Raw genomic sequence first — 68,108 nt, forward strand, 5'->3', positions numbered from 1 at the left:
CATACAGAGAGAAAGAGAGAGGAAAAAAGTATTATAGATAGAGATTGAAAGAGTCAGGGAAGACCCGGAGGTGAAAAGAGAAGCAAAACGATACTATCTGCAATTTATAAAGTGCAATTTCCATTATCTACTCCATTACACACACACACACACACACACACAGAGTTGATCCTTAAATAACATGGGTTTGAACTGTGCAGACTTGCTAATACACAGATATTTTTTCAACAAATACAGTACAGTACTATAAATGTATCTTCTCTTCCTCATGATTTTCTTAACATTTTCTTTTCTCTAGCTTACTTTATTGTAAGAATACAGTACATAATACATATAACATACAAAATATGCGTTAATCAGCTGCTTATGTTATCAGTAAGGTTTCCAGTCAACAATAGGCTATTAGTAGTTAAGTTTGGGGGGAGTCAAAAGTTATACGTGTTTTTTGGGGGGGCAGCTGGGTGGCTCAGTCCGTTAAGCGTCCGACTCTTGGTTTCAGCTCAGGTCACGATCTCGCAGTTTCTCGAATTCAAGCCCCATGGTGGGTTCTGTGCTGAAAGTGCAGAGACCGTTTGGGATTCTCTCTCTCTCCCTCTCTCCCTGCCCATCCCTCACTCGAGCTGTATAAATAAATAAACTTAAAAAAAGTTTACATGTGGATTTTTCAGCTGTGTGAGGGGTCCGCACCTCTAACCCCTCATTCTTCAAGGGTCGACTATATACATATTGATATGTATACATATATTCTTTTTATCATGGGAAACTTCAAACCTGAAACTGAACAAAAGAGTATGATATTTATTGTTATTATTGGGTAACAAATCATTACAAAATTTAGTGTTTTATTTTTTATTTTTTTTTTTCAACGTTTATTTATTTTTGGGACAGAGAGAGACAGAGCGTGAACGGGGGAGGGGCAGAGAGACAGGGAGACACAGAATCGGAAACAGGCTCCAGGCTCTGAGCCATCAGCCCAGAGCCTGACGCGGGGCTCGAACTCACGGACTGCGAGATCGTGACCTGGCTGAAGTCGGACGCTTAACCGACTGCGCCACCCAGGCGCCCCACAAAATTTAGTGTTTTAAAACAAAAAGTATATTATTTCTCCCTACCCTGAGGGTTGACTGCATTTCTGCTTGTCCCTCCAGAGGTCACTCATGCAGCTGCATTCACTTGGGGCTAGTCTGGGGCTTTTGGCCAGGCTGCCTTGATTCTCTCCTGCATGGCCTCTCCAGGGGCTTCCTCACAGCATGTTAGTCTTAGAGTTCAAAGAGAACAAAAGCAGAAGCTTCTTGTTCTCTAAACAACTGGACCTCAAGCTGGCCAACCATCATTTCTGCAACAAACAAGTCACAAGTCAGCCAGCTTGAGGCCACATGGCAGCACAGACGGGAGGAAACACTGACAGCCGGTTTAGAGACAACGTACCCCAGGTGCTTAACATATACCAGGTCCTGTGTTGAGGACTCTGGATATTCACCTAATTCTCAAGCAAGCCTGTGACATGGGTATCATCCCCCACTTTGCAGGACATAACAGCTAAGGATAGCAGAGCTAGACAGACGTGAACGCAGGTCTGTTGCTAACCCAGGCTATATGTGTGTTATATTCCACACAAAAATAGGGGCCACGGCAAGGTTTGAACCAAAGTCTGTGAACTCCCAGATGGTGAGATATAATTATTTAATTATATAATATTTATAATTTGATATATATACATATAAATATATATATAATTTAACATAGTTTTTAATTGGTCTGGAACAGAGATATATAAGGGATAAAATAAACAAAAAAAGAGAAAGAAAAAGGAGAAAAGAAGAAGGCATGCACTTGGAGACAAAGACCAGGAGATAGAAACTAAAAAGCAAGGCCAGTGAGTTACAGAGAGAGAAGCAAAGAGAGAGACACAGTGAGGGAGATTAACGCAGCCACAAAACTTCCTTAATCTGGAAGCAACATGAGGGCAAGAATTGTGTCTGTTTTTCTTAACTGACTGAGCCACCCAGTGTGTGTGGGGGGGGGGGGGGGGGGGGAGGAGGGGCAGAGAGAGAAGAGAGAGAATCCCGAGCAGATTTCCCCAAGTCACCTCAGAGCCCGAGGCAAGGAAGAGGGACTCGAACTCACCGTGAGATCATGACTTGAACCAATATCAAGAGCAGGACGCTTAACCAACTGAGCCACCCAGGCACCCCTTGTCTGCTTTGTTTTTACTTCACCCTCAACACTTAGAGGCACTCAGTAGGTGTTCAATATATGTTGACTGGAAACTAGTCTGGACAAGTAGATAGATGCCTGCAGCTCCCAAAGACACCACGAGGTGGCGGTATCTCATGCCCTGAAGCCTGCAAACGCCTAGTTCAAAAAGAACAGCAGTGCAGGATTTGCCTCCACAAGCCTCTGACTTTCTTGAAGGATGTCTTCCTCCCGGCCCGGCCCCGCCTTTCCCTGCACAAGCCCGGGGCGACGAGTGACCTTTCCGCCTGAGACACCCTCTTCTTCACTCCCCTCCACCACCCTGCCCAGTTAAACAACCCTTTGTCCTTAGCCCCTTCCGGCTGGGCCCCAAGGCACCTGGGTCCTTTCCAGGCCCGGAGATGGGGCTGGGACGAAGGTGGGGCAGCTGGGACAAGGCCAAGGAAAAGTCCCAGGGACTTTGGAATCAGTTCTTCTAGCCTTCCTGGACCAGGAGTATATGATCCAACCCCTTCCTCCCTCACACCCCAGTCTAGGCCCCCAGCCCCTCCCCCCTCAGACCCAGAAGTCCAGCCCCCAGCCCCTCCTCCCTCAGACCCAGAGGTCCAGGCCCCCAGCCCTTTCTCCCTCAGACCCAGAGGTCCAGGCCCCCAGCCCCTCCTCCCTCAGACCCAGATGTCCAGGCCCCCAGCCCTTCCTCCCTCAGACCCAGCCTCCAGCCCTGCACCCGCTCCTCCCTCAGACCCAGGAGTCCAGACCCCCAGTCCCCGCCTACTTCAGACCCAGGAGTCCAGGACCCAGCCCCTCCTCCCTCAGACCCAGGAGTCCAGGCCCCCAGACCTCTCCTCCCCTCAAAGTCCCAATCAGCAGCCCCACCCCCTCCTCTGAGGTGGGCAACCTAGGCAGGGAGGTCCTCTGGTATTCCTCCTCCCTCTCTTTTACAGAGACCCCTCTCCCTCTCCACTCCCCCCTTCAGGGTTGGGACCAAGGGCTGAGTCACAGGAAGCTCTGGGGCCCTGAGTCACCCCCACCCCCTGGCTCAGCCCCTCCCTGGGCTGGAGGGAGCTGGCTCTGGAGCCGTGTGTCCTACCGACTGACCCCCACATCCCAGAACTTCCGTTCGGAGGCAAGTGCCTTTCCCACTGTGACCTCATTGTCGCCCACCCTGGCCTCTCCCGAGGCCAGCCTTTGCTCCGTTTTTCTGTCTGAGTTGGTCTCTTTGGAGACAAAACTTCTGTCTGCTCTAACTTCCACGTCTTGATCCCAGCTTCTGCTTTCCCCTCACCGCCACATCCCCTCTCTCCATCTCTTTGATTTTTTTTTCAAATTCTCCCCTCTCCATCTGTCTCCCTCTCTTGGATTGTTCCCCCTACCCCATTAGTTTTCACTAAGGTCTGCACTGAGGCACGGCTGTGCAGGGGCCGGGGCTGGAGGTCTCGTTTCCATGGCCTCTGACCTGGGCAGCCGCGGCCTCTGCCTCTGGCCTCTTGGCCCTGAGTGGGCCTGGGTGGAACTAGAAAGGGCAAGGCTGTCCCCCAGCTGTGCTGGTGGATAGAGGAGACCAACTGAGGCAGAGACAAGCATGGAGAGGCCCAGAGAGAGAGAGGCAGGGCCAGAGACAGACAGAGAGAAAGCCAAAGGGAGGTCTGGAGGCAGGGAGACAGTGAGACAGAGAAACTGAGTCACAGACAGAGACAGAGAGACCTAGGGTCGGCAAGAGACAGGGACATGGAGAGAGAACACAGACAGAGATGGAGACAGAGAGACAGCGACAGGAGACAGAATGAAAGAAATATCCGAGGGGCACGAAGAGGCCGAGAGACAGAGCCAGAGAGAGAGAAATGGAAACAGACAAATGAACAGAGAGTCAGAGATACTTAGACTTGAGACAGAGCCACAAGACATAGAGATGAAGGCATAGAGGAGAGAACAACAGAGACAGGGAAAGGCAGAGACCAAGGCAAGGCAGGACCTGGAGGCTCCCAGAGCAGGAGAGGCTGAGGGAGGGGCTCGAGGTGAGGCCTAGGAACCAGAGAGGGAGGACAAGAGGCGCAGAGAGACCCAGGCCAGGCCACAAGGGTGGTGGCTAGCGGGGTGGGGGGGGTGGGGGGGGTGCCCAGGCTGCAGCCTTGGGAGTGCCCAGGGGCAGTGTTTTCTCCCCGCGGGCATGCACGTGGTGTGTGGGTGTGCCCGGGGGTGTCTCCATCACCCTCCCGCCGTGTTGCACCCCGAGGGGGGAATCACAAGTGTGCCCTGGAGCAGGCATGGCACCTGCAGGAGCTGTGTTGTTGCCACCCGGTGTGTCCGTGTGTGCTGTTTGGCGTTGCTGGGTGTGTCGTCGGACGTGTTTGTGCATGAGTGTCTCGATTCCCTGTGGCTGGTGGGGCCGTGTCTCTTCGTGACATATGACATGGGAGGGAGAGGGGTTCCGTCTGCAAGATCCCTGCAGCTGCGGGCTGTGTCCTGGAGGTCAGCGTGTGCAAGGTGTGTGTCTCATGGTAGCGTGCCAGTGTCTCCTCGTGTGTGGCCGGAGGACGGTCCCGTCTGTGTCCAGATGCACACGTCCAGGTCCATGTGTTATCTCCGTGCTGCTGCGTGTGGTGGCGTTCTGCATTGTGGGTCACGCTAGGAGTCACCGTGCGTCACTCTGCTCACATGGGCCGTTCTGTAACGTCGCTGCGCGTTGCGTCTCGTCATGGGGCTTGCGTGTGTCGTGGTGAGCTGTCATTCAGAGATGCGACCCTGTGCGTCACGTCTAGGCGTGTCCATCGCGGGGGCCTCTCCTTTCCCCGCCATGAACACAGCCTGGGTGCCCGCACGCAGAGCGTGCTGTTTGTGTGGCTGTGTATTCTGTTGCACTGGAGGGCGTCGCCCTGGTGTTGTGCGTGCTGTCGTTGCGGGCCCGGGTGTCGGCTGGGCCAGTGGATCACATCTGCTGTTTTATTGCGACGCACGGTGTTTTGTGAAAGATGGTGCCGGGAAATACCGTGTCGGTGTGCTTTGTGTCATTCTGTGTCCGTATAGGACTCTGTGTATGTTGTGTTTGTGTGTTCGTGTGGCCATGCGTGTTGGAGTGCATCATGCACCGGGCCGTGTGAGGGTGTAGTTCCGATGTGGCTTGTCAGTCAGAGGAGATACTGCGTGCCCTGCTCTGTGCGTGTTGCATTTAGGCGTCGTGGTCCGGGTAGACTGTGCCCCAGCTGCATGGGGCTCCCTCCCCCATGGGGCACCGCTCTGGGTTCTGTCCTCCGTGATGCGCCAAAATAGAGCAGGATGTCTTACTCTGGGCATGTGCTGTTTGGGGCTTTTTCTATGTGTCGCTGTGCAGTGTGGGTCTCTCCGTGGGTCCATTTATGTTGTTCTAACTACGCATCTGGATGGCATTGTGCCCCGGGGTATACTGTGTGGCACAGTCAGTCTGTCTGTGCTGCAAGTCATTCTGAGCCTGTGCGCCCGGGTCGCCAGGTGCCATGATGTGGATCGGTGTGCATTTCTCTCTGTGCTGGCGCTGGGGGACGGCCACAGGTGTGTCCCTAAACGTGGTGTGTCTGCACACGTCGGGTGTCATTCCGCGGGTGTAGAACGTTTGGGACACTTACTAGCGCATTGTTTACATAGATGTGTTGAGTGTGGCATCTGGCTGTCACTGAGTCAATACATATTGTGTGTCTGTGGGAAAACTGGTATGTGTTATGCTAACGTAGCTGTGGCCGTGCACCTTGTGCGGGGGTCTGGGTGTGGCTATTTGTGTCAGAGAATGTTGTGTCGTTTTGATTGTCATGTTTGTGCCTGCGTGTGGACAATATTTGGGTGGTCACGTGCGACCCGGGGCAGTGCCTGCCTCGCTGAGTGCCGGCGTGGGTCACACCGCATGTGTGGTGTCTGGGTGTGGCTGTGGGTTTCAGAGCTCATCGGGAGTTGTGAGTCACTCGGTGTAGGTTGTGTTGTGTGCCCATGTGTGTTAGGTTCCGTCTCCAGCCATGCCGTGTGTGAAGGTTCATCACCCCGCGTCTTGTGGTGTCTGGGTGTGGCTGAGTGAAGGTGTGCATTACAGGGCGCAGACTGTTGTGTGTGACAAAACCTATTGTGTCCCAGAAGCATGTGTCTTTATCCACGTGGATGCACGCCTCTTCCTTGCTCTGCCCCGAGACACAGCCCAGTCCCTCCTTAGACCGAGAAGGGAGGTTGGGGAGCCTCCCCTCTGCCCAAGGGCCACGCCAGCCCCTCCCCGCCCTGCCCAACCGTCACCACCCCCAGAGGGCACAAACTCCCTCCGTGCCTCAAAGCAAGAGCCCCAGAGCGAGGAGCAGAGCAGGCTGAGGACCTGCAAGCCACAGTGGCTGCCCTTTGTGTGCTGCGAGGTGGGGGACCCTGGGCAGGAAGCTGGCTGAGCCCCAAGACCGCAGGGGCCATGGGCGGGGAGCTGGTGCCAGGCCTGGGGGCCCTACAGCGGCGAAAGCGGCTGCTGGAGCAGGAGAAGTGGCTGGCTGGCTGGGCACTGGCACTGGCGGGAACTGGCATCGGACTCATGGTGCTGCACGCGGAGATGCTATGGTTTGGAGGGTGCCCGGTGAGTGGAACTCTTATCCTGGGTCCTGGGAGGCTGGGGGCTGAGGGAGGAGGGGCTGGGGGGAGAGACTCCTGGGCCTGAAGGAGGAGGGGCTAGGAGACCTGGACCCCTGGGTCTGAGAGAGGAGCCGCTGAGGGTCTGGAGCCCGAAGTCTGAGGGAGGAGGGGTGAGGGGGTCTGTGCTCCTGGGTCTGAGGAGGAGGCGGAAGTCCCAGACTCCTGGGTGTGAGGGAGGAGGGGGCTGGGGGGCCGGACTCCGAGGGCCCAGGGGAGGTAAATGCTCAGGGCTCTCTGTGCAAAAGGAAGGAAGTGGGGTCACAACGTCTCAGTATTTGAAGGTTTGCAATTGGACAGCTGGAGGTCCAGGACCCCTGGAGGCCAGGGGGTGGCTGACCAGATCCTCCAGTCTCCCAAGAGCCCATTAGAGGAGAGACAGCCTCAGGGTCAGTGAAGGGAGGGTGGGGAGAAAAACGAACTTCTTCCAGTAGGCGGCGGCTCCTTGGTCCTTATCTAAAGTCTAACCTTTACCTAGTGCCTTGGCTGCAAAAGGCTGAGAGCCCAAGAAACTGGCTGGGGTGGGGGTGGGAAACGAAAACCACCCCGGCCCCTCCGCATGTCCGTCGTTCCCAACCTCCCCACAGTCTACCTGCTATTTAGTCTGAGACATAGTGGAGAAGTAGGTGTGCAGAAGCCTGGACTCGTAGGTCCCAGGGGAGGAGGCTGGGAGCCCAAGCTTCTGGGTCTGAAGAACGAGGCTTAGAGCGCCTTTGTGGGAAGGGGGCCCGACTGAGGATAGTGTGAGTAGGAAGGAAAAGGACAGGTGGGGCCAGGACAGGTCTGAGCAGGCTCTGGGCGCATTCCAGCCTGGGTCTGGGCAGTGATGGGGCAGATGGAGGACAGGGGTCAGGATCCGTGGATTGAGGACAGAACAGAATTGCTTAACCGGAAAGGAGGGGTTGGAGAACTGTCTGGGGTAAGGGATGTGGAACTGGGCTGGCTGGGGGGGGACTGACTTGAGGACCGGGTTGGGGGATTCCTGGAGGAGGGAGGCTCAGGCTTGGATTTGGGGGCAGGGGAGGAGGGCAGTTCCGAAGGGATCAGGAGCCACATGCAGGGTCAGAGCAGGCTGGCTTCCTCTGGCCAGGCAGCTGAGGCCAGGGCAGCGGGGACAGAGGGGGTGGGGCCACCGAAGCCCATGCCAACAGGAAGCATGGCCAGAGCCTACCCGCCGCTCCCACGCTTCAGCACCCCGCCCCAGCAGGGGAGGTGAGGACGTGAGCTCCACAGATGGGAAAGGACAGGGGGGTCTTTCCTACCCCACTCCCTCCCTCCACCTTCTCACCTCTCATTTCTTCCTTCCCTCTGCTGCCTGCCAGGCTGCTGCCTGTGGCAGTTGGACTCTGGAGAAGGTGCTGTGGCTTTCTGAGCCTCAGTCTCCCCATCTGTAAACTGGGGTTGAGGGTTCAGATACGTGGCCCTAAGGGTCCTCCTCAGCCCCCTTCCACTTGTGCCTTGACAACATCCATCCCTGCTCCCCACCTCCATCTCAATCTTATGGGCTCATTTTGCAGGGCCCCGGACACCTGCAGGGGGGGTGGGGAGGGGCTGGAGGAGAACAGGTGCAGGGAACAAGATGGAGATATGAGCAGGGGGAGGGGCGGAGAGAGGCACAGAGAGGCTGCCACTGAGCGACAGAGACACAGAGAGACAAAGGCGGTATGAGACAGAGACAGAGATGCAGTGAGAGAGAGACAGCGAGAGCTCCCCAAGTGAGCTGCGCACAGGGAGATGGAAAGCCTGGCAGAAACAGAGGCCCTCAAACACAAACAGAGATAGAAGCAGAAGCATCCCCAGAGACTGAGTCAGGGATTTGGGGGAAGAGAAACCGGCAAAGTAGAGAGGGCCACCAGAGAAGTGGGGTGCTGTGTGGGCAGGGGCTGTGTCTAGTGGAATCTGAGACACACTGAAGAGACAAGGGAATTAGGGAGACTTAGCAGGATGAAGGGGTAGGGGAGGGCTAGGAACAACAGCACCATTGTTCTGGGAGGGGTGGGGGGGCAGGCCCCCTGGGGCGGGAAACTGGCCCTCTTCCCCTGCACAGAAGGTGGGGCCCTGGCCCCAGGGGAGCCAGCAGCCATCTGAGAGGGGAAGTAGGTGCTAAGCTCAGCGTGGGAGCCCAGGTGGTCCCCTCCCCACTAACAACACTCCTCAGGTGGGGACCCCTCCCCACTCCTGCTACGGTATGCAGCAATCCCAGTCCCGCCTAAATCCCTCCTTCAAGAATTCTAGATCTCTCCAAGGTATTGCCACACAAAGAGAGGGGGGGAAAAATCTCTCTGTGGTTTCTGGAGGCCATGTGCTTCCGGCCAGATCTGCCCTGGGCTTAGAGCCAGGAGAGAGAGCAATGGGAAGGAGACTCAGGGGACAGGACTCAGTGGCCTTCCTCAGAGCTGGGGCCGGGGTCTCAGGGACCCAGTGCCCTGGATGGAGGGGGGTGCCATTTACCCCTTGGGTATTGAGAGAGAATCTCTAGGCTCCTTGGGGGAACCAAGAAGACAGTAGAACCTTCTAGGGCAGGTTGCTTTCTAGGGCAGGACCAGCTGTGTGAGAAGGGAAGAGGGGGGAATTTCCTAAAGGCCAGGTGTGTGTTTCTAGACACCCCCCCCCCCCACCCCACACTTGAGGAACAGTGTTTTGATGGGGAAGGGGTTGGGGGAATTTAAAAGGGATTGCAAGGTCCCCCCTCAGGTGTGGGTCCTAGGAGAGTGGCTGAAGAGGAGGCTGTCGGGCTGGGAAGGAAAAGGACACTCTCCCTGGGGACCCTATGATGGTTTTGAGAGTTCCCCCAAACTGAGATATCGGGTAGAACCAGGTTTTGGTGGGGGGAGGGGGGACAGGGGGAGACAGGCAGGGGGATGGGCGGAGGAGGCCAGGAAATTGGGAACTGAGAAGGGATGGCATTGGGGAGGAAGGTAGAGGGGGCCTGGAATCTTACCCCATTTTCTATCCCTCCCAACAGTGGGCGCTCTACCTGTTCCTGGTTAAATGCATGATCAGCATTTCCACCTTCTTGCTTCTTTGTCTTATCGTGGTATTTCACGCCAAAGAGGTCCAGGTAGGGCGGGCCCCACCCCGGGGGCCCCTTCCTTGCTCCCCTCCAGCCCCCACCACACCCTGTCGGCTCACACTTTCCACACTCCTCCTCCTGGTCTGAGTAATGAGGTTTCTCCACCCTAAGATTTGTCCACAGCCTCACCCACCGAGATGAGAATAACCACAGACAGACAGACAGACAGAGCCTCCTGGAGCAACCCAGTCCCGTGCTCCATTTGCAGCCCTGGGGTGCTGAGAACTCTCACCCCCAGGCACCCCCACTCCAGGCCCAGCCCCCCCAGATCTCTGTCCTCCATCCTTGAGGCCCCACCATTCCAGGCTTTGTGCCTGAAGGTCCCTCCCTACTCCTGAGCTCCCCACCTCTCTGACAATTACCCTCTAGACCTGGTGGGGAGTGGGTGGGGTATCTTTCCACCCGTCGCCCCCCTCCCATCTCATATCTCATCCAGACACTCAACTCTCCACCCCTCTCCCCTCATCCCACCCCCAACATCCCAGGATCCTGTTGCCTCTATTCCTTCCCCCTTTACCCTATAAAATGGGGGTTATTGGCCATATGTAATAATTCCCCCTGTGATGCCCACTCAGTAAAAAGTACGTATTATCATTAACAGCAGTCATTCAAAAGGTGAAATGGCCTCGATTTATAGCTCAGCTGTGCTGCTATAGCTCAGTGAAATGGCCTCGATTTATAGCTCAGTGTGCTGGGCCTCAGTTTCTGCATCTGTAAAATGAGCCTCATAATGCTTTCAATCTCACTGTGTTGTCAGCATTCCCTGAGTCATAACATGGAAAGGAGAGAGAGTAGTGCCTGGCACGTCCAAAGTACCCTGTAAAATGTCACCTATAGCCATTGCTAATGGTGTGCGGTTTACAGTTAGTTACTACCCGTGTCCCCAGAAGCAGGAGGTGGAGAGGGCTCCGTGGATGTGAACTGTAAGCTCCAGGGAGGCAGGGGTTTCTGTTTTCCTCACCTGTATCTTCCATACATAGAACAATGTGGGGCACACAGAAAGTTCTGGAAGTGGGCTGAAACTGGGGGTGGGGGTGGGAAAAGGTGCAGAGACGCCCTCCTCAGATCCTGTCCCACTCCTTCCCCACCCTTCCCAGTCCCACCTGCCCGACCTGTGCTGCCTCCCTCCCCCCCTCCCCCGGTGGCCGCGTCCCCCTTATCTTCGGACGCAGGCAGACGCAGACAGGCAGGCGGCCTCTTGACCTTCGTGTGACCCCCTGCCTCCCCACTCTGTCCCCTCCCCGCAGTTGTTCATGACCGACAACGGGCTCCGGGACTGGCGCGTGGCGCTGACCGGGCGGCAGGCGGCGCAGATCGTGCTGGAGCTGGCCGTGTGCGCTCTGCACCCAGCGCCGGTGCGGGGGCCGCGGTGCGCTCAGGGTTTAGGGTCCCGGTCCGCGGCGACGCAGTCCTGGCCGGGCTTCCTGGATGAGGGGGAGGCGCTGCTGTCGCTGGCCATGCTGCTGCGCCTCTACCTGGTGCCCCGCGCCGTCCTCCTGCGCAGCGGCGTCTTGCTCAACGCGTCCTACCGCAGCATCGGCGCCCTCAACCAGGTCCGCTTCCGCCACTGGTTCGTGGCCAAGCTGTACATGAACACGCACCCCGGTCGCCTGCTGCTCTGCCTCACGCTTGGCCTCTGGCTCACCACCGCCTGGGTGCTGTCGGTGGCCGAGAGGTGAGGGTACTGGGGGTGGAGGGTCGGGGTACCTGGAGCATCCGAGGGAGCCGCTTACAGCCACAGCTTCCCTTGATGGCGGTACAGCTTGGGCCCCTTGGGGGCAAAGCGGAGGAGAAAGCTGTTTGTCCACACTCATCCACTGGGGTGAGAGGAACCAACTGACCACCTCCAGTCTCCCCAGACACACACAGGCCCTAGCAAGCCCTTCCCTTCCCACTCCCACACCTGCCCTGTCTCAGGTTTCCAGGCATCTATTCAGTCTCTGGCGCTTGGCCAAGGGTTGCAACTGCCGGGTTGGAGGTCAGTGACACCTTTTCCGAATTAGCACAGAGATGCTCTGTGGGCACTCCCTGTGATCCTGGGACAGGGGGTGATTTGGGGGGGGGGGTGATTTGGGGCTGCCCTGGAAGGAAATTCCCTGCCGGGAATGGATACAGGATTCCAGGCTGCCTGCTGGACAGACTGGATGCTGGGCCTGTAGCCTTTCAGGGCCTCAGTTTCTCTCTCTTATAGATAAAGAAAGCGAAGGTAATCTTAGTCGGTGTTTCTTAAAGTGTGGTTCCCGGACCAGCAGCATCACCTGGGAACTTGCTGCAAATCCAAATTCTCAAGCCCTACCCAGACCTACCAAATTAAAACTCTGGTGGGTGGGGCCAAGCAATCTGTTTTAACAGGTGATTCTGATCCCTGCTCAAGTTTGGGAACCTCTGGTTCGGTACCTCTGGCAAAGGATTCTTGAAAAGAGGCAGGGAATGACAAGCACTGGCTTTAGATCCTTCCTCTCTGACCCTCTGTTCCTTCATCTGTAAAATGGGTGTCAAATCCCACCATCGTTCAAGTCTCCCCAGCAATTCTAATCTTTCATGATTTTCAACTCCTTCATCTTGCAGAACCTGTTTTCCTCCCACCATGTTTCTCATTTGAAAAATGGGAGGGTGGGAGGGGGTCAAATTTCTAAATCCCAAGACAGAAGTCCTCAAACCTGAATGTCCTTCTGGTTGAAGGGAGTGGGAATTAACAGTGTAAATTCAGTCCCTGCCTCCAGAGAGTAGTGGCTGTGATGGGTCTAGGGGCATCATGAATGAAGCTTTCCCTGCTGACCCCGATGCAAGTGGTCTGTGGGCTTGAGTTAGACAAATCAGGATCTTCAATCCCTTCCATGGCTGGAACTAAATGTCTCCTTCCATGAAGTGAGGGGAAGGGAGTACAGGGTCCTGCCTTTTTAGTCTTGATGGGGCACCCATAGGCCATACAACATCTTTGTAGACATTAGAAAAAGGGGCCCCTGGGGTGCCTGGCTGGCTCTATAGGTGGAGCATGAGACTCTTGATCTTGGGGTTGTGAGTTTGAGCCCCACATTGGTGTAGATTACCATAAATAGATAGATAGATATAGATATGTGATTTTTTTTTTTTAAGAAAAGGGCTCCCCTTCCTCCAGGTAGATGGGATCACTGTCAGGGTGGACAAGTGGACTTTGGGCTGGGTTTCTGCCCCCTCTCAACCCTCCAACAATACACTCTGAAAGCAGCAGTCCTGGTAACCTAGCTAAAACCAAACAGGCTTTGGAATTGGTTGGATCCAGGTTCAAATTCCATAGCCCAGAGTGGCTGAGCCTCTCTTGCCCAGCTCACACAGCAGAGAGGAAGCCGGGCAGGCTCTCCAAAGCCCAGAACTTACTGACTTTTTCTCTGTTTCTGGGGACTGTAGGTGTGTTAGGAAGGAGAGTATCAGACATCATGGAAACCCCTGGGGTGAGGTTTCAGAACTAACTCCTCTTTCCCCACAGGCAGGCTGTTAATGCCACCGGACACCTTTCGGACACACTGTGGCTGATCCCCATCACATTCCTGACCATTGGCTATGGGGACGTGGTGCCAGGCACCATGTGGGGCAAGATTGTCTGCCTCTGCACTGGAGTCATGGTGAGTACAGCCTCCTCAGGGACCCTACCCCTGTCCCAAATTGCTCATCCTCTGGGCCCCAGGAAATCATGGAGCCAACAAAGGCATTCAAGGACACTCCCAAGAAACTTGGGTGTCTGGACACCCACTGCCCCATTTCCTTACAAAACCCAGGAATCCATCCCATAAGTCCTTGCTCTCTTTGGAACCTAGGACCCTAGGCTTCACCGTCCTCAAGAAAACAGGCCCCTGACTTCCCAGCCCTATTTCCTTCTGGAATCCAGGAATCCAGCCCTGAGCCTCATGAAGGCTCAGACACCCTGCCCCTCACACCCCTACCCTCTCAACTAACTGTCTAGGACACAGACACCTGATTTCCCAGTGCTAGGCTCCTCCAGGATTCAGGAACCCAGTCTCCAGCCTCCATTAAGGCTATAGATTCATCAAAAGCATGCCTGTAGGGTCAGGCTGCCTGGATTCAAATCCTGTTTCTGCCACTTCAAAGCAGGGATCAAGCCTTATAATCTCCTGGTTTCTTCATCTATAAAATGAACATGCTGATATTAGCATATTCCTCATGGGGTTCCTGAGATTAAATTAATTAAACCACATAAAGGGTGTCAGACAGCACCGAGCACGTAGGAAACGTTCAGTATATGGGTTAGGGGGTGGGGGTGAGAGGGCTGTTATTTGTTAACTAGTCCTAAGCATCCAGCTGTCCCCACCCTAGCTCCTCTGTTCTCAAGGATGAGGCAAAGGGTCCCCAGAGCTAGCCTCCTCCTGAATCCTGACATCTACCAGCTTTCTTTCATAGACCCAGGCATCTAGTTCCCCCCACCTGGTCCCTAGCCCCATCCAGGACCCAACACTAAAGGCCTTGGCCTTCACCTCCTCATGAGATATGGCTCCTCCCACACTCAGGGACTTGGGCTGCCAGCCCCCAGCCCTGATGTTGTCCCAGAAAGGACATGCTGCATCTCCAAGCCCTGGGCCCACTGGTGATGGATGGGGTAATAGTTAAGTGTGATCCCCTCCCCAGGGGTGAGTCTTTGGGACCAGCAAAGAGGGGTAGAGGTTCAACCAAGGAAACACTCCCAAAAGGTCAGGAACCCCCAGGGCTGCCTGGGACCTCCTCCCTCATTTGACACAAGGAGAAACCTTGGTCAAGGAGAGACCTAGAAAGATCAGGCAATTTGCACTAGAGCTCACAGCCCAACTCCTGGCTGAGAGGTTCCCCAGCATAATGGAATAATCATAGCCAACTTTACTGAGCACATACTCTGTGCCAGTCTCTGCTCTGAACACTTTCCAGGTGTTAACTTAAGGAATCCACAGGGTCATACTGTGAGGGCGTGCCTATTTCACAGGAAGAAAGTGAGACACTGAGAGATCAAGGAACATGCTCAGAGCTGGGCTTTGAACACAAGCAGTCGGGGAACCGATGTCTGCAACAAGTAAATTGTTCAGAGGTTTTGTGAGCTGAGATACAGCTTGGGGAAGAGGAAGGCTCCAGAAGAAAATTTATTGTAAGGAAGCACAGCAGGTGCCACTGAGCAGCTGATGGGTCAGAGGCCTTGGGAGAAGGGAGAAGCTTACGGACCAAAGCGCTCAGGCAGCTGAGGCACAATGAGGCCAGGCTGAGTTGTCTGGAGGCAAAGCCTAGAACTTGGAAGGCTCTGAAAGCCAGGCTAAGAAGTTTGGGGCAGGGGGAGCCTAGATTAGGTAAGGGGGCAGGGTCATAACTGTTAGATCTTCCTGAGGTCAAGGTCAGGAGAGGGGAGGCTGGAGATGGTCCAGGAGGGAAGGGACGTGGCCAGGAGTGGGCAGGAGCCACAGGGGTGGGAGGAGGTTGAGGGATAACCTCAGTGATCTGATTGCCAACTGGGTGAGAGCAATGGGGAGGCAGTGGTGGGGACTGCCCCTCGCTCAGAATCTCTCCTTCTCCAATCACGCCCTTAACGAAAGAGGATGTTCTGGTGGTATGAATGCTACACCTGAGTGGGACTCAGACATGTGACTTGTGATCTTAGCTCTACCCCTCACAGCTGTGGGACTGTGGTTCTCCCTGGGCCTGCTCATCTGTCAACTAGGGGTGGTCTTGCCTGCCTTCTGTGGCTGTTGTGAGGGTTCAAGGAGAGAGTTTGGTGGCACAGGAGCCCCAGAGGCCTCCTGTCATCGCGTCTGCTGTGCCCACAGGGGGTCTGCTGCACAGCCCTGCTGGTGGCCGTGGTGGCCCGGAAGCTGGAGTTTAATAAAGCAGAGAAACACGTGCACAACTTCATGATGGACATCCAATATGCCAAAGAGGTGAGGATGGGCACATGGCACCCACAGCACACGCCTCCCTCAGACCCAGGAGTCCCCACCCATCCCCTCCTGCCCCAGCCTCCAACCCTCCCTTCCCTCAGGCCAGGGAGTCCAGGCCCCAGCCCCTTTCCCAGAGCCCTAGGGGTGTCTCCACTGACACCGTGCCCACCCTCAGATGAAGGAATCAGCTGCCCGAGTGCTGCAAGAGGCCTGGATGTTCTATAAACACACACGGAGGAAGGAGCGTGGAGCTGCCCGAAGGCACCAGCGCAGGCTGCTGGCTGCCATCAACAGGTGAGGGCCTCTCTGTGCACATCTCCTCCATTCTGCATAGTGTGTGTGAGCGTGAGTGCGTGCCCGGGTCAGGACACCCACGTGCGGTCTCACCGAACAGATGTCCACCTAGACCTCACAGTGACTCTGATGATTCATCTTGCACGTCTCAGTGTCTGTGGGTCCGTGCCACTCCACATGTGGGTCAGGATACCCGGGTCTCTACCTGGAAGATGGGCTCACGGGTGCAGCGCTCTGGAAACCCTTCCCCACTGCTCCGTGTCTCTGAGTCTCTTCTCCCCTTATCCATCCCTGAGCAAGGGTCACTTCTAACCTCGCACCTCTTCCCACAGGTTCCGCCAGGTGCGGCTGAAACACAGAAAGCTCCGGGAGCAAGTGAACTCCATGGTGGACATCTCCAAGGTACCGGGGCCCGGCGGGAGGGGTCTGGAAGAAAAGGCAGCTCGGGGCCACGGCACTGGTAGGGAAATCTGGTCCCGGCATACAGAACACTGGCAGGGGTCTGGCACACACATGCACTTGACAAAGGTTTGTGGTTGAATGAATGATTCAATAGTTTCTTAAACCCATGTAGGGGACAGATCCCTTTTAAACTTAAATCGTGGAAGAACTCCAGCATTTAGTTTTAAATCATTTTTATTGTCGTGTTACATGTGCACAGATAACATTCCTTCTAACTCTCTTAGACAACAATAAAACCAAAGCAAACATACGAGCCAAATTCAAACATAAATGGCAAAAACAATAAAATGCAAATTAACACGGACACAGACCGATGCCATCATTCCAAGGAAGTCAGTCTCTGCTGTGACTGTTAAGAGGGGCCCAGGGCCACGGGTGCTTCTGCCCTGGGCACGCTGGCCTGGCCAAGGCAGACTCCACTTGCCATTCTTCTGCTGGGGCCACTTGATTCGGCCAGTGATTGGGGTGGTGATGTCACATCCCTTGGCTTGGCTCACAGCGCCTTTTGCTTATCCGGTGGCCTTTGCTTTTTCTCATTAGCCCGAGACAATTCAAACAGTGACCCTTGGTGCCAATGCCATGGTAAACACAGTCACAGATGCAGGCCCCTAAACTGCATGGCAGGTCTCAGTGAGGAGGTGGTGGCCTAGATCTGCCAGAATTGGCAGGTCATAATTTCTGAAGATTATCCGGCCAAAAAACATAGAATTCAAGAATTCTCATAGAAAGCTCACACACCCTCAAGGATGAAGCTGTGAATCCTCATCTGAGAAAGTAATGAAAGGGCTACGTGCATTCTGAAGCCATTCATCAATTCCACAAATGTTTAGTGAGCACCTACCTTCTATGTACTAAGCCTTATTCTAGGTGCTGCCTTGGGCATGTCATTTTAACTGCTCTAGGCCTGTTTACATAGCTGTAAAAATGGGAACAGAATTCGCACTCCTCGCGTTTTTTTTTTTTTTTTTTCAACGTTTATTTATTTTTGGGACAGAGAGAGACGGAGCATGAACGGGGGAGGGGCAGAGAGAGAGGGAGACACAGAATCGGAAACAGGCTCCAGGCTCTGAGCCATCAGCCCAGAGCCCGACGCGGGGCTCGAACTCACGGACCGCGAGATCGTGACCTGGCTGAAGTCGGATGCTTAACTGACTGCACCACCCAGGCGCCCCACTCCTCGCGCTTTTAAGGAGTGTTTTAAACCATGTAGGGAAAGCACTGAGCCAAGTAGCTGGGATTAGGGGAAGTCTACCTCACCCACTGATACCTCTGACCCGCTCTGCCCAGATGCACATGATCCTGTGTGACCTGCAGCTGGGTCTGAGCAGCTCCCATCAGGCCCTGGAGAAGCGGATGGATGCACTGGCCCGGAAGCTGGACACCCTGACCGAGCTGCTTAGCAATGCCCTGGGGCCGCAGCAGCTTCCAGAACCAAGCCAGGAGGCCACGTAGCTGGTGAGAGGGCTGGACTCAGGCAGAACATCCTGGAGAAATGGTGCCTGTGGATAGCGCCCCATGGGGCTAAGGGGCAGGGGATGGTCTTGGGGACAAGGCTACCCTTTCTCTTCTGCTGTTTGGAAGACAGGACTCAAGTTTGGGGCTGGACTAGCAGGAAAGGAAGGAGATAGTCCTTCTCTTTGCTGACCCTCAGTATCTTCTCCCTCTTTCTTTGCTTGGTCTGCCTGCCTGTCTCTGGGCATGCTCTCAGTCTCTGTGCAAATGCCCAGTCTCTTGGTGGCAGGTACACCCACCCTCTTCCTTCCTCCTCTGTCCACTGGTGTCTGTCTCCACCTCAGTGTCCCTGCTGTTGCTCTCCCTCTGGCTTCTGGCCTGCCTGTCTAGCCATGTCTCTATTTGTCTCCCCAGGACCCATGGAGGAAGAACCAAGCTACTTTCCCCAGGATTGAGGTCGAGGACATTGTCCCTGCTACTCCTGACCCAGCCCTACGAATAAAGCACCTCGAGTGCAAGGACCGAAGGGGGCTCCACCTTTGGATGGGCTCACTCACGATGGCTGCTGGAGGAGACACTGGCTCAAGGAGAAGGGCCGTGGCCACACACACACACGCCCACTCCCTGCCCCCAACGGGAAAATGGTCACTACTACCCTACATACCCTCGACAAAACATCCTCACTATGCTGCTACGGATGACCTCCAGCTTTCAGTTAGAAGGGGAGGTGCCTGGGGGGGGTGAGACTTCTGGGTCCCAGAGGAGGAGGGGACCAGGGGTGGGGGGGGCCCAGAGTCCAGGATCCTGGGATGCCTCAGTTACCGCTGGATAAGGGAGCTGAAGGAACCAGGCCTGAGGCTGAGAAGAAGCAGCGCCCTCTGGCGGGAGAGCAAGGAGAACACAGTTTTCCAGAGCTGCAGAGTATCTGGTGGGGAGAAGGCGGGTGGGGGGCACAACTCACCAGTCTCTGCTCTTAACTTTGTAATAAATGTTAAACAAAGCCAGACAAAGTTGCTGTTTCTTTCTGAACATATGTACACTCCCAACAGGCAGATCATCCAGTGGAAGGCCCCTGTCTGGCCTGAACCTTAGTTTCCCTGTCTATAAAACAGACCCCTCCTCTAAGTGCCCTCCCAGGTCTGTGGGTCCTCAATAACCCCCCACCCCCACAGATCTGAGGCTAAGAACAAAGGCTTCAATTCCAGGATTTGGTCAGGGTCCAAATCCTAGCTCTGCCATCCACTACCTGTGTGACTTTGGGCAAGTGGCTTCACCTCTCTGAACATTTTACCTCACTTCTAGAATGGGTCCACCTTCCCACGGAACTGCTGTGAAGATGAAAACAGGGACTGGCACAGACGGGCAGGCATTTAGTAAGAACCAGATACACGAGAGACAGTTCATCATTTTTATTTTTGCTACTGATTTTCAGATGTGGTGCATGGCTGCTCTTTTTCTTTGTCCTGCCACCCTCCCTCCCCTACTCATCTCGCCAGGACCTAGATGACGACTCACCGGTCAGGAGACTAACAAGAACCCCAAACTATCCCAACATACTCATTTCATTATCTGCTTAAGACTCAGACAGGAGGGGCACCTGGGTGGCGCAGTCGGTTAAGCGTCCGACTTCAGCCAGGTCACGATCTTGCGGTCCGTGAGTTCGAGCCCCGCGTCAGGCTCTGGGCTGATGGCTCAGAGCCTGGGGCCTGTTTCCAATTCTGTGTCTCCCTCTCTCTCTGCCCCTCCCCCGTTCATGCTCTGTCTCTCTCTGTCCCAAAAATAAATAAACGTTGGAAAAAAAAAAAAAAAAAAAGACTCAGACAGGAAAGGGGGAGGGGCTAGCAGTTCTGGAGGCCCTACTGTGTGCTTCCCTCCTATAAATCACCTCGACCAAACCCTTCCCACCCCGTTGTAGAGATACAGAAACTGAGGTTGCAGGAAGGGCCACGTCTAGAGGCTGGAGGTCTGGCCGCAGGGCCCAGATTCACACCCAGTTTGCCCTGCCCTGTGGCTGAGCCCTCCCTCTGCCCTGCCTGAGGTGAGTCAGAGGCCGAGTGGCCTTGGACCTCTTGGAGGTTTTCACTTCCCATCACTTCCCTCAACGGCTCCATTCCACTTTGAGAGGCTGATTCACCCTCGCTTCCTTCGCTCTGCGGGGAAGCCCGGCTGGGAGTCATCCTTCTCTGCTGAGCTATCTTCGGATTTCCCTGCAAAGCCACAGTTAGCCTCATCCCTCGGCTCCGGGAGCTAAACTGGGGCTTGCACCACCCACTGCCACGAATTGCCCTTCCTCTGGACGCCAGCCCACTTGGCAGTAGAGGAGACAGGAACTGGATGAAGACATCTCCAACACCCTCCCCCTGCAGGAAGCCCTCCTTGCAGTGTTACAGCCAGATCCCCTGCCAAACGACCGCACAAAATCTCTAAAAAGGAGGCAAAGTGGGTATTGTGTGGTCCTGTTTTACATAAAAAGTAACTGAGGCAGACAGAGATTTAAGAAACCTGCCCAAAGCCACAGTAGAGAAGGGGGAGCTGGGCTCTGACCCAGGGAGCCTGGCTCCAGAGCCCCAGCACTTAGCCAACGGGCCCATTGAGAAGCTCAGGGATGATTAATACCGTATTTTCATTTCTGTTCTCTACTGTGTCTTCAATGTCAAGGGCTGGCACATGCAGGGCCTCAGTGAATATCACTGAATGAAAACCCTGAACGCCTGGGGGGCCCAAAGTCCTCACCTCCAGCTAAGGTGGTTTTCACTGTGACAAGGCAGGAACTGGTTAGAAGTGGCTTTTCACTAAGAAACTAAGAGGACACGTGAGCGATCCCGTTCTCAAGTATCTAGGATTTGCCCCGCTACTTTCACCCATTTCCCAATGTGGGGCATGGGTCCTGAGACCCCCTTTCCGGCAGCTTCTGCACTCCCCCTCACAACATCAGCACTTCTATCAGGGGCTAGTAGGGCCGCAGGCACGAATCAGATGTCTGTCCCCAGGGAGCTCAGTCTCACATGCTCTGGACTTCTCTTCTGTTTTACCTCCACTCCCATGAGAGGGCTGGTTGGGGAAAAGAGGGCCCAGAGAGGGGTGGCAGTTAGAAAGCCAGTCAGGAGCTGAGGCTGAGGCAGATTCTGGCCTCTCTCCTTCCATGCATCTGCATCCCGGGACCCTGAGGACTCTCCCAACATTCACACGTCCCTGGACCTAGCCCTGGCTCAAACGTCTGTGGCTCCCACCTGCCCTTCTGTCAAAGTCTAGCTTTTTGGCTCGGCTCATTTCTTCTTTTATGGAGACCCATTTTACGTAAATCACACATTTTATTTTATTTTTTTAAAACACACACATTTTAAATGCAGTCTCATTGAATTTTTGCCAATTTATTCACCGGAGCAGCCACCACTCAGATCAAGCTAGAAGTTTCCAGCCCTCTAAAGGTTCTCATGTTCCTCCCAGCCAATACCCAACTCCATCCCCAGTAACCACTGTCCTGACCTCTTTTGCCCAACTTTGAAAGCAGCCCTGCTCTACATGCTAGTGTGGACCGATTTCTTAGAGTCTGCATGGTGGCTATGAGATCCATCCATGTCGCTCACTCTTTTTCATTGCAGAATAGTGTTCCACTGTGTTAATACACCCATAGGCCTCACCTTGGGGGCTCTTCAGGCTCCACAACCCCCTTCAGCCTCCTCCCACCCCACCCTGGCTGCTAATGACCCCACACCCAATTCCAGTCTGTGGGTCCCCCCCCCCCCACCCCCACCAAGCAATTCTCAGACACCAGCTGGATGTCCTATACTTCAACTCAATTCTGACACTGTCTTCCTGGAGACAGCATCAGATTCCAGAGATTAAGAGCTCAGTCCTACAAGACCGCACCCCCCACCCCCGCACAACCTTCAGAAGCCAGTGGCAAGTCCAGGTTATCATCTGTGCTTCTGGACCAATCAGCTACAGAGCACAGGTTCCAACAAACACCCCCTTGAGTTCAAGTCATCTGCTATAGCAGCTCACAGAACTCCAAGAAAAACATTTTACTTACTGGATTCCTGGTTATTGTAAATAAGTAATTATTATAAACCAGAATAAAACTCAGGAACAGGAAGATGGATGAGACACACAGGCAAGGTATGGGGAAGGGTGGGAGCTACCATGCCTTCTCCAGGGGCCCCACTCTCCCCAAATCTTCACATGCTCTAAAACCTGGAAGTTCTCTCAACCCTGTCCTTTTGGGTTTTGGTTTTTGGGTTTTTTTTGGTCCTTTTGGGTTTTGATGGAGGCTTCATTACAAAGTCAGTACTGATTAAATCATTGGCCACTGGCGATTGATTCAAGCTCCAACCACCCCTTCTCCCTTTCCAGAAGGCCAAGGGTCAGACCGGCTATTTCAACCTCTACAAGGTTGGGGCCCTGGCAACAAGCCCCCAGCTCTAGGTTACCTAGGTGTTTTCCAAAAGCCACCTCGTTAACATAACAAAAGACACCTCTGCTCTCACCGCACAAAATTCCAAGGGTTTTAGGTGCTATGAGCCAGAAAAGGAGCAAAGACCACATAGATTATTATAAATCGCAGTGTCACAGCTGCTCCTGCCAGGGGGCTCCCCATCCTTCCCCAGCATCCCTTGCTGTAACTGCCCACCACCGTCCTCTCCCTCTGGCCCCAGCCACTTAGAACAAACATCACGACCATCTGTCCAGTTCTTCACTATGGTTCATAAAGGAAGCCCTACCATTTACATCAATGCCAGACTGCAGTCCAAAGACCTTGCTTGAGCTTTTATGCTGTGCACAGTAACTACCAACACAGAAGGAACAAGAGCGGTTTTCACAATCCAGAGGGAATGTCAGATGGTATGACTTTCTTTTACCAGGAAGAGCTGGCCCCTCTTTGATTCAAGGCCAATCCGTCTCTCCCCTGTACACTGTCAGCACCACCCCCATTACCTGCTTGAGGACAGGTTCCTAAGTCTCCATGTCCATTTTCCCTCTAGCACTCCTGATGGCAAACAAACCTGCCATAGTTTCTCCCACCTTAAAAACGCCCGAGGGGCACCTGGGTGACTCAGGCAGTTAAGCGTTTGACTTCCGCTCAGGTCAGATCTCGTGGTTCATGAGTTTGAGCCCCACAGAGTCAGGCTCTGTGCTGACAGCTTGGAGCCTCCTCCAGTTTCTGTGTCTCCCTCTCTCTCTGCCCACTCCCCCCACTCACTCTCTCTCTCTCTCAAATAATAAAACATTTTAAAAAATTGAAAATAAATAAAATAAAATTTCACAATGAAAAGTCAGGAAAAAATTTTCAGTCTACAACCCTGGTTTCTCTCCTAACTGCCGCCCCTTACTCGATGTCCAGCGAGCATCTCAGAGTCAGCAGGTTCAAAGCTTGTCGATTTCCCACGTAGAGGACTCCTCCACATCTTCGTAAAAAAGCATCACCCTTCATCCAGTTGGTCAAGCCCAAAACCTTTAGAATAACTTTTAAGTCATCCCTGATTCATGGATCCTCTCACACAACCCTCTTTCTGAGTCACCATCATCTCCCATCCAGGCAGGGACATGGGCTTCCTCATCACCTGTGTCCACGCCTGCCCAGCTGCAGGCCATCCTCTTCACAGCAACTGGCGCTGCTTTAATACTTTAACTTTTCTGTGCACAGACAACAGTCACATTGCTCAAAAAAGCAGAAGTCTTCAACACTCGTCCTCACAGCTCTGTTCCGTATCTGTCTAGAACCTTCACCCCCAGAAGCAACCACAGTCATTAATTCAGGGTGTTCACCATAGAGATGTTTATAAAACACACATCTCAACATGCTGGGCCTTGCTCACAGCTCTCCAACGGCTTCCTGTTACACCCGGCAAGTAACTTCCAAAGCCCTTCCCGTGGCCTCAAGACCCTATGTAACCTGGCCCCTCTCGATAGCTTCATTCCTAAATAATGCTTTCTCTCTTCCCCTCGCTCTGCTCCAGCCACTCGGGTCACCTTGACAATCTTCGAACACCAGCTCCACTCCACTTCTTTCCACGGCTTTTCAGCATCTTCACACAGTTCAGTTCCTTAACTTTGTTCAGGCTCAAATGTCATCTCCTCAGAGAGCCTTCCCTGACCACCTCTGACCTCCGTCACTCGAAATTTCCTTATCCTGACTTCTCCTTCCACTCATCTTTTACCTGACATCATCTGCTTCACTGGAATATCTGCTCCTAGAGGGCAAGTGCTCTGGCCTATTTCCCTGTAGGATCTCCAGCCTACAGCCATGCCTGGCAGCTGACTAGAGTTCCAGAATTCAGTCAACATATGAATGAATACAATGAACACCGAAGTCAACAGAGAAATGAATATATCAAGTGGCCATGGCTCTCAACATTCCCAAGCGTGGACCCTTTGACCCTGCAATTCCACTTCAAACAAGATATTACTGATAATCCTATCACACACATGCAATCAGATGTACAAGGTTAGTAACCGCAGCAAATGCTTGTAAGAGCCAAAGTTCAGTAACAGCCTAAATGTTTATCAATACGGAAATGGTTAGGGCATGGCACATCCACACAATCATGCCACTAAGGAGAAAAGGCAGGTTTCTGGGTGCTTGTCTGCACCACTGACTCACCACCAGGCAGGCTGCCCGCCACCAGGGGAAAAAATGTGGGCTTGCTCTAGGGTGAGACAGGCTTGCGTTTCAATCCAGGCCCTGCTGCTTCCTGGCTAGGGGACTTCAGTAAGGACGTTCTCTTTCAGACTGTTATTTTCTGCATCTGTTAAATGGAGAAGGGGAAAAGTTATGGTGACATATATAAAACAGCCTGGTACACAGTGGGCCCAGTGTCAGTGCCAGGCCCCTTCTTTCCCCTTTTAAAGTCATTTCCACCTGATGGTTGCTCAGAGTTGTAAAACTGGCATGGAGGGTGACCTGGGATTGAAAATTTTAGTTGAGAAAAATGGGTATGACCAGAGATGAAGCCGCTAAACAGGAACATGGACGGACACAAAGAGGCATGGTCTATCATGCGTGTCTCTGCTTAACACTCACAGCCTTTGGAGAATCCATCAACAGGACTCTCAACTTAGTCTGTGGACCGGTGTTTTCACTGCGCCTGTGGCAGTCTGTTGAAACAGTTCCACCTGGCACGGGTACTGAGGAAATGGCAGCAGGGATGAGGCTTGGGGGGGGGGGGGGGGTGAGCGCAGCACAAAATAATGACAACACAGTGCTACTACGCACCAAGCACTATTCTGGGTACGTTCATCCATTTAACTCTGCCAGGAACATTATAAGGTGCTGCCAATCTCCATTTTAGAAACGGGGGTACAGAGGGTTGAGGAACGTGGCCAAGGTCAGCTGCCATTTATGTGAACCCAGGCTCAAGCTCTTATCTTCAGTGCTTTGCTTAAACAGTCATTCCAGAAGGAAACTGGGAGCCGGTGCTTCAGGAATGGAATATGAGAACCAGAGTAGACTTTGTGTACCCTAGTGGCTGCCTGAATTTTGTCAGAAAGTACATGTATCCCCCGTTCAGTTATAAATTACAAAATTTTTTTTTAGTAATATTGCAAATGAAAAATGGTAAATTCCCCCATTGACCGATATACATATGAATGTACGTTTGTACACACGCCCCTTCTCCCTCCTCCCCGGAGTTACTTCCCTCCCAGTGGTAACCGCGGGCTCTAGCTAAACCGCTGCGCGCATGCGCTCTCCTCGGGCCGGGCATTTCTCCCCCCCACTCCCACCCCCCCCACCCTGGGGCGCACAAGGCTGCGCCACAGGCTTCTTGAATTTTCGACCCCTATCCCTGGGTTCCTCCCCCACCGCGGCGGGCGAGAGACTGAACAATCCTATCCCATCAGTCTCCGTCTCCCAGGCCTTCAGGATCTGACCAGCCCGTCTCTGCGGCCTCACCTCCCACCCAGAGGGAATTCTGAGTCCAAAACAGTCTGGACCTTTCCCTCCACCTGGAGTACCCTTTCCCGCCCTTCAAGGTCAAACCGGACCTGGGCCCTCTCCTTCAGTGACTTGCTCTAGTTGTCTCCCTCCACAGAGCGTTATGTCTTACAGCGCACACACTAGGTCTAATTCATTCCCGTGTTCTCAGCACTTACTCGGCCCAGGACCCTGAAATTCCTCCCTGCCGCGCCGCCCCACCCCACCCCACCGAATCCCGCCAACGCCACTGAAGAGGCGGGACTCGAACCTGCCATCTCCGGAGCCGCCCTCTCTCCCTCCTCGCTACACTCCCACATGGGCCTCAAAGCAGCGCGCGCACACTAAGGCGGAACCGTAGCGTCCGCCCTCCTCCCCTCCGTCATCCGCATGCGTGCTAAGGCCAACCACCTCCATCAACGCATGCTCAGCCCGGCTCTGACGCTCCGTTCTGGCGCGCCCAGCCCTCGGCGCATGCGCAAGGCCAGCACCCCACGGGTCCTGATCTTCGCTCCGCCCCGTGCTACCTTCTCCTCTTCCTCTTTCGGGCCGGCGTTGTTTGGGTGCCGCTTCCGGGGTGCCTAGACCGGTTCCGGAGTGACCGGTGCCTGCTTTCTCTCTCTCTCTCCCCAACGCTCCTCGTCCCCTAGACGCCATTTACAGGCCCGTGGCTTGTAGTGGAACCTCCCCCCACCAGCCCCGTCACGGAAAGCGCGCATAGCGCTGCGCCCCAAGAGCCAATCAGCAGCCGCCTTAGGTAAGGGGCCCGCAAGCCCGCGCGAGGCTCGTGCACCGGCAGGGGGCGGGGCGCTGGGAGCGTTTCGGGGCCCCGCCCCCTTCTCTACCGTTAAACAGTTGCTCGGACGTCCGGCAGGTGTGCGTAACAGACTAGGCGTTCAAGGGCGACCCTTAAAATACCGGGTTGGCGGGCGCGGGGTGGGGAGGAGGTAAATAAGGTGTAGATAGGAACTTCAGTTCTGGGAGGGCCTAATAGGGCCTTTAGAACTGGCCGTCAAGTATTGCAAACGTCCTAACGATAGCGTGTAAAGAGAAACAAGTCTTGGGAACACGCTCGCAGAGGGTCTACAGACAGACCCTGTATACCCGGGAGGTCCTCCGAATCCTATGTAAATAGAAACCTAAATCGTAGGGTTCCCCATAGGAGGCTTGTAAGCAGGTGTCTAATTATTGGGGATGTTACCTGAGTAATAGAGAGAGACTCATTGGTTTTAGGGGATGCCCCACATACAAACTTGTAAATGTATATTTACAAGTGTTAGAGAGTCCTTAAAAAAATAGTGTAAATAGACTCTGAAGTTATTGGGGGTGGTGGTGTGTAAATACAGAGTTGGGAATTAGAGAAGTCTCCCCTCAGAGTTTGCAAATAGACACTTAGGTTCTGGAAGAGTCCCTAAAGGGGGCATATGAAGAGATGCTTAAGCACTGAGGAAACTCCCCCAAAGAATGCCTAGTTAGATTCGTAACATCTGGGAGGTCACTGTAAGAGCCCTGTAAATAAACACAAATAGACTGGCTTTATACATTTTGGGAGGCTCCCCAGAGGAGCCTGGAAACATGGGGGGTCCCCAAACTATGTAGGTGGACTCATTCTGGGGAGCTCCCCCATAGAGCTGTTCAATAGACCCAAATACTGTGGAAGTTTCCAGAAAAAAAAAAAACATGCAAATGGACACTTGCTACATGAGAAGGGGCTTCTCTTGGTGTGTAAATGGACTGGAGTGCTGGGCAGAGTCCCTGTGGAGGAATGAAAAAGAGACACTGAAGCACTGGGGGGTGGGGCTGTCTCGGGAATAATGTGCAAAGTGACCCTTAACTGCAAGGAAGGGAGGATTCCCAGTTTCTGAGGGGAATCTCTGCCAGAGACTGTAAACAGTCAGTTAAGTGCTGAGTGTCTCATTTTCCATGAGCATGTGTAAACAGGCCCTGCCCTCCTGTCTCAGAAGGCAGTCTTCAGCTGGGTTTGTGACGGGGTGGGGGGGTGAGGGGAGAAGAGGTCACTTGTAGCAATGGGAGAGGCGCTGGACAAGCCCCTACTCCTACATCCTGTTAACAGATACTGCTGTTCTGGAGAGCGAATCTCTCACAGGGATCTGTGACTGTGTACTTGGGTAGGAGGTGGGGGATTCATAGAACCATTTCACAGGTGGGGGCACCTGGCTGTCTCCGTTGGTGGAGAGTGACACTCTCGATCTTGGGGTTGTGAGTTCGAGCCCCATATTGGGCACAGAGCTTACCTAAAATTTTTTTAAAAATAAAAATGATTTCATAGGCACTTAAGAGCTAAGCAAGGATCAGCAAACTTTTTCTGTAAAGGGACAGAGAGGAATTGTTTGAGATCCTGCAGGTCGTACTGTCTCTGTCTCAACCACTCAACTCTGCCACTGGATCAAGAAGGCAGCCATAGACAACTTTTAAGTTGATGGAGGTGGCTGTATTCCTATAAAACTTCATTTACAAACACAGAAGGCAGCCCTGATTTGGTCCGTAGCCTACAGTTTGCCAACTTGACCTCTGAGCTGTTAAGGAAATGGCCTCTCCTGCAAACACTGTTAAGTATTCAGAGACTTCTCTGGAATGAAGTGTAAACAGCTGGGGAAAGTCCCTAGAGGGACCTATAAAGCGAGTTAAATGGTAGGGAGTAGACCATATAGGTGGCAGTTCATTTTATAACATCTTCGATTAACCACCGGTGAGACTTGGGAGTGTGAGGGATGGCGGGCCATCAGAAACCTAAGGTAGACAGACTGAGATGTAGAGGGACACCAGATAAGATAGGGCCTTGAGTGCAGGAGCCCCACCCCCACACATGCCAGTATTGGGTAATCAAAGCAGTAGTTGTCGCACTGAGGATCATGTTACTGGTTGGTAAGGAAATGCTTTGCCACAGTTTGGGAAAGAATAGGTCCCATTTTTATGTGACCCCCTCCCCCTATGAGATACAGGTTGAGGCCAAGTGACTAATAGTTGGGAGTAGTTTTGGCTACAAGTAAGAGAAGTGTAGCTGTTTCCCACTGCATCTAGAAGGAAATAACGCCGGGTGAACAGGAGACGACCGATTTTTTTTCTGCCACGCCAGCCTTCCCTCGTTCCTTCCTTCCAGTCCAGGGTGGCTGCTTGAGCTCCAGCCTGCACACCATATTCCTCCCAGCCAGGAGGAGGAAAGGGCAAAAGGCATGTGCCAGCGTCTGTGAAGGAAAGTTTCTGAAAGCTGCTAGAACACATTTCTGGTGTCATACCATTGGCCAGAAAGAACTTAGTCACGTGGCCACCTAACTGCAAATGGTGCTGAGAGGTGTGTTCTGGACAGCCATGTGCCCAGCTCAGAACTGAGGGTTTTACTTTATTTTTTTTTGGAAGAAGAGAACAGATCTTGAGAGCCAGCTAGCAGTCACTGCCATAGCCACAGAGCTCTCTTGAAAGGAAGTGCCTTCTTACAGTCCAGAGTGAACCAAATAGATTGAAAAGAGTCTGTCCTCACTCTGAAATCCACCTCTCTCTCCCTCTCTCTCTCTCTCTCTCTCTCTCTGTCTCTCTCTCTCTCTCTGTAGGCAACCATGTCTGAGTCTGGCCATAGTCAGCCTGGGCTCTATGGGATAGAGAGGCGGCGACGCTGGAAAGAGCCTGGCCCCGGTGGCCCCCAGAACCTCTCCGGGCCTGGTGGTCGGGAGAGGGACTACATTGCCCCATGGGAGAGAGAGAGACGGGTGAGTGAGTGGGCCCAAGGGCAGCATCCACATATCCACTCGTTCCACAAATGTTTTTAAGCACCTCCCATCTGCCATGCACTAATCTAGATGCTGGGGATCAATCTGTGAACAAAAGCCTTATGAAGTAAGAGTAGAGAGTGGCAAAGGGGTCTGTCCTAGATAAAGTGGACAGAGAGGGCCTCCCTGAAAGGGGTGGGTTTGGAGCAGAGACCTGAAGGAGGTGAGGGAATACACCATGACAAAATCTGAGTGCAGAGCATTCTAGACAGATCAGCAAATGGGAAGGCCCTGAGCCCTATATCTGGTGTATTCAAGGAGTAGCCAGGAAGCCAGTGTGGCTGCAGTGGCCAGAGAAGAAGGGAAGGTAATAGAAGATGATGTCGGAGAGGTAACTCAGGCCAGATCACGTAGGACCTGATAGGCCTGAGAAAGGACTTTGGATTTTGTTGAATGAAATTGGCAGTGGAGGGTTTGAGCTGAGAGGCGCCAGAAGCTCATGGTTCAAAGAGTCCTATAATAACCGCAGCTGTTCCTAGGTGTTGAGCAGCGTGCACGTGCAAGGTGCTTTAACGTCTTTCGGGTCTTCCTGCACTCTTCTAGCTACCCCATGAAGTAGAACCTAGGACAGATCTGATTTTCACTAATGAAGAGAGTGAGTCTCAGGGGAGAAAGGACTTAACCCAGAGTCACAAAATCAGTGAGCTTTGGGGCCAGAACCCAAACCCAAATCCAGCTGAGCCCAAGCACAGCACTGGTCTGCCGGCCGTAGTGTCCTGGACTGGGAACCAGGAGCCTTGGCATGGGCCCCGGTCCTGCCTTTTCTCTCCTGTGCTGAGGTGACTCACTGTCAGAACCTGCCCCCTGCTCATGTCCTTTCTCTGGGGCCCTGCCCACCTCTGAGAGAGCTCTGGGGGGAAGAGAAAGTAACAGTTGGAACTGTTTTCTGAGCCATAAAATGGTAGACATGAATAATAATTGATTTCACAGTGAGCTCGGCTCTTATTCCTTTCCTTGGGTTACAGCATAAGTGAGAACACAGGGTCTCTTTCTTCCTGCCACACGTACCCTGGACAATGTCGCCATCATCGTGCACTTTCAGCTTTAGTCCTGGATCAGCCTCTCCGAAGCCTCTTGTCTTTGCCTCTGACTTTGCCACTGATCCCTGGCAGCCTCCTAAGTGGCCAGTGGACTCCTCACGTCCTCCGTGTCCCCTGCCGACCTCGGCATCTTCCTCCCATTTTTCCTAGTATCCATGACAGCCCACTGGGCCTCATCCTGGACACCCCCTTCCCCACGTCAGTCACCCTGTACGTTGTGCCTCCTGAATACATCTCCTGTCCTCTGTCTGTCCTCACAGCCTCGTCCCAGGTATCATCCTCTCCTCCCCGGACCTTCTCCCCATCTCCCTCCCTGGCCTTCTGAAAGCCCGCAGCCTCTCCTGTGGTTCTGTCACAGCTCTTCTTCCCAAATACTTTCATGCCCTTTGTTTGTTCTTCACCATAGGCCAGTGAAGTGAGCAGAATTGAAGTAAGTATCCCCAGTGTATGGTGAAGAAATAGACCCACTGAAGGGTCATGGCTCTCCTGAGGTTCCTCGGGGAACAAGGCTCAAAAGAACAAGGCTCAAAAGCCGATCTCTCCCCTTTCTTGAGCAGATTGGGGGTGAGTCAAAATAAACATGAAGGCAAGGTGTGGGATCAGCCCCCTGGCTACTGGCAAGCGTGAGTGGAGCTGAGGAGTGATGAGGAATGATCAGGGTAGCAGGGCTCTCGGGATAGCAGCTGTCAGATAGTGAGCGCCTGCCATGCGTCAGACGCCACATGGACAGTTTTCAAGTTCCAGCTACGCTCAGCCTGTAGTAGTCCTGTGAAGAAACTCCTATCCCTGCTGGCCAGATGAGGAAACAGGCTGAAGCGAGGCCTTAGCCAAGTTCACACAGCCAGCAAAAGGCAGGGCCGAGTTTGAACACAGGGCTAGCTCCAGAGCCCTAGCTCCTTCCACCTGGGCTTGTCTTCTGGCAGAGGCAGCCGAATGCAGTTGTGGAGCCAGGCTGCCAGGGTTCAAAGCCTGGCTCCAGTCTTTGTTGGCCACGTGACCTTGGGCAAGCCAGTTAACCTCAGTATCTTCATTTGCAAAATGGGGATGATAGTGTCTGTCTCACGGGGTTGCTGGTGGAAGTAATATGTGAAGGCATTTAGAATTGTACCTGGCACCCAAAGGCCCTGGGGAGTGTCTCTGAGAGGCGAGGGAGCCATGCCCGAGTAACTGCCCTCCCTCACCACAGGATGGCAGCGAAGAGACCAGCACAGCGGTCATGCAGAAAACCCCCATCATCCTCTCAAAACCTCCAGCAGAGCGGGTGAGCAGGGAAGAATCTTCTGAAGGGGAGGCTGGGAGCAGTTAGGGCAAAGATCTCTCCTGCTGACCGGAACCTTCTCACTCCCATAGTCTAAGCAGCCGCCACCCCCAACAGCCCCGGCTGCCCCACCTGCCCCAGCCCCTCTCGAGAAGCCTATCGTCCTCATGAAACCACGGGAAGAGGGGAAAGGGCCTGCGGCTGCGACAACCACCTCCACCCCCGAGGGCGCTGCCCCAGCACCCCCTGCAGCCCCCGCACCGCCCAAGGGAGAGAAGGAGGGACAGAGACCCACGCAGCCTGTGTACCAGATCCAGAACCGAGGCATGGGCACTGCCGCACCCGCAGCCATGGACCGTGAGTTGGGGCCTGGGCAGGAGCCTGTTGAGGACGGTTAGGAGCTGGACCGCCCTCACACAGACCCTCACCACATCCCATCTCCTGCTTTCTCCTGTCTCCAGCTGTCGTGGGCCAGGCCAAACTACTGCCCCCAGAACGCATGAAGCACAGCATCAAGTTGGTAGATGACCAGATGAATTGGTGTGACAGCGCCATTGAGGTACTGAGTGGGGAGCATGGGTCTCCCTGCTTGAGCTTCCCCAGGTCCCACGTCTCACTGCCTCCACCCCACCTCCCCACCGCCACCCTCTTGGCAGGTGATACTGGATTAGACAGCTTTCAGGCAATTGCAGCAATGAGAGAGAAGGAATCTGAAAGTTCTCACCTAGCCAGGGCTGAGTTGCAGTGGCTTGCAGTACATGGGCTGTGCTGGCTGTTAAAATACCGAATAACCATGATACCAGTTGGCAAAGAGGGACTCCCACTACCACCCAGATGCCCTGGGACCTCCTTTACCATCTCCTGCCCCCTCAGGTCAGCCTCTTAGACCCTGCTCCAGTTCCCCTCCTGATTGATCAAAACAACCCATGCAGTACCAGTGTTAACTGGTTTGAATGTCACTCCCAGAGGCTCCCTTTTCCATCTCAGTGGCCCCTGCTGTAGTTCAGACCTCACATCCCTGGACTGGCATGCCTACCTCCAGACTCTCGGGCTTCATTTCTCCTCTCCTGCTGCTTTTTCCCCCTAGACCCGTCACATCACGTTGCTGCCCAGATTCTCCCAGATGTGTCCCTTCTCCTTCTCCAACAGCTTGGACTTACTAGGACAGCATGCCGGGTCTGTATTTTACCCGGCCTCCTTCCTTTCTATGTCCGCTGTCCTATTGATATCAACTGGAGGGCCTTAAAACAAAACAAAAGCCAGTGTCCAGGCCTACCCTTCACTGTCAGATTAGAACGCCCTGCAGTGGTGACAGTGTTCTGTATTTACACTATCTAGTATGGTAGCCACTATCCTTATAAGTGGCTATTGAGCACTTATCCACATATCCCCATATGTGGCTAATATAACTGAGGAACTGAAGTTTTAGTTTTGTTTCATTTTAATGAACTTAAAAAATTTTGCTTTAATGTTTATTTTTGAGAGAGACAAAGCACGAGAATGGGGAAGGGCAGAGAGAGGGAGACACGGAATGTAAAGCAGTCTCCAGGTTCTGAGCTGTCAGCGCAGAGCCCGACATGGGGCTCGAGCTCAACGGACCACAAGGTCATAACCTGAGCCAGAGTTGGACACTTAACCAACTGAGCCACCCAGGTGCCCCTAATTTTAATGAACTTTAAATGGCCCCATGTGGTCAGTATCCAGCTTATTGAACAGGGCTAGCGCTAGGTGTTCTTTCTGCTTTAATGTGTCTAGGGTTAGAGCCAAGATTGGCTTCCTTTTTAAAAAAACAAAAAACAAAAAAAACTCCAGTTGATTTTTAAGGAGCCTGTTGAGGACGGTTCTCTTTTTTTTTTTAAAGCGTGTCTCTCGCACCCCCTAGTGGTGAAAGGCATCAGAGCACGTGGCCCAGAGGTGAAGGTCTCAGGACTCTTAAATCCCAGACAGGATCCAGGACAGACCAACCTCCCCTTCCTCACTCTTGTCCCTTTTTCATGCTGCTGCGTGTTTTCCTGACCTGCCAGAAGCCGAAAGTCCTCCAGGAGTCTGCCGCAGTAGCCCTCGGATACCACATCCTGTCCTTCCACCTGTTCTTCATTCCTGTGCCTTTCTTCTACTCTTCCCCAAAGTCAGGTTTCCCTTTTTGCCTGCTGTGTTCCAGCGGCACTGACTTTCCATTAGCTTCTTGACCATGCCAGGCTCTTCTCCACTTGGGAGCCCTCACAAATGTTCCTCTCTGTGCCACCGCATACATACAGGGGCCCTTTGCCCAACTGAGGGGATCGGAGGCATCAAAGTTTTGCTTCCACATCCGACAAGGCAGGCGGACCAGTCTCTGCCCCCCCACCCCGCCCCAGTCTCACTCCCGCTCCAGCAGCTGACAGATTTACGAGGCTCACATTCCTTCATCTTCCCACAGTACCTGTTGGATCAGACCGATGTGTTGGTGGTTGGTGTCCTGGGCCTTCAGGGGACAGGCAAGTCCATGGTCATGTCATTGTTGTCAGCGAACACTCCTGAGGAGGACCAGAGGTAAGGGGTGTGGAAGACCAGGAGGGAGGTGGACACCTACCTGGAGGACAGGGAAGGGTGGGCCTGGGTATTGCAAGTGGTATTACCAAAGGACTTTGGGGAAATGTTTCACCTCCCTTGGCCTCAATGTCTTTGTCAGATCAGGGTGATTAGGGCCTGGACTAAATCTTTGGGTGGCTCCAAGATAACCAGTCCTGTTTCTCCCTCCCTTCCTGCCTCACCCCAGGGAATGGTACAGAGCCCGGGTTTGGATTTAGGTTGACTTCAGTCTCAGCCCTGCCACTCACCAGCTAGTTGACCTTGGGAATGTCACTTCACTTCCCAGTATCTCACCTTGTCCTGTGTAAAGTGGGTTTTTGGAGGATAAGATCAGGAAGGCAAAGTCAACAAGAACCTGACACAGAGCAAATGCTCATAGGATACTGGTTGCTAAGACCTGGTAAATAGAACAGGGAAAGAGACTCGAATGTAGGGCATGGGTTCTAGACCAGCCTTGGTCCTGCATTCTTGAGTAAGGATGGGGATGGTTGTGAAAATAAAAGTATGAAGTCACAGGAGAGGATTTGGGGAAAGAGAGAGCTTAGGAACTAGGGACCAGAACTGAGGGCAGGGAAGGAAATGGAGAAGGGCAGGGACTAGGGAGGAGAGACATAACTGGACTGATTAAGGAAGACTCAAACTGGAGAATGAGAAAGGGATTGTCTAGAAAATGTAGGGGTTTGGTTTTTGGGTTTTTTTTCCATAAAGCAGGTGATACTATCTTGCATTGCATGGATGGATATCAGGGGGTCCATGAACCTCCTCCTAACAGTATATGAGGGATTTTACATCTGTCTGCAGTTGGGCTTTTCTTCTAGGAAATGGGTCTGTAGTTTCCCCCAGATCTTAGAGGGTCCGATGGAGACCAAGAGCAGGTTAAGAACCACTATCGTGAGACTGTACATCCACTAGAACCAGAGCTGTGGGGCTGCCCTTCCTCCCAGGTCCGTCTCCTCTCTTGTCAACTTGTAACTTAAGCTCACCTTGGCTCCACTTGGGAACAGCTCCAGCTCTCTCAGATAGCATTCTTTCCGTCTCAGCTTCCACCCCCAACTAGCAAATTTCTCCTCCCCTACCCCGGCTTTGAGTTCAGATTCCTGAGCTAGAGAGAATTCTGGCCTGGCGTATCTTTTGTGTTTTTTTATTGTTTAATTTATTTTGAGAGATAATGTGAGTGGGGGAGGGGCAGAGAGCGAGGGAGACAGAGAATCCAAAGCAGGCTCCACACTGTTAGCGCAGAGCCAAACACGGGGCTCGAACTCCCAAACCATGAGATCACGACCTAAACTGAAGTCAGACACTTAACTGCCTGAACCACCTAGGTGCCCTCTGCTTATTTTTTTGAGCCACGTCAGCCCGTGGTGTGGCGGACTTTGGTGCCAACTCTTGCCATCAGGCCCCCTTTACGTTAAGAATTCATCTGCTTCTCCCTTCCTTCATTCCTGTCTCCTGGCCCAAGCCTCCGACATCTCCCCTACTGAATGTCAAGAATCTCCTCACTCATCTCCCTGCTTTAGTTCAATTCAGCTGACATCTATTGAGTGCTTACAGCGTGCCAGGCACTGTTCCGGGCACTGGGGATACAACAGTCAACAGAACTGGCAAGAACCTTTGTCCTGGTGAGCCTTCATTCTAATCAGGGTGAAGGCAAACAAACTACGTTATTTGACATGTGAGAAGGTGATACCCAAACGGGAAGGGATTATAGGGAAGCTGTGTTGGTGCTGGATTACAGTCCTAAACAGAGTGGTCAGGGAAGGCCTCGCAAAGAGGGACACTGAGCACAAGCAGACTGGGAGGAGGGAGAGCTTTCTAATCAGATGGAATGACAGGAGCCTATGTCTGAGGCAACAGAGCTTGCCTGGTGTGTGTGCAGAATGGCATGAAGGCCCTGGAGCTGGCACGGAGTGAGCAAGAAGGGAAGGCCTAAGCGGTCAAGGTCAGAGAGGATAAGGGAGGCTACGGCTCACCACATAGCACAAGAGGAGCCTTTCAAAACCCACCTCCGGTCCTGTCACTTCCTTACTTAAGTGTCTTCAGGGCTACTCCAGGCTCGTGGGCCAAAGCCCCAGCTCCTTACCAGGCCCCACAGAGGCCTGTGCTCCCTCTTGTTGCTCCCAGTCCCCCTGTTCTCCGCTTTCCCCTCTCCCCACACTGGTCTTTGATTCCCCACACACGCCACCTGCCGTCCACCTGGGACAGTCTTTGCTTCCATCCTCCACCCCCTGTGCCTCCCCTTTAACTTAATTAAAGTTGCTCAATAAACTCTTCTCTCTCTCACTCTCAGTGTGGTCATCTGTCTCTTGTACGGCAGCCCTTCCCAGCCCTCCCAACTGAGCTATCCCCATCCTGAGCGCCACACACCCCTTCTTCCTACCGCTCACAGTTACTGATCTCTGTTGATCTGTAAGCTAGAGCAGGAGCTGCTTGGAAGCAGAGACGGTCCTTGTTCCCTGTCGCATCCCGGTATCTGGTACATCAGAGGCCTTCAGTACGGTGTTTGTTAAGTGGGTGTCGGACAGCGTAACACGCCTCTCAGGGAGGTGGGGATTACCTTTTGAGAGAGAAATACCATTACCCTGATTTTACAGATTGAAAGAGAAAATCACTTTGTCCAGGTCGCAGAATGTGACCCAGTTGAGCTCCATGGTCTAGGGCAAGGCTCAGCTGTGCCTGCTTTGGCGTCATCTCCCGGTCCAACGCAGATAGAACCGAGGGAGACTCTCCTCCCAGGGGAAGAACTGGGAACGGAGTTCTACAACCACCCAGCCTCTCACTGTGAGGGTGGAGAGCATTCAGTGCTATATCTCCGGGGCCCGGCCCGTGGCAAGTGCACTGGGTAATTCACAGCTAACGATTACGTATCGCTGCCTCGCAGGCATTTTCCTAAGGGCTTTACGGCAGTTAGCCTCATAGCAGCCCTAAGAGTTTTGAGACTGCTGTTATCCCCATTTACAGATGAGGAGGCCAAGGAGAAAGAAATTAAGGACTTGCCCAAAGCCACAGAGCCAGGAAGAGGCAGAACTGGGATTTGAATCCCAGCGGCCCAACAAAGTCCTGACTCTTAAACACCTCACTCTACTGGCTTCATTAGTTGGGTTAATAGATCTCCTTATGGGTAAAGGTGAAGTCATGTGGAATAAAATGTGGTTCTCCAGACAACAGGGGCCACAGGTGGAAGGCTCTGTAGGGGGCTTTGAGAGCATAGGGAACCACGCTCATTTTACATGGTTACACTCTGGAGGCATCAGAGGCTGAGAAGCGCACCTCTAATGCACCCCACCCGCTTCTCCACAGGGCGTACGTTTTCCGGGCCCAGAGTGCCGAGATGAAGGAACGAGGGGGCAACCAGACCAGTGGCATTGACTTCTTTATTACCCAAGAGCGGATTGTTTTCCTGGACACACAGGTGCTGACCTCCACGTGCCCGCCCTCCTGCATGCCACCTTCACATCCATCCCTGAATGTTGTTAAGCCAGAACCCCGCTTAGATTCCATGTGGTCCCAGCCCAGCCACGGGCACGCTAGGTGCTTATGGACAAGTTGTGTCTTTTCTTGGCCTTTAGCACGTTTTCAGATTTTGCCTCCCTCCCCTCCCATCCATTGTATACACAGTAGCCTAGAGAATCTTCTAGCGTAGTGGCTACATGTGTGGGCCCCCGAGGCCGGTCTGTGTATGTCCAGGCTCTGCCTTTAATTCTTACCATTTGGGTGACGTGAAGCAAGTGTTTACTCCCCCTCAAACCTCAGTTTCTTCGTCTATAAGTGGGGACGATAATCGTACTCAGCCTCACAGGTTCATTGCAAGGCTTCAGTGGAACGGTCCAGGCAGAGCGGTTGGCACAGGACCTGGCATGTAGTTAGCGTTCAGGCCCATCACTATCATTAGAACTGACCTGTGTGTTTCTGGTGGCTTTCCTCATCCTCTCTCTTGCCCCCAGGCAGAGTCCCCATTCTTCAGCGTGGTGTTCAGGGCTCGTGGGGCTCACCTCCTTCAGACTCCAGCCTCCCCTCTCTGGTGTAGTCTCTAGCTCCACCAGACGCACCACAAGGCCTCGCCTTGATCCCCCTCCCACCCTGGGCCGTCCACATCCTGTTCCCTTTATCCAAAACTACCCTCTGTTCCTCAGTTTTCTTAAGTGGGAAAAACATCATTGCCTACCTTGTAGGGTTGTTGTGAGGCTTCGGTGAGTTAATACAAGTAGAGCCCTAATGGCAGCGCCTGCCACGAAGTAGGTACTTCATACTTTGCTGTCAGTATCATGAGCATGAGAACACTCTCTCTCCCCTTGCCATTTTGCCTGGCTAATGCTTTCTCCTCCGAGAAGACTCTGCCGGGGCGTCGCCTCCTCCCAGAAGCCTTCCCCTGCGCTGAGCCCCCACTGGTGCCGTGTGCGCCTTCCATCGTGGCACTGACGTATCACGGCCTCTTCCCACAGTGTACTGCTCCCACTCCCCACCTGCCTGGAGCGCTCTAGGGAGGAGCTCTGTTGGTCAGGGCCCGGCCCCTACGTGGTTCTCCCTGAATGTTGATGGAGCAGAGTTCTAGTCTCCATAGGTGTGGATGGCACGGACAGTGAAAGCCCACAGATGTGATCTGTGAGTCAGGCCCTGTGCAGGGGCCACTAGGGGACCTGGAGACAAGCCGAACTGCCATGAGCTGGGTCCAAGGCCCATGTGGAGCAGAACGGAAGTTAAAACAGGACAGAATAGAGCATGCAGCTCTATTGGGAGTTTTAGAAAGCAAGCAATTGGGAAACTGTCTTCTTTAAAGAATTCCACTCACTGCAGCAAGAAGTCAGTAAGACCACCAAACTGATTGCGCTCTTGTGGCTTTTAAATGGAATGTTCCTTTAAGAAAAGGTGATGAACTCACCATGGATTCTTTTACACCCACTGATGCAGTTTTTAAATCCTCACCAATTTTCACACTAAACATCGTTTTTTGACCAAAGTAATTATCTTAGCAAAGTTTTGAAAGCATTTGAAACAACTAAGAAAAGGAAAGTGTCTTGAAGGGACATGACTCATGCAAGCCAATATTACATTTATTAGCACTAGGAGAGTTCTCTTTGAGCACGAGGCACTTGAGAGGGGTGATAATTCATAAAGGAGCTGGGGGAAGTGTGTCTGCTTTGAAACATTCTTCTTTCACCCCCTCTTGCTGACTAGCTCTTACTCATCAGAAACCGCCTGTGTTTCTGACCTTATTTTGCCCCGAGAGAGACAAGGTATTGGCCTCCAACTTGCGGAACTTGGGTGGCTGTGACACTTAGGGTCCCGGCCTCCAGCCCCCGTTCCCGACACCCTCTCTTCCTTGCCGCAGCCCATCCTGAGCCCCTCCATCTTGGACCACCTTATCAACAATGACCGCAAGCTGCCTCCAGAGTACAACCTGCCCCACACCTACGTTGAGATGCAGGTGAGGGGACCAAGCCGGACCTAGGGGCAAGGTCTCCCCCTTCCCCCTTGAGATTCGCGATGGGGAGTTGGATATGGGTTGACCTCGTTTCTGCTTCATAAAGAGCCCTGGGTGCCCCAAGAGCTGTAGGAAAGAATGGCATTGAGAGTCCTGTCAGGCTCACCTCCTGGCTGTGCTCCTCAGAAAAGTCATTTCCTGCCCCCTCCCCCTTCAGGCCTCGTCATCTGCCTGTGTGAGATGGGAGTGATCATTCCCATCTTGCCCAATTTAGGGATGGCCTGTGAAGAAAGTGCCAGCGGAGTCTGGGCACACAGTAGGTGCTTAACGGCTCTGAGGCTCTCACCCTGCTGCCCCTTCAGCTAAGTCCTGGGAGCAGGGACCCCAGTCTGGGTAGGGGGGGACCTCCAGCTCGGTCACCCGTTCCTGCCCTCTCTCAGTCGCTCCAGATCGCGGCCTTCCTCTTCACGGTCTGCCACGTGGTGATCGTTGTCCAGGACTGGTTCACAGACCTCAGTTTATACAGGTGAGCAGGTGGCGGGGAGGGGTGGGGGGGTGGGGGCAGGGAGCGAAGGCAAGAGATGGGGATCAGAGACTCGGCCACTTGCCTGGGTCTCATACGTTCCACACAGTATCCATAGGGACCCTTTAAAGTCTGAGTTGGGGACGCATGGGTGGCTCAGTCAGTTAAGTGTCCGACTCTTGATATGGGGTCAGGTCACGATCTTGCAGTTGGTGAGATGGAGCCTCGAGTCGGGCTCTGTGCTGACAGTGTGGATCCTGCTTGGGATTTTCTCACTCTTGTTCTCGCTCTCTCTCTTTCTCTCTCTCTCTCTGCCTCTCTGCCACTCCCCCAGTCGTGCATGCTCACACGTGCATGCATGTTCTCTCTCTCAAAAATAAACATAAAATAAAACGTGAATTGGAGTGGGTCACCACCACCTAGCAGACATACACATGCTTACAACTCCCCACTGGCTTTATACATCACTCAGAACAAAATCCAAAGTCCTTCTCATGGCCTACAAGGTCCTGCATGGGACAGTCCTAGTCTCCTCATTGACCTTCTCTCCCACCACTTTCCCTCACTCCCCCCATTAAAGCCCTAGTGGCCCCATGGCTACTCCTCATGCAGCTTAGGACCTCCATGCCGCATCCCTCAGCCAGAACACTCTTCCTACAGACCTCAGACTCCCTCCCTCACGTCGTCCCACCTCAGGCCTTCCCCGATCTTATAACGTAGAACCACCCCCCACCACTACCCCACTCTTACACTACTGTGTTTTCCTTCATTGCATTTATCACTCCCTAACAGGACATTGCAGATCTCCTTAGGGTCTGTCTCTCCCAGTCTGAGTCCCTGGTGCCTCACACAGTGCCTGGCACAAGGTGGTTAATACACGTTTGTAGAATGAATAGCATTATCAGGAGCGGGCTTGTCCCTCTTGTCCATCTCCAGGCACATGTACCGTACCCGGGCAGGCAGGAAGGGGGAAGGAATCAGGATCTGGGGAAGGAGTCAGGATCTGGCCGGAGTCCTGCCTGAAGCAGCTGGAGCTTTTAGAAATGCCCCCTGGACAGAACTGGCTCAGAACCTAAGGCGTAAGGGTTCCTCTTGGCCTCAGGCCCCAGGGGATAGCTGTGCGGAGGCCAGCCGCCTTGGGCACAGAGCCCAGCCAGAAGGAAGGAACAGGAGCTCATGGGGAGGGGAGAGCTGAGCCAAGGGAAGCAGATGTCTCCAAAGTAAGGCAGCCCAGGATTTGAACCCCGACTCTTAGTAGGTGAGTGGCCTCTTTTTCCTTAGCTCCTCATAGGCAAATTGTTTTATGCGGATTAAATGAGTTTAAAGAACTTACAGCATTCGGTGGTAAATGGGAATGTAATGTTTACGTTAGTAACCCTGGGGGTTGGGGTGAACTGTGGGTCTGGTCTGGCCAACAGTAAAAATGACTTTCTGGGAAAACCAGCCCTTGTGACCAGATCTAAATGTCTTTTTTTTTTTTTTTTTTTTTAATGTATTTTTGAGAGTGAGAGTGAGGGAGGGGCAGAGAGACAGAGGATCTGAAGTGGGCTCTGCGCTGACAGAGAGCCCGATGTGGGGCTCGAACTCACCAACTCACCAACTCTGATGACCTGAGCCCAAGCCGGACATTTCATCAGCTGAGCCGTTCAGGCGCCCCTAAGTGTCTTATTCTGAAACACCCGCGCTGTTACCATCACCATAGTGTATTTGAATTCGTTCACGTGAGAGGAGTGTATTGACCATTTATGGATGCCATTCCCCGTTCGGGGCACTGGGGACACAGGTGTGAATTTACCAGACTGCCCTGTGGAGTTTGCATTCTAATTGGGGTATGGACTCGGCCCGGCACGTGGCAGAACCTTGCTTTTAATCCAGAGCCTGAGGTGGGCTTCTCAGCAGGGAAACCCCACGAACCTGTGGACAACACGTTTGTATGTGTGTTTGTGTGAGGAGAATGTCCGAGCTTTTTATCGGATTCCCATGAGCCCTTCCTTCAGATAGCAAGCAGGTTTATTTTATTTACATGTCTGGAAATTTTATTTTAAAATGGCATAAACTGAAACTTCGGTCCATGCAGAAACTTGCACGTGGATGTTTATAATGCAGTTTTATTCGTAATTGCCAAAACGAGGAAGTGATCAAGGTATATTTCAGTAGGTAAATTGATAAACTATGGTACGTGCGCACAAGGGAATGTTACTGGAAATGCGTTATCACGCCGTGGAAAGGAGGAAGGTACACACTCTTGAGTGCGTATTACTAAGTGAGAGAAGCCGGTTTGAAAGGGCTAGTGTATGATCCCAACTCCATGACATTCTGGAAAAGGCAAAGCTGCAAGACAAGTAAAAAGATGAGGGGCGGGTAGGTAGAGCATGGAGGGTTGTTAGGGCAGTGACGCCGCTAGCTGTGATGCTGTGTGGCGGGCATATGTCCTTTTTGTCAAAACGCGCAGAGTAGACAACACCGGCAGGGCAGCCTAGTGTGTAGCATAGCCTTTGGGTGATGATAATGTGTCACAGGCTCATCGGAGTGTTGACAGTGGGGGAGGCTATGTGTGGGAGTGGGGCGGGACATTCATGGGAATCCCGGTACTTTCCACTCGGTTTTGTGGTGATCTTACCAATGCTTTAAAAAATGAAGTATTTTTTTAATAGCATAGACTCATTAAAAAACGCATGCAGTTGACATGGGTCCATGGATTGGTGTCTGAGAGAGTTGTCTCTGAATTCCCTAAAATCCCCTAAAATCGGTGTAGCTGTAGCTTTTATCAGATCCGCAAAGAGGGCCCCCTCCCCAGGCTGTGGGACAGGGGGTGCCCATGCCAGAGCACCAACCTCTCGCCCTCAACCCCAGGTTCCTCCAGACGGCAGAGATGGTGAAGCCCTCTACCCCATCCCCCAGCCACGAGTCCAGCACTTCCTCAGGCTCTGACGAAGGCACTGAGTACTACCCCCACCTGGGTGAGGGACTTGACTGGGGCGGGGGGGTGGGGGAGGGAGAAATCAGGGGGAGGGGGGAGGCAGGGGGACGGGGGAGGGGCGAAAACCAGGAGCGCTGGGGAAGTGGGGAGCTGGGAGGAAGCAAGTCAGCAGATTAGCTGCTCCTTCCTCCAAGGTTCCCACCTGGCCACCAAGGGCACGACCCTGAGTCTGGGTCCAGCTCCTTGATCAGCAGGGGAGCCTTTTATATACAGGATCCACATCAGCCCATTTCTTTGTCCCCCGCACCTCCAGCACAGACTGGGGGCAAAGAGAGTGCTGAAGTAACCCGAGTGGCCCCAGGTGCCCTGCTTGCCCTGCGGCCTCACACCATCTGCTCGCTCTGCTCTACTGTCACACTGCCCTTCTGCAAACATCTCGTTCGTTTATGACACCCCAGGCAGGGTCTTCCCTACTTCCTCTGCCTCACCAAGTCCCTGGTGCCTTTCTGTCTTACTCCTGATTGTGTGGCTATTTTCCTCTTCGGTCTTTTCCATCAGACTGGGGGTTCCTTGGGGACAGAAACCAGATCTCACGTCTGGGTCCCCTGCATCACCCAGCACAGGGTCTGGTGCTAAAGCAAAGTAACATGTAACATAAATATTTACAAGAGGTCTGAGCCCAGGGGTAACGGCAGATCTTTGGCACGAGTGGGGAAGGCCACACAGCCAAGCCCCAGCTGCCTCACGCGACTACATCTCTCTTCCCACCCCTCCAGTCTTCCTGCAGAACAAAGCTCGCCGAGAAGACTTCTGTCCTCGAAAGCTGCGCCAGATGCACCTGATGATTGACCAGCTCATGGCTCACTCCCACTTGCGTTACAAGGGTAAGGGTCCCTGAGTCACCCCCCAGGCTGACCAGTGGCTCTTGACTCCTGCTCTGGCCCGTGGCCCAGACGTCCAGACTGGCCTCCTGATTCTAGCTTGGCCATCATATGTGTACCTCCCCTGCCCCTCACCATAGTATCTGTAGGCTGATAGGTTCTCTCCTGCAGGTACTCTGTCCATGTTACAGTGCAACGTCTTCCCTGGGCTCCCACCTGACTTCCTGGACTCTGAGGTCAATTTGTTCCTGGTGCCCTTCATGGACAGCGAAGCAGAGAGTGAAAACCCGCCTCGGGCAGGTATGGTTGAGTCTGGTCCACAGGGATACCAGTTCTTCCCTGGTCTGGTGGGAGATACAGGTTGCCCTGGCCTGGGGTGATAGGGACCCACGCTGGTCTGAGGGGAGACTCGTGGCTTGTCCTTGAGGCGCTTGGACCCTTTCTTAGGAGTGTGTTTCCAAGATGTTGGAGTACGGGAAGAGCTGGGCCGGGTCTGGACGTGGAGGTACTCCTGGTATTCCAGCCCAGGATACTGGGTGCCTGGGAAAAAGGAAAGGCCCTCTGACAGGCTGTCCCCCCACCCCCTTATCCTCCCCACCTCAACTCTCCAGGACCCGGTTCCAGCCCGCTCTTCTCCCTGCTCCCTGGGTACCGTGGCCACCCCAGTTTCCAGTCCCTGGTGAGCAAGCTCCGGAGCCAAGTGATGTCCATGGCCCGGCCACAGCTGTCACACACCATCCTCACGGAGAAGAACTGGTAAGAGCTCCGGGCAGGGTGGTCAGTGTGGGAGCCCCCACCCTGGTGCAGACTAGAGGAAGTTCTCAGTGATCTCTCCACATCTCGGTTCCCTTTTCTGGGATGCTGATGACTGCTTCCACACTGGACAGCATGCTGTCTCTTAAGTCCTCCTGAGTAGCCAGTAGGGTGTAGGTCTTGTCACCAGTTTTACTAGTGGGGAAATTGAGGCTCAGAGAAAGGAATTGTCACATAGTGATGTTACATACCGGTAGCTAGGTGCCATTTGATGGCGAGGAGTAGGACCAGTGAGCCCAGTCAAGCTCAAGCTTTTATTCTGAGGCCCTGAGTGCGGAAAGCATGGCCTCACAGGAGGGGATGCTGAAATGTCCCCACAGGAGCTGCATTCTCCAGCTCTCACTGGATGGCACTGTCTCCCTGCGCCCCCCACCTTCCCTCCTCCTGTGCCACCTGGCTCTCCCCACTCTGCTTTCACAGAGCCCCGACCTCCCCCAGCCCCAGCCCCACATGACCCTCTGTGTCTCGAGCCCGCAGCAGGTCTGCAACATCGAATTTCCAGGAGACACAGAAGTTGGAGAGAAAGAGCTTGGCTGGGTGCAGCCTCTAGCACGGCTCCCCCGGGGTCTGTGGCTGGCCGTGGCCGGAAGGGGCAGGGAGCGCACACAGCAGCAAAGCCAGGGAGCCGTGCGGGCGAGGGGGCTCGGAGCTCTACTCTCCCACGGTCTGTAGCAGGGCCCAGCCGGGTAGAGGGTCATGCAGCTGTCAGACGTTTCTGATCGCCACAGACTCTGGAGGGAGATAGAGGTAGAATCCTGACCCTCAAGTTGGGGCTTGAGGCCTTCATTCCAGACCAGGCGCCTTCTGCTTTGCTCACCCCAGGGGAGGCGTCAGAACCCGGGCCACTCCCATCAGCACTGTCATCTTCCCCACATCCCGGTCCAGGAGCCTCCGGGGTCAGGTCATGCAGGTCGTACGCAGGACCTGTTTTTGCACCTGGCCCAGGTCAGCGCAAGGCTGGCGGGCCACAGCCAGGGCTGCTGACCACTCACCTCCTCCCCCAGGTTCCACTACGCTGCCCGGATCTGGGACGGCGTAAAGAAGTCCTCTGCCCTGGCGGAGTACAGCCGCCTGCTGGCCTGAGGCCGAGGGAGGAACGTCATGCAGAGAACCCCCCTCTGGGTCCTCACGGATGGTGAGGGAGCACACGCGTCCTACCCCCCTGGTGGGGTGGAAAGTGGCGGCAGGTCTGATGGACGAGGGACCACGACATCCTCGCCCAGAGACGCGAGGCGTCCAGGGCCAGGCCTCCCATCCTCAACGGAGTGTTGTTCAGGGGCAACTCTGAGATCCCACCCCCAACCTGGGCCAGGGCGGCCCATCTCAGTCCCCTGCAGGGACAGGCAGTGGGAGTAGTCTGGTCACGGAGAATCCCAGGTTCCATCTTGACCTCCCTCGGCAGGGACAGGAGCAACAGGGTCCCTCCTCCCTGACTCTGAGCCCTTTCCTATAAGGTGCGGCAGGGTCTGGGGAGCTCTTCGTTGGGGCAGGTCTGGTGGTTCGAATAAAGAGTCATGCAAGCCTGTTCTGGTGCTTCTCTTCTTCCCGTCTCCCCAGCATGCTGTCCTGGGGACCAGGGCAGATTTGGGTCCCGGCCTTTAGGGGGCAGATTACCTGCAGCCACCATTGGAGCCTGAGTGAACTTGCCATGGGGACACTTTCACTGCAGGTCGTAGAATTGTCAGGAGCTGAGGAAGACCAGTCTCTGCTAAGGAGGAAGCCCCTAGAAAAAGGGGTATTCTGTTTCCTGCGGTGACATCAAGTCCCATCTCTGTGCCATGGATAGGAAAAGACAGTGCCCTCCTTTGGCTAAATGCAGTGACTACCTCCGTGTCGTCTGCTCTCAGTTGAAGACAGTGCCTGCCTTTGGTGAAATGCCTCATTAAATGCAAATGCCTAATTCAGTATATGGTTAAAAAATAGAGTGTGTCTTAGTTAAATACAGTGAAATACAGGGCTTACCCTGAGCTGAAACAAGTTCTACCCTTATCCAAATGCTTGTACGTTACCCTTAACACACAGCGCCCACAGTTGAAGTATGGTGGCTTCCTTTGCCTACAGAGCTCGTCTACTCTTGCTTAAAAGTAGTCTCTGCCTTGTAAGTCCAGAACCTACCCTCAGTTAAGTACACCATTCACTTCAATATGGTACCTACCTCACCTACCCGGTTTAAATTCACTACCTCCTAGCTTAGTGTTTCCCCAAGTGCGTCTCCAAGTGGGTCTGGCCACCGCACCCATCCCAAATTAGTCCCGACCTTCGAATCACGCCACCTCACCCTTCCCTAACGCAGTTGGTTCCGTCACCAGCCAAGTCTAGCTGCCCACTACCTCATGCCCCTTTGGCCTCCTTGCCTTCCTCCTGCCCTTGGGCGTACCCATACAGTCCTGGCGTCCTTGTTGTGGGAATCCTGGGGGCGGGGGGGGGGGTGGTGGTGAAGAAAACACCCAAGAGGCCAGGAGTGGGGTCCCTGTAGATCTCTAAAGAGCGAGGGGCTGAGGACTGGGAGGCCTGACACCCAGGTCTTGCTGACCGAGAAGACCTCAGGCAAGAAACTCCCTTAACGATCTTCAAGGCCGTTCAGAGCGGAGACATTCACTTGCCCTCTCTGAACCCCTCGCCCCACTGCCCTGACTACACAAACACCTTCCTAAGTGCCCTCTCAGCTAGGCAACTGAGATCCTCCCCACCTTGTCAGACCTTATCTGTCCCGTGTCCCGCCCCCTCCCTCTGCTTCCCAGGGGGACTGCTGGTTTTTGAGCGTCCAGGGCAGGGAAGGTGGGGGCAATGGCCAGAGAGGGCATAAGATCCGGGGCTCAAAAGTACAAGACCGCACACAGTGCAGGAGGGTTGGAGCTTGAGTTTCTTTCCATTCCTCAACGGCATCCAGCCTGGGGACAGATGGAACCTGTGTCCTCCCACTCTTACACGGCCGCCTCCAGCTGGCCTAAGCTCAGGGCTGGGATTATTGATTGCATTTATCTGGGAGCTCATGGTCAGAGTCGTGGAGGAAGGCCTGGGTCAGCACCCTCTGGGCATCCTGGACCACCTCGTCTAGAGCTGTGCGGAGCATCTGGTAGATGGTGGCGAAGCTGATGCCGCAGGTGGCCAGGGCGCCTAGGATGGGCACGCCGAGGAGCTCCTGGGTGAAAGCAGAGGCATCCCCGGAGGCCTGGCCCAGTAGTTCCACCACCAGTGCCTCAGTGACCTTGGTCTCCCAGCCCTGTACCGCCTCCAGGATCTTGTGCAGGGGCTGGCCTGTCTGCTCAGCCAGCCTGACGAGGGAGTCCTCGTCGAGGCCGAGGCTGCGGCGGTAGCCCTCCAGGGAGCCGATGAGCACACGCAGGTCACATGCCACATCCCGTACGCCTGGCACGGGGCTCGGGTTGACGCCACAGGCCACCGTGGCCACCAGCCAGATATGCTGCCGCAGCGAGGCTGCCTTCTTCTCTAGGATGGGCTTCGAGACGTTGGGCACGGCCAGCAGAAACGCGTGCTGCTTGTGACTCTCCAGTTCCTTCACCATCAGCTCCTCCAGCAGGTGGAAGTCGTACTTGCCCAACTCAAACATGGAGAGCAGGAAGACCTTGGGGTCCTTCAGGCCCTCCGCTGCAGAAGACAAGAGCACCGCTCTGTTCCTGCGCTGGAGCAGGCCATGGCGTGCTGACCGCCGCGGAGGCACAAGCACTTGCTGTGAGTGCACAGCACGTGGCTCGCGAGAGTTGGCCCTGGAGCCAGGCTGCCTGAGTTCGGACCCCAGCCTTGCTACCCACCACCCGTGTGGCCTTGGGCAAGTTACCAAACCAAACAAGGGGATCACTGTACCTGCCTCATAGGGATGTTGTGAAGGGAGCACATGAAAACGGTGCCTGGCCTGCGATAAGCCCTTAACAAATGTCAGCTGCCCTCAGCCACAGGTGCCAGCATCCCGTGGGCGCAGAGCTTTTGCACCGCTCTAACTTGGCAAACACACACGCCAGAACATGCCCTGTTTCCTTAATGCAGGTGATTGGTCTCTGTCACCTGTGACTGGGAAGAGCCAACTCTCAGGAAGTGAATGGCAGCTGTAAGCATTATTTCACCGCGGGGCCCGGATCAGTCACGCAGCGCGACATTGGATGACCCCTTCTCCCACTGTGGGCCTCAGCTGGGAGAGGAAGGGGAGGGCGCCGGCAAACCCTCCAGAATCCACCCACCTCCAGAGCCTGAACCTCACCCCTCAGCTGCCGCCCACAGTCTTCCCGGATCTGGCGGAGCACTCTCTCCTCGGAGAAGGTGCTGGGGCGCCGACTCCGCGAGGCGGCAATGTCCACGTCCACCTTGGAGCGGACGAGGTAGAAGCGTTTGCCCCGCTGCAGGATCTCGCAGGCCAGCTGGGCATGGTGGGCGGTGAAGCTGTCTGAGGTGATGATGATGAAGAAGTCGTAACGTTCCAGCAGCACCCGCTGGAGGTATCTACCAGTCCGGAAGCGGGACGTGCCTATGCCCGGCAGGTCCCAGATGACGATGTTGGGGTACTTAGGGTGTGGGTATGGCGTGGGGTCCACCGTCATTTCCACCACGCCCGTGCAGGCCGAGTTGGGGTCCTCGTCTCCCAGCCCCCTGATGGCATTGACAAAGGTCGACTTGCCGGAGCCTGTGCCCCCAGTGATGCCAATGTCCAGCCTGGCATTCTCCAGCGAATGAAGTGTGGCCTGCAGCCTGGCGGCCACTGCGGGCAGACCCCCCGCCTCAAAGGCTCCCATCAGAGCACCGGTGTCCCTCCATAGCTCCAGTATCTTGGACTGGCTGAGGCTTGACTGGAAGACTCTGCCCGCCATGGGCTACCTGACGTCCAGGCCTTCAGGATCGATGACCTTTGGCAGGGCAGGGAAGGGAATATTTTCACTCGGGGCCGCCCTCTCTTCTCTACACCCCCCAGCACGCCCAAAGTATCTGAGGCCTTGCCAGCAATCGTACTGCGAGTGCAACCATATGTCAGGCCCCGTGCTAAGTGCTTTATTTCAGTTAACACGTATTCATCACTGCCAGGTTCCCCTCCTGGAGCATCTCATAAAATCCTCATAACAGCCGGAAAAGGAGATTCCCTTACTATCCACATTTGGCACCTAGTGGAGAAATCGTTTGCCCAAGGCCTCTGGCTAGTGCATGGAGTGTTCGGTCCCTCTGATCCTAGAATTTAAATTCTTTTTTTTTCTTCAAGATCATTATTTTGTTAAGATTTTAGTTTCAAGTAATCTCTACACCCAACGTGGGGCTCGAACTCACAACCCTAAGATCAAGAGTCGCACGCTCCACCGACCTAGCCAGCCAGGTGCTCCTAGAATTCAAATTCTTAAATTACTTTTTGTGGCATTTACCATGCACCGGGCACTACAATCAACCATACAGGGCAGTAATTAAGCGCTGGAACCCTCATCGTCGCTGGTAGCAGTTAGTGTTCATTTAACGTTTACCCGGGGCCAGCCACTGTCCTAACCACATGCGTAATTTCACTAAGTCCCCATTTTACAGAGAGGGAAACCGAGGCTCAGGGAGGTAAAAGTCACTAGATTGTCCAGCCTGCACCAGAGCCAGGACATGGACCGGCTCCCTCTGATCCTTCTGCCATACAGCCTCCCCACCCTATGCTCACACCGCCAGGGAGTCCCGTGTTCAGGATGGTGTGTGAGGGTGCACAGGTACTGGGATGTGGGCTGTGTTTTTGAGAATAGGTTTGGAATGGACCGTCTATCCTTGTATCTGAGAGTCTGGGATTTCCCTACCATAACCACTCACACCCTCTTTGGCGCAGAAAAGTCCATGTGAACCCAAAAGTAGTCCCAGCACAGCCAATGGGAAGGCGTCCCAGGAAGAGAAGAATCCTTTGGTTAACCCTCCAGGGGAAAGCCGCCCGTCTTAGTGCGGAATGGTTTTCTAGGTTTAAGGTAATTTGAGGCCCCAAATGAGGCTAGAATCACCACCACCAGATCTGGGAATACCCACAGGCAGTATTTGTGAGCACCTGGGGGTGAGGCCACCTCCCCGCAGGACAGCCCCCGCTTCGCCACCGGCCTTATACACAGCCTCCGGGGTCTTCTTGTGAATTCCTGGAAACTCGCCTTTCTCCGCACCTAAATACGACCCCATCCGTGACCCTTGTTCAAGCCCACAGAAAGCCTAGGGGCAGCCCTTGTCCTGTCCAAGGCCCCTAACCAGGTAGCGTGCGAATCTTTTCAACACATGTGACCCTTGACTCGGCATGTGAGGTTAGGCTTGTGCGAGGGTGTCAGATTCACTTTTGCACTCCTACCGAAGAGCCAACAGGGAGTAAGGGAGTGCCCGGGGGTTTGGTTTCACAGGGTCCCCTGGGCAGATACAGATGCCCTCACCCCATCCACGTGTTGCACATGCCCTGTGTCACCCGCAGCCCATGCAGCTCTCAGGAATCCTACCGCCATCGCCCCCTCTCAGTTCCATGGCCTTTCAGGACAACCCCAGCATCCGTGCACCCACACACCCACGCGGAGACAGCAGGTAACCCCAGTCAGCAGGCTGTTCACAACCTCGGACGCACAGTGTCACACCCCCGGAGACTTACCAAGGCCCCTCCCAATCACACACACACACCAGAAAGTTCATCACCACACGCATTCCCACAAGCCTCCGAAACGACTCGTTCTCGGTGGCGGGATTCACCCTCTGCCCCCCTCCCTGCTTTGGCGGGCAGAGAAAGAGCCCACCAGCCTTACCACCCCAGGCTCCACGCGGAGGCCAGCCCGAGGCCGTGGGACCTCCCCTCCCCCCCGCCACCGCCACCCACCATCACTCACTGGCAGCAGGGCTGGCTGGGGATGCTCCGAGCCCCCCACCCTGTTTAGCTGGGTTGCTAGGCACCATTGTACCCAACCTGGGCACTGATTGGCTGCCCCACCACCCCCCCTCCAGAGGCGGCCTTTGGGACACTGGGCTTCTCTGAAAGGGACAGGAATGGCAACAAAAATAAGTACCATAGCCAGTCCCAGTCCCCACTAAGTCACCCGCACAGGCTGACAGTTGACACCGGTCTTGGGTCCAGGCCGGGACGTCCTGATGCCCCACACATCTCCCTTGGCTACCAGGGGACCAGGGAGAGAGTTCCCAGCAAGGGGCCCTTGGCCCGCCATCCGGATCTTGAAGCTCTCCCCACCCAGCTCCATTCCCCCCCTTCCAGGTCAGCGTATCCCTCTCGGCCTTGGGCGCCCAGGCCTCCTCGGGCCCCTCCAAACCGCCCCTCCCGTGCCCTCCCAAGATGGCAAGCTCTGGTCCCCTCCACGCCCGCCCCTCAGTGACTGCAGCGCTCAATTTAACTACAGCGGCTTCGGTTGGTTGGTTGGTTTTTGTCAAGGCTCGGTTTGTGGGTGAGGCGAGGGGACAGGGGCTGCGCAGTCACTTGTCTTCCAACAAGTCGTGCTTCTTCCAGCTGTCGAGGATATACTTGAGGAGCAGGCCGAGCTTCCGGCGGGTGGAGAGCGGGGCCTCCTCGCAGGTTCCCTCCCCGGACACCCGCTTTTCCACGCCGTTGTCACCCGCCGCCTCTAGGCTGACCGAAGGCCGGGGCTCCTCCTCCTCCAGGGCCTTGATGCGGACCCGCTGGGCGTCCTCGGCCATCTCATTGAGGCAGCCCTGGAGCATGGTGTAGACGGCGCCGAAGCTGATGCCCCCGGCCACCAGCGTCCCGAACACGGGGATGCCCCTCTCGAAGGCACGGGCCACCCGCATGGCGCCGTCAGATGACTGCGAGTAGAGCCGCAGGACGGTTTCCGGCGAGACCTCGTTGGCCAGCGGGGACCGGATGACGGAGCGGAGGTCGCCCGCCTGCTTGCCCACCTGCTCGGCCAGCTTGGCCAGAGAGTCGTCATCCAGGCCGAAGCTGCGGTGGTAGCCGCGCAGCGAGCGGATAAGCAGAGCGTCGTCGTAGGCGGCCGCCAGCCCCGGCACGGGCAGGGCCTGGATGACGCCCGACACCAGGGCCGTCTTCAGCACCTGCTCCTGGAGCATGTCTTTCTTCTTCTGCAGCGCCTCCAGCGAGATGTCCGGCAGCGACAGCAGGCCGGCGTGGCGCCGGTGGGCTGGCAGGTCGTGCTCCCAGGTGGACACGAGCAGCGGGAAGTCGTAGCGGGCCGGCGAGAGGTTGGACACGAGGAAGATGCGGGGGTCGGCGACGCCGGCCGCCTGCAGCCGCTCGGCACAGTGGTCGCGGATCTCCTGCAGGACGGTCGCCTCGCTGAAGCCCGAGGGCCGCTGGGTGCGTGTGGCCACCAGGTCCTCGTCCACCTTGGTGCGCACGAAGTAGAACTTCTTGCCCTGGCGCAGGATCTCGGAGGCCAGGCGGGTCTCCACGGCCCCGCAGCGGCGGGCGGAGACCAGCAGGAAGAAGTCATAGCGGCAGAAGTCCACCTGCTTCAGGTACCTGTCAGCCGGGCAGCCCGGAGAGCCGGCCCCCGGCAGGTCCCACAGGGTCACGTCGGGCAACTGTGGGTGCGGGTAGGGCGAAGGCTGCACGGTGGTCTCCACGACGCCGGTGAGGGCCGCGCCGGGGTCCTCGGCCCCCAGGCCACGGAGGGCGTTGATGAGGGACGACTTGCCGGCGCCCGACTCGCCCGTGACGCCCACCTCCAGGCGAGTGCTATCGGAGGAGGCCAGCAGCTCCCGGAGGCGAGAGGCCGCCTGGGGGATGTCGCCCGACTCGAAGGCGGTGCGCAGGGCCTCCAGCTCTTCCTTGGCCATGAGGATGGTGGTCTCCTCCTCCCCGGGCCCCGCGGGCAACCTCGAAGTCGCCATGGTGACCAGCGGCTCAGAGGGCGCGGGGATGGGGGGAGAGTCACGGGGGCGCGTGGTCCTCGGTGTCTGCGGGGGTAGAAGGGAGCACTTGCCTTCTCCTGGGCCTTGGCACAGGGCAGGGAGAGAGAGAGAGAGAGAGACACGAAGGTATAAGTCCCTCTGGCACCTCACAGCCCCCCCCCCTTCTCAAAAACCTGGGGTACGTTTTTGACACGAGGCAGGGCGGTCTGGAGTCTCACAGGCCCAGGCTCACATCCCATCCCTGCCACTAACTTGCTGTGTGACCTGGGGCAGGATAAGATGGCTCTCTGAGCCTGCTTCTCCGCGTAAAGGGCACAGTGACTGACCTACCTCCTGAGGTGCTCAGGACCCTTCAAGGATAACCTAAGAGCAGCAACCGTGTGACAGCAGCTCGGGACCCACGCGGCCACATGGGGCCCCAGGCTTAGAAGGCCCGGCTCTTGGCTTAATACTCTGCTGACACTGACCGAAATTAATGATATTTGAACCAGGGGCCCTGTATTTTCATTTTGCACCGGGCCAAGCAAATTTTGCGGGGCTGAAGCCCAGCACCCGGGCCCGGGCAGGGAGCACTGTTGGGAGCAGCCGGAAGGGGTGGTGAAGGGGATCCAGACCCTGGAGCCAGACCCGGAGTCAAATCCTGGCTCCCCACATACGCGCTGAGTGACGCGGGGCGGGTGACTTGAAACTGCCTGCCTTACTCCCCTCATCCGTAAGAGGAGGCTGGTTAACTATGATAATGGCAAACCACCTCCTTGGGTTGTTGAGAATTAAGCGAGTTGATACATATAAAGTCCTTGAAATACTGTCTGGCACAGAGCAGACAGTCTGTTAGCAGCAGCAACTCCGTGATTATCATGGTTAATATTCCTAGCTGTGTGACGTTGAGCAATACCCTGCCCTCTCTGAGCCTCAGGGGGCAGCAACCGCACCACGGAAGATAACCTTGCCACCTCATGGGGCTGCTGTGACGATCGATCGATCGTGAGCCCATGTATCTAGCCCTGGGCCAGCGTTCTTGGGTTCAGCTGGTGGGAGAAGCCTGCTGTGGGTGAATGCCCAGACGCTGGGAGTCCTTCTCGTCGAACACCCCGCCCCGCCCTGGTTGCTAAGCTAAGTTCACGCTAGGGATCGCCGTCCCCATCAGACAGAGAGGGACCGAGGCTCGGACTACACAAGTGATGTCCCCAGCCAGGACTCAAACCCAGGTCCCTGGGCTCCCTCATGCCTCCGAAGGGCCCCTCTGTCTTCAGCCACACGTCTTTGCCTCCCTGCCTGTCTTCTGGGCTGTCCCTGTCCACCCCCCACACTGTTCCCACCAGGTCCTACCCACCCCCCTGCCACCCGGTGTAGGCATTTCCCCCACGCTATGCCCGCTGCCCCTGCACCCTGTCCCCCTCAGTAAGGGACAGGAGAGCAAATGCTGGGGCAGGTCCCAGTGGCCAGGCCCAGACAGGAGGGTGGCCCCTGGGGTGGGACTAGGGCTGACAGAGCTGGTGTTGGGCCTGGAAACCCCTTCCTCCCTTCCCCCACAGAGTCCAGCCAGAGAGCCCTGCCCTCAGGGGACTCACCTGCCCTGCAGGCTCTCCCTGTCCCCTCACACTCTCCCCGCTGGTGGGGTCTCCTCCCCTGTTAGCCCAAGGTCAGACCTGTTGCTAGGACCCATTATAATAGCAAGCAACAGCTCATTGGCCAGCCAACCCTAGTGCAATAATGCGGCGACAGTGATGTCAGAGGGCGGGGTCCCCATCCCCTGGCTGCTGCTGGGGCGCCCTTCTCGGTCACACTGGGCCCTCAGTCCCCCACAAGGGACCCAGAGAGCTCTCTCTAACACCAACAGGTTCACAGCCCATCCGCTGTCTCCATCACCCTCAGCACAAGGTCCCAGCTCCGCAGCCTGAGCCTGTTCACCGCCTGCCCTCTGTTTCTTCTCCTTCCAGGGGGCTGTTTCCCAAACATGTCATTCATCATTCGTGTGCCCTTCTCAGCACCATCTAGTCACCTGCCACCCTGAGATGTGTCGCACACGCTCTGAGGGTGCTGGTTTAGCTTCGCCAGCGCTGGCTGCGGGGAGAGGCCAGGTCTGAAACCACCCACACGGTCACGGCCACGGCCACGGCCACGGCCACGGCATGCCTCTGCCTGGCCCTGGCCGGGTCTGGCGCCCACAAGCTGTGGTGCAGTGCCACACCCCCATTCGGTATCTGGTATTCAGGCCCCTGGGCTCGGCCTCTACCTCCCCAGAGCTTTACTGTCCTCTCCTGTGCCCAGCACAGCCCATCCTTCAAATCCCAGCTCAGTGCCAACTCCGTGTGAGGCCGTGGTCCTCTCTGCCCTCTCCCTCCCCTGCTTCCTCACGACCACCCACCGCCCAAGATGGCAGCAGTGTGACAAACCAGGAGGCCAAAGTGGGGAGTGATGTGAATGAGAAGAGAGGCTGAGGCAAAGGCCCCCGAGACGGGGAGAGTCGGGGTGTGGAAGGAGACCCCCCAGGAAAAAATCGGAGGGAAAGTCCGGCAAGAAGACAGAAGGGAGGAGACACCACATCAGAGAGAACCAAGGAAAGACAGGTTACAGAGAGGAGGAAACACACAGACACAGGGAAGGGGCTGAAGGTCTAGAGACCAAGACGCCCTGAACCCCAGCCACCGGGGGACACCCCGCTCCCCCAAACTCCAGCCTCCATCTCCGCAGCATCCAAGCGTGCGCACACACACACACACACAGCTCTCAAGTCCTTGTAGGACCATGTCCACCCCATCCACCCCCCAAGCCTCTTCTCCGCCCAGGCCTAGTTCCACGGGCCCTCCCCTCCCCCATTTCCTGGGGTGTCCCCAGAGGCCCCTCCTACCCAAGGATGGATCTGAAGGTCGGTTCTGGAAAGGAACCTGGGGAAACAACTTCAGGAGGAGACGGATGTCCGGTAAGGGACTAGACCAGCTCAAGGCCACACCAAGAGTCAAGAAAAGAATGGTCTGGAGCACCTGGGGGGCTCAGTCAGTTAAGCTTCCAACTTTAGCTCAGGTCATGATCTCACGGTTCATGAGTTCGAGCCCCGCATCGGGCTCTCTGCTGACAGCTCAGCGCCTGGAGCCTGCTTCGGATTCTGTGTCTCCCTCTCTCTCTGCCCCTCCCCCACCCATGCTCTCTGTCTCTCTCTCTCTCTAAAAAATAAGTAAACATAGGGGTGCCTGGGTGGCGCAGTCGGTTAAGCGTCCGACTTCAGCCAGGTCACGATCTCGCGGTCCGGGAGTTCGAGCCCCGCGTCGGGCTCTGGGCTGACGGCTCGGAGCCTGGAGCCTGTTTCCGATTCTGTGTCTCCCTCTCTTGCTGCCCCTCCCCCGTTCATGCTCTGTCTCTCTCTGTCCCAAAAATAAATAAACGTTGAAAAAAAAAAATAAGTAAACATTTAAAAAATTATTTAGAAAAAAGGAAAGAATGGTTTCTTCAGCCACAGAAAGAAAGAGAAATGCAGACCACCGGCTGATGGACTCACTCACACCCTCGGTGACTGACAGAAGTACCCAGAGACCCGGAGATTAAAAAGTGTTTTCAGACAAGGGAGGCTGGGTGGCTCAGTCAGTTAAGCGTCTGACTCTTGACCTCGGCTCAGGTCGTGATCTCATAGTTCGTGAGTTCGAGCCCTGTGTCCGGCTCTGCGTTGACAGTGCGGATCCTGCTTGGGATTCTCTCTCTCCTTTTCTCTGCCCACTCCCCCCGCCCCCGCCGCCCTCCAGATAAATGAGCAAACTTCAAAAAATATATCTTTTCAGACATTCCCAGACACCAGACACACAGACCTGGACCCCTCCCCTAGATTCACAGACCTGCACCCCTGGCCTAAGAAGGAAAGCAGAGACACAGACTCTCAAATTACAGAAAAGCTAAACTCTGGCAAATGCAAGGTTCAGCTGACTCACGTTCAGGCACACACAGACCCGCAGACCGGGAGAGACTCAACTGCACGCAGACCACGCACACAGGTCGCGTCCCCGAAGCCCGCCTCACCATCCATGACCCTCATTCATGCGGCCCCTGCTCCTGATCCGGGGAGCCCAGCCAGAAGTGTGGCAGACCCAGGCTCTGCCCTCAGGGGCTCACAGGCCCATGCGGGAGTCACATCCACCCACAGACAGTGAGGACCCAGGCCCAGGATGGGGGACCCTGGAGGGCCGTGGGAACACGAAGGGGATACCTGACCCAGCCTGGGAGTCAGGGAGGGCTTCCTGGAAGACAGGGCACCTGAGCTGAGAGGTGGGAGCCTGATAGCCTGCTAGGAAGTTGCATCCCAGGCCACAGGACCGGTCCTGTGCAAGGACCCTGGATTGACAGAGGGCTCTCATTCACCCAGGAATTCACGCAGTCTGTTACTTGGTCATTCCACGACCATTTGCTTAGACCTGACCCTCGGCCAGTCCCGGGACTGGTCCACAGGTGTGAAGGACACTTCACAGGCTGTTGGAGGAGGCCGACGTGATCACACACAAGGCAGAGGGTTCCCTTAGTGTTTACAAAGTGCCAGGCGCTGTGTGAAACCCGTCGGATGAAGCAGCTCATTTAACTGGGACCAGTATTCTGTTCTTCCCCTCCCCCCCCCCCAACGTCCTCTGACAGACATAAACCCCAGGAGCTGAGGTTGGAGGAGAGAGGAAGACAGACACAAACGAGATGAACACATTCATGCATTCGCTCTTTCCACGGGTGCCCTAGATGATCAGACCTAAGGTGCCCCTGGTTGTCACAGGCACCATTTTCTGTCCCACCGACGAGGGGAAAATTTGCTGCCGATACAAGCATCACACGGCATTTCCGTAGGTCTTAAAATTTTTATTCCACGCTTACTCTTTGTAGGCATACTTAGAAAATACAGATTTTTGTACCGTGTGTCCCTCGCGTGCATCGCTCGTGCGTGAGAAACAGAGTGGCTAAGTTGTCCTCCTAACTGCAGAGTCTGACCCCGGGATGGCTGACAGTGACGGTAAGGTGCCATCCGCGACTCTCCCGGGTGTCAACATTGCTAAAACGTGGGGGCGGGAGGAGTACCTCTGAGAATCAGTGAAGGGGGTTCCTGAGTGTCCATTCTGTGCCTGCCAGGCTGGGAACACAGCAATGACAGACACAGTCCTTTCCTACGGGGAGGCATATGCCTACTGTGTGCCAAGGACCCAGTAGGTTCGATGTTCAGAACCCAGCGGTGACCAAAGACAGCTCCGGCCTTGTCCCCATGGGACTCAGAATCCATGAGGGACACAGACCCCTCTCCTGACGGTGACGACCCGCAGGGGGTAGAGTAGGGACGGAGTTGCCCAGACAAATGTGAGAGCCAAGGGGGTGACTGACCCAGCTCGAGGTGGGGAGGTGTCAGGGAAGGCTTTCTGGGGAAAGTTCACTCACTATACACACACACTTCCTGAACACCTGAAGCACTTCCCGAGGAATGTCTACACATGTGGCCTTCACCTTCTCTCCATTCGCCAGGAACCCGAGGAAACCTGAAGTTAGTCCCTAGGGAATTCATTCATTCATTCAAATACACACTGGCTAGGTACAGCGGTAGGAACTGACACACAGATGGCCCTTGCCCTCATGGAGCTTATATTTTGTGAGAGATGAAAGATAATAAACGAAAATAAGATCGTGTCAAATAGTATGAAGGAAAAAAAAATAAAAACAAGAAAACGAGTTGTAAGGTTGGTGGATTGCCTGTCGCGGTGGCCACCAACAACTTCTCCCGTCCCTGGAGGCACATGCCCCTCTTCCCGCCAAGAGCGGGAGTCTCTGTCCTCTCCCCTTGAACCTGGGCTGGCCTCATGACTTGCTCTGATCAACGGTATGTAGCACAAGGGACATTCTAGAACTTCCAAGCTCAGGCCTTAAGAGGGGGCAACTTCTGCTTTCTCCTTCTCAGAGCCCGAGCTACCATGGTGAGGTCCTGCTGGAGAGACCCCCGTGGAGATGAGCCTGAAGCCACCTTAGGACCTTCAAGCCCTAACTGACCTCCAGCTGACTGCAGCCACAAGAGCGACCCCAGCTACATGGGAGCAGAAGAAACAGCTGAGCTCAGCCAACGCACGGACCTGTGGGAAATAATAAAGCATTGTGTTTTTTTTTAAATATTTTTTAATATTTTGAGAGACAGACAGACGGAGAGCAAGCAGGGGAGGGGCAGAGAGAAGGGGGGAGACGCAGAATCCGAAGCTGAGCAGTCAGCACAGAGCCCGGGGCAGGGCTCGAACTCACAAGCCATGAGATCCTGACCTGAGCCGAAGTCGGACGCTTAACCAACTGAGCCACCCAGGCGCCCCAATTAAGGCTAATTTAACATCATCATTTGGTCAAGAGAAACTGTCAAGCATGAAAATTCTCTCAGTTGAAAAGGCGATAGGCCGAGACGCAGGTTTTGAAAATATTGTTGATGGGTTCCTTTCCGTCAAAGCCAGGGGGGCCTGTTTTTCCTTTTGCTTCAGGCACCAAGATGGCTCAGCACAGGTGCTGGTCTTTGTTTAAAATTTTGGTATCTTGTTCATCGAAATATCATGGATTTTTTGCTATTTTTGGAAAAAAGTATTACATTACAATATCAGTTATCTCGCTAATTGAGTTTTTTGACACTCCCTTAAATTTTGCACCCAAGGCCAGTGTCTCACTTGTTGGCTGTAGTCCTGGCCCTAGTTCTGACCAAACTGTGTCACTCAGTGCAGAAGGATGCCTGCCTCATCCCTGGCCTCCTCTCATGACCCCCCCCCCCAGAAGGTCTTTGACGCCCCCCCGGGTAATGGGTGTGTACATCCTCACTGTGGTCTATCATGAGATCTGGGCCCTGACTGCCTCACAGACCTCATCTCCTAGAACTCTCTCCTTGCTCACTCTGCTCCAGCCACACCAGCCACCGTGATTCTCCCTCAGACACATTAGACTCAGTTCTGCCTCAGGACCTTTGCAATTCCATGCCCTCTTCCCCGTGATGTCTCCACGGTTTGTTTCCTTACTTCACTCAGACCTCTGCTCAAATGCAATGTCACTTTCTCAGACAGGCCTTACCAGACCACTCTATCAAAAATAGCACACTCCCTCCCCCAAATCACTTGGCCATTTAGTGGCCTAAAACATGGCTTTATGGGGCACCTGGGTGACTCAGTCAGTTAAGCATCCAACTTCGGCGCAGGTCAGGATCTCGCCGTCTGTGAGTTCAAGCCCTGCATCAGGCTCTGGGCTGACAGCTCAGAGCCTGGAGCCTGCTCCGGATTCTGAGTCTCCCTCTCTCTCTCTCTCTTTCCCTCCCCCACTTGCGCTCTGTCTCTCTGTGTCTCGCAAAAATAAATAAGTGTTAAAAAAATTTTTTTAATAAATAAATAAGTTTTAATTGACTTACAGTGAAATAAAATTATGTTAAATTCTGTCTTGGTAGAAATACGTTAACTAAAAATATCATGAGTTTTAATATACTCCGTTTATATTTTTTCAATATTTTTTTCAACTACTTTAGTGTTCTGGAAAAATAATGACCATTAAAAAAGAACCCAAAGCAAGTATACAGGGCCTTTTTCATCAGGCTCCGATATGGCTCAGCACAGCATTGGTCGGAAGCCGAGAGATAGGGCAGGGCTGTTTCTTGAAGGTGATAGGCAAAGGGGGAGGGCTGGGAAGTCAAGGTCTGTTTGCAGGAGAGAATCAGGTGGCCCTCATGAGGTCAGGCTAAAGAAGAAACACTTGAAGCCAGGCTGACAACACCCGTTAATGAATTAAATACATTCGTTCCCTCCGGCCCATATCCCTTCTCCTGAAAATCTATCTCCTAGACGTTTGAGGGCTGAAGTGATTTAACTGACTGCTTCCTGGAGTCTGTCGGGGAGAAGGGATGTCCAGGAGACTTCACCTGGGTAAATGTGACACCAAGAAAGGCAGGGGAAGATGCTCCTTGAATTCCCACCCCTCCCCTATTCACCATGTCTTTTCATTTTTAACTTTCGATTCCATTTCATTATATATTTTAGAATTGTCTTTCAATGCATTGAAGGGATAGATCATCCAAACTTTTAAAATGCATCTGACATTTTTTAGGGGCACCTGGGTGGCTCAATCTGTTAAGTGTCCACCTCTTGGTTTCAGCTGAGGTCATGATCTCATGGTTCATGGGTTCCAGCCCCACATCAGGCTCTCTGCTGTCAGCACAGAACCCGCTTCAGATCCTCTGTCCTCCTCTCTCTCTCTGCCTGCCCCCCCACCCCACCCCACCACTCTCTTTCTTTTGTGGAGAGGAAGGGCAGAGACAGAAAATCCCAAGCAGACTCTACACTGCCTGCCAGAGCAGAGCCCAACCCAGGGCTCGAACCCACAAACCATGAGATCATGAGATCCTGAGCCAAAACCAAGAGTGAGACTCAACCAACTGAGCTACCCAGGCGCCCCAAATAATAGCCTTTAACTATTATCACTGGGGAGGGGGAGCGCCCTTTGGGTCACACAGCGCGGATGTGTGTTTGGCCCCAAAAGCTCCTTTCTTCCTGCTACCCAGTACGGCCTCCTGTCTAGAGGATGTCTGCTCTAAGGTGCAGATGCAGGGGTGGAGGCGGAGCGGGGCGGGGGGGGGGGGGGGGTTGGGGCGAGGAAGGAAGATGATGTTTCTGTGAGATTGGAGGCCCAGGGGATGGGGCCAGGATATGACCCACCTCGGCTGAACTGGGAGCCTGCAGAGGTGCTCAGGAAATGCTTATCTGATGACCATGACCCTGGAGTCGGTGGGGAGGGTGGGTGGGGGTGGGGGAGGGGTGGCTAGCCAGGCCGAGAGTTTAATTCTATTGTACATTCCTGATTTCCTCTACGGGCACCAATGTGAGTATATTATTCAAGTTTTTTTAATGAGTTACAAATTACTTAGAACATACAAAAACAAATAGAGTATAAGTAGCATCTCTTAGCGCTCAGTGGACAAAAAGCATCAAAACAGCTACAATCCCCAGCGGCCCCTTCCCTGACCACACGCCTTTCACTCCTCTTTCCTCTCCCGAGACAAGCGCTACCTTGAACACGGTACTTGCTTTTTCCTTTAAAAAAAAAAAAATTTTTTTTTAATGTTTATTTATTTTTGAGAGAGACAGAGCATGAGTGGTGGAGGGCAGAGAGAGAGGGAGACACAGACTCCGAAGCGGGCTCCAGGCTCTGTGCCGACAGCTCAGCCCCCGAGGCGGGGCTCGAACTCACAAACCGAACTCCCAAACCGTGAGATCATGACCTGAGCCGAAGTTAGACACTTAACCGACTGAGCCACCCCGGCGTCCCAGAACATGATACCTATAATTTTGCTACAAATGTCCATGCTTTGAATTTTTTCCCTTTTCCTTTTCTCTGTTCTCCCTCTTTCTTCCCCGTAGACTCCCCCCACAGACCTCCCCCTTCCCCGGGATTTCATGGTAAGAGCCTCACGGAACTCCTTCTGTTATTCCCCAAAGTCAAATATTCCCATATAGACATTCTATACATAAATACATATAAATACATACATATGCACACGTTGATATCAGATATCAGTGTATGTGTAGATACATACACACACGTACATGCGCATTGTGGTATACAGGGGGGTTTTTTGACATGGGAGGGAGGGGTGGCTGGATGGCTCAGTCAGTTAAGCATCTGACTCTTGGTTTTGGCTTAGGTCATGATCTCAGAGTTTTTCGAGTTCAAGCCCCAGGCTGGGCTCTGTGCTGACCCTGCAAGCCTGCTTGGGATTCTTTCTCTCTCTCTCTCTCTCTCTCTCTCTCTGCCCCTCCCGCCCCCTCTCAAAATAAATACACTTTTTTTTAAAGGCTATTATTTACTTGTATTGAACTCTGACTTCTGTGCACGTATGGTCGTCCCCCAAGGTCACAAAACTAGTAGCCGGCAAAGCCGGTGTTTGAACCCGGACAGACTGGTACCAGAGTCCACACTCTTGACCGCCGTCTCTCTCTTTGCTGTGACTCTCGTCTGCACATGGAAGGAGGCACTTCTGATATGATTTTTCTGTGAGGACTTGAGAAGAATACCACAGCCCCGCGGGGGCGAGGGGGGATCTCCCCTGGAGGCCGAGGACATTCTGGGGTCCTTTGCTAATGGATGGAGGCAGGTCAGGGAAGCTCTCGGCTGCTCTATTCTAGTCCATTCTCTCTCCCAGGAAGGACACGTAACGCAGAGGTTATGCGTGCAGGCTCTGAGGCCCGCTGAAGTATTTCTGGGTGAAAGGTGATGTCTGGGATTTGTTTTAGAACTACTCAGCACAAAGCAGAAGGAAGGGAGGAGGGGGGAGGAGGAAGGAAGGGGGGGGAGGAAGAGAGGACAGATGGAGGGAAGAGGAGGAAAGGAAGATATGGAGGAGAGGAGGGAGGGAGGGAAGGAGGAAGAGGAAGGGAAAGAAGAGATAATTGGCAGAACGTGGATAATTTTTGACACAGGGGCTGTGGAGGCAGGGGGTAGATACTTGAAGGTTCATTGTACTATTTCCTCTACTTTTGCGTGTGTGTTGACATTTCCTCAGTGTTTAACAGGGGAAAAGTTCATCCCCTAGAGTCAGGCAGATGTGGGTTCAAATCCCACAGCTGCCACTTACTAGCCGTCCTTCCTTTCTCCTGCGAGCCTCAGTTTCCTCTTTTACACAATATGGGTAAATAATAGGACAGCTGTCATGATGATTAACACCCTAGGAGACGACTGCTTCCAGCTTTTGAAAGTTTAGGACATGCCAAGCCTTATGCTTTGCACACCTTATGACAATGGGAGGTCAAACTATTTCTTTTAAGTTTATTTATGCATTTTGATTTTTTGTGTGTTTATTTATTTTTGAGAGAGAGAGAGAGAGAGAGAGAGAGAGAGAGACAGGGCACGAGTGGGGGAGAGGCAGAGAGAGAGAAAGGCATAGAATCTGAAGCAGGCTCCAGGCCCTGAGCTGTTGGCACAGAGACCGATGTGGGGCTTGAACCCACAAACTGTGAGATCATGACCTGAGCCGAAGTGGGAAGAAGCTTAACCAACTGAGTCACCCAGTTGCACCTATTTATTCATTTTGAGAGAGAGAGAGAGAGAGAGAGAGAGAGAATCCCAAGTAGGCTGGGAGCCCCACGTGGGGCTCGACCCCACGATTCATGAGATCATGACCTAAGCTGAAACCAAGAGTCAGAAGCTTAAGTGACTTAGCCATCCAGGCACCCCAGGAGGTCAACCTACTATCTCCCTATGCCAAATGGGAACATGAAGCTCAGAGACGTTACGAGACTCTTCCGAGGTCGCACCACAGAGAACTTGCGAAGTCACCCTACGAACCCGGGTCTGAGTCCAGAGATCTTAACCACTACCCCCTCTAGGGCAGCGGTTTGGGTTCCCTAGATGTGGGAACTCTGGCCCCACGTGGGGCCTTCAGTTCCCTTTGTGATCTCTATACTAATCAGAATGGGCCAGATGATGCCACAGCGACAAACAGCCCGACCTCTTGGTGGCTTGCGACAGCACCACAGTTTACTTCCCGTTCTCACGGCATGTCACCCGCGCGCAGGGCTGATGGATCCTGTCTGGCACCTTGCAGACATCACGGCGGACAGAAGAGGCTCTTACTCAAGCTTCCGCCCAGAACCGACTCGTGATGCTGCTTCTGCCCTCAACTTCAGAGTCCCTACAAGGACGTCCCCATCCGGCAACACTGGGCCTGGTGACACTTCAGTCCACGGGAATCATGAGTCAGTAGCCACAGATGAGTCCGGCTTCTTGACGCGTGACCTGGAGGTTGGAGACTCAGAGGTCTCTGTCCCTCATCTGCAGAATGACCGTCTATAATGCCTACATCATAGGGTATTAAATAAGATAAATGATATGAAACACCCAACATGGTCTCACTACAAACAGTACTTCCTTTTTCCTCCCAACACTGTTAGCCACTGAATGTTTGTGTCCCCGCCCCTCCGCCACCCAGATTCATATGGTGACGCCCTAGCCCCACAACGTGATGGTATTTGGAAGTGGAGCCTCGGAGATAATTAGTGTCCTTGCAGGAAAGGAGGAAACACCAGAACGGGCTCCCTGTCTCTGCCATGCGAGGACAAAGTGAGAAAAGGGTCGGTCTGGAAACCAGGAGGAGGGGGCCTCACCGAAGCCCAACCACACTGACCCCCTGCCCTCCAGAATTGTGAGCAAATGTGTGTCGTGTAAGCCGCCGAGTCTGTGGTGTTTGGTTACGGCAGCCTAAGCTAAGCTAAGCAGCATTTTAACAACTCCCATTCGCCGAACGCTTATTATCTGCTAAGTACTATGTATAGACATTCCCTTTTCCAGGAGCAATGACTACTCCCATTTTACAGATGAGGAAACTGGGACTGAGACAGAGGAAGGGACCTGCCCAACGTCATTGTTATTTGCCTGGGGCCCCTTAGCGTCCCTCAGTGTGCACCCCTCTCTGCCCTGTAATGCTCAGGCTGGGAGTTTGAAAACTACATCTCCCAGGCTCCTTTGCCACCTGACTTCTGCAAACAGGAAGCACTCCAGGTCGGGGGGTAAAACGGGCCTTCTCCCACCCCTGCTTCTGGCAGCATCCATGGATCTGGCTGTGATGCCTCCTGTGTGGCCCCAGCCCTGGCCACACAGCACCCCCCCCCCCCAATCCGTGGTTCCGGGACAAGCCGCCCGCAGTACAGCAGCAAGGGGGCTCCTCACTTGTGCTAAGACCACCTGCTCCCTTTGGCTTCCCCAGCCCTGGACGTGGGAGCTGCTTCCTGCATTTGCTAGTCTCTGGGGCGCTTCCTATGGAAATTGCAATTCTCAAAAAAAAAAAAAAAAAAAAGACCACGCCAGTATCTATATGCTCTTTCAGAACCTTGTGACTGTCACTTGCCGTGGAACCTTGTGACTGTCACTCGCCATCAAGAGTGGACGCGGTCTCCTCTTCCCTTGAACCTGGACGAATACAGCATAGCAGAAGGGGTGCTTTTCGACCTCCGAGCCCAGGTCATAGTGGGCAGCACGGTTTCTCTCTCTTGGGATGCTCACCCAGGGGCATCTATGGCTGAGTAACAAATCACCCCAGATTGATCCCCTTAAAATAGTGCCCGTTAAGAATCTCACAGTTCTGGAGGTCGAAAGTAGGGGTGGGCTCAGCTGGGTTCTCTGCTTAGGACCTCGCAAGGCTGAAAGCAAGGTCTTGGCTGGGCTGGGCTCTTATCTGGGGCTTGGGATCCTCTTTCGGGCTCACTCGGTTCTTGGCAGAATCCAGTTCCTTGCGTTCGGAGGACCGAGGTCCCCAGGTTCTTGCTGGCTCTCGGCTGGGGGTCACTCTTGGCCCCTGGGGGCTGCTCCCGGGTCCTTTCCACACAACCCCCTCCAACTTTAAACCAGCAATGCCACATCATCCTTTTCATGCTTCAAATCTGACTTCTGCTACCAGCCAGCGAAAACTCTCTGCTTTTCAAGGGCTTATGTGAGTAGATGAAGCACCACCCCCCCATCACCTCTTCGATGATCTCAAAATCAACTCATCTGCAAATCTAATTCCATTTGCAAATCCCTTTTGGCATATCACATATTGTCACACGTGTTGAATCTCATCACCTTCACGGTCCCAGGGATTAGGGTGGAAATTGGTGGGGGCGGGGAGGGCTTAGAATTCTACCTCCCACAAGCCAAGACCGCATGTTGTGAGCAAGTCCAAGCCATGCAGGGAAGCCCCCTGGAGGTGTCCAGCTATATATAGCCCCCCAAAGGTCTCAGCCAGCAGCCCGCATCAACCGTCAAAGTTGTGAGTGGATGCGCCTCCAGACGGCCTCAAACCACCCCAGCCAATGCACATCATGCAGCAGACACAGGCCATCCCCAAACTCCTACTCCTGAGTTGTTTTATGCCGGTTGGTGTTGGAGTGATTTGTGCCTGGAATATCTTCCTTTCTTCCTCACTGCTCTCCAGCTCCCCTTCCTTCCCTCTTTTGCTCTCCTGGTCCTTCCAGCATTATGAACTCAACCCCCCTTATTGAACCCCTATTGAAACACCTAGGTTGCTTTTCTTTTCCTGGCTGACTCCTGTTCGTCTATCCCCCGATTCTTCTTTGCTAACAGAACCCTAGTTTGTGCAGAATCTGGGGGCAGCCATGTACCTAATGAGGGGGCTGGGGGCTCTGTCAACCTCAGAGACTGAATCTTGATTAGACAAAGGCAACTGGGATT

At 54.3% G+C, this 68,108-nt stretch overlaps 4 protein-coding genes and 1 long non-coding RNA gene across 7 annotated transcripts; 2 read left to right on the forward strand and 3 right to left on the reverse strand.

The window, feature by feature from the left end:
• The first annotated feature begins 3,248 nt into the window (after positions 1 to 3,248).
• KCNN4 (potassium calcium-activated channel subfamily N member 4) lies at positions 3,249 to 18,994 on the forward strand. Its single transcript, XM_045442085.1, has 9 exons — positions 3,249 to 6,766; positions 9,785 to 9,880; positions 11,140 to 11,567; positions 13,359 to 13,494; positions 15,670 to 15,780; positions 15,956 to 16,074; positions 16,407 to 16,476; positions 17,824 to 17,991; positions 18,403 to 18,994. Exons 1-8 carry the CDS (start codon positions 6,608 to 6,610, stop codon positions 17,986 to 17,988), a joined length of 1,284 nt encoding a protein of 427 aa, XP_045298041.1. The 5' UTR covers positions 3,249 to 6,607; the 3' UTR covers positions 17,989 to 17,991; positions 18,403 to 18,994.
• A 2,344-nt stretch (positions 18,995 to 21,338) lies between these two features.
• Positions 21,339 to 26,539, reverse strand: LOC123578835. The gene is made up of 2 exons (XR_006702529.1): positions 26,428 to 26,539; positions 21,339 to 24,734 (listed from the first exon to the last, which is right to left on the reverse strand). It is a non-coding gene; the product is annotated as an uncharacterized LOC123578835 (long non-coding RNA).
• On the forward strand, positions 26,409 to 46,635 carry SMG9 (SMG9 nonsense mediated mRNA decay factor). 3 transcript variants are annotated; one of them, XM_045442082.1, is made up of 14 exons: positions 26,545 to 26,657; positions 29,470 to 29,625; positions 31,912 to 31,986; positions 32,076 to 32,340; positions 32,445 to 32,542; positions 34,403 to 34,515; positions 37,852 to 37,963; positions 39,881 to 39,976; positions 40,414 to 40,499; positions 43,350 to 43,456; positions 44,193 to 44,300; positions 44,469 to 44,597; positions 44,909 to 45,053; positions 46,115 to 46,635. In XM_045442082.1, exons 2-14 carry the CDS (start codon positions 29,476 to 29,478, stop codon positions 46,191 to 46,193), a joined length of 1,563 nt encoding a protein of 520 aa, XP_045298038.1. In that variant the 5' UTR covers positions 26,545 to 26,657; positions 29,470 to 29,475; the 3' UTR covers positions 46,194 to 46,635. The 3 variants fall into 3 exon arrangements, with proteins under 3 accessions (XP_045298040.1, XP_045298038.1, XP_045298039.1); XM_045442083.1 differs by lacking the exon at positions 26,545 to 26,657 and adding an exon at positions 27,091 to 27,621; XM_045442084.1 differs by lacking the exon at positions 29,470 to 29,625 and having other exon boundaries at positions 26,409 to 26,657.
• Positions 46,636 to 47,955: 1,320 nt separating this feature from the next.
• LOC123578836 (interferon-inducible GTPase 5-like) lies at positions 47,956 to 49,975 on the reverse strand. Its single transcript, XM_045442086.1, has 2 exons — positions 49,327 to 49,975; positions 47,956 to 48,719 (listed from the first exon to the last, which is right to left on the reverse strand). The coding sequence occupies exons 1-2, from the start codon at positions 49,928 to 49,930 to the stop codon at positions 48,076 to 48,078; spliced, it is 1,248 nt and encodes a 415-aa protein (XP_045298042.1). The 5' UTR covers positions 49,931 to 49,975; the 3' UTR covers positions 47,956 to 48,075.
• Positions 49,976 to 52,449: 2,474 nt separating this feature from the next.
• Positions 52,450 to 55,602, reverse strand: LOC123578837 (interferon-inducible GTPase 5). Its single transcript, XM_045442087.1, has 2 exons — positions 55,505 to 55,602; positions 52,450 to 54,016 (listed from the first exon to the last, which is right to left on the reverse strand). The coding sequence occupies exon 2, from the start codon at positions 53,910 to 53,912 to the stop codon at positions 52,518 to 52,520; it is 1,395 nt and encodes a 464-aa protein (XP_045298043.1). The 5' UTR covers positions 53,913 to 54,016; positions 55,505 to 55,602; the 3' UTR covers positions 52,450 to 52,517.
• Positions 55,603 to 68,108: the final 12,506 nt, after the last annotated feature.

This window comes from Leopardus geoffroyi, chromosome E2 (genome assembly GCF_018350155.1).
Source record: "Leopardus geoffroyi isolate Oge1 chromosome E2, O.geoffroyi_Oge1_pat1.0, whole genome shotgun sequence".
NCBI lineage: Eukaryota > Metazoa > Chordata > Mammalia > Carnivora > Felidae > Leopardus > Leopardus geoffroyi.

What these genes read in the sequence shown, in the direction of transcription:
- KCNN4 (XM_045442085.1), top strand. Translation starts at nt 6,608, where the DNA reads ATGGGCGGGGAGCTGGTGCCAGGCCTGGGGGCCCTACAGCGGCGAAAG. An exon ending in TATGGTTTGGAGGGTGCCCG is followed by an intron (nt 6,767 to 9,784) that starts GTGAGTGGAACT and finishes CCCTCCCAACAG; the next exon opens with TGGGCGCTCTACCTGTTCCT. An exon ending in CCATGGTGGACATCTCCAAG is followed by an intron (nt 16,477 to 17,823) that starts GTACCGGGGCCC and finishes CGCTCTGCCCAG; the next exon opens with ATGCACATGATCCTGTGTGA.
- SMG9 (XM_045442082.1), top strand. Translation starts at nt 29,476, where the DNA reads ATGTCTGAGTCTGGCCATAGTCAGCCTGGGCTCTATGGGATAGAGAGG. An exon ending in CGCACCCGCAGCCATGGACC is followed by an intron (nt 32,341 to 32,444) that starts GTGAGTTGGGGC and finishes TCCTGTCTCCAG; the next exon opens with CTGTCGTGGGCCAGGCCAAA. An exon ending in ACACCTACGTTGAGATGCAG is followed by an intron (nt 39,977 to 40,413) that starts GTGAGGGGACCA and finishes GCCCTCTCTCAG; the next exon opens with TCGCTCCAGATCGCGGCCTT.
- LOC123578836 (XM_045442086.1), bottom strand. Translation starts at nt 49,930, where the DNA reads ATGGCGGGCAGAGTCTTCCAGTCAAGCCTCAGCCAGTCCAAGATACTG. An exon ending in CTGTGGGCGGCAGCTGAGGG is followed by an intron (nt 48,720 to 49,326) that starts GTGAGGTTCAGG and finishes TGTCTTCTGCAG; the next exon opens with CGGAGGGCCTGAAGGACCCC.
- LOC123578837 (XM_045442087.1), bottom strand. Translation starts at nt 53,912, where the DNA reads ATGGCGACTTCGAGGTTGCCCGCGGGGCCCGGGGAGGAGGAGACCACC.